General features: G+C 34.7%; 1 protein-coding gene across 5 annotated transcripts; it reads right to left on the reverse strand.

Moving 5' to 3' along the window:
• Positions 1-30121: 30121 nt before the first annotated feature.
• Positions 30122-56998, reverse strand: LOC126884969 (uncharacterized). 5 transcript variants are annotated; one of them, XM_050651350.1, is made up of 10 exons: positions 56837-56997; positions 51141-51170; positions 38147-38176; positions 37850-37915; positions 36565-36597; positions 35555-35587; positions 32809-32841; positions 31818-31850; positions 30362-30406; positions 30122-30244 (listed from the first exon to the last, which is right to left on the reverse strand). In XM_050651350.1, exons 1-10 carry the CDS (start codon positions 56951-56953, stop codon positions 30233-30235), a joined length of 432 nt encoding a protein of 143 aa, XP_050507307.1. In that variant the 5' UTR covers positions 56954-56997; the 3' UTR covers positions 30122-30232. The 5 variants fall into 5 exon arrangements, with proteins under 5 accessions (XP_050507307.1, XP_050507309.1, XP_050507308.1 ...); XM_050651352.1 differs by lacking the exon at positions 51141-51170 and having other exon boundaries at positions 56837-56998; XM_050651351.1 differs by lacking the exon at positions 38147-38176 and having other exon boundaries at positions 56837-56998.
• Between the last annotated feature and the right edge of the window lie 11992 nt (positions 56999-68990).

Below are 68990 nucleotides of genomic sequence, written 5' to 3' on the forward strand. Positions count from 1 at the left end.
GGTTAAATTATCTTAAAATTATCTGAGGAATCTCCTGTCTTCGTTTGTCGGTAGAGTTTCCGGACACCCTGTATATTATAAATTTTAAAGTAGACGACTAAAGTGATATTATCAATATTTATGAGTTATGTTGTTGGGACAACTTTAGTGAAAGATAATTCATCCGATTACATAAACATAAAAATATCCGTCATAAGATTATCCCTCAGAAAAATTATAACTAGCATATTAAGATTTATTTTTAAAAAGACAACCATATGCAATGATGAGAGTAAAATTTTCGTGTTAGTGATTCCATAGTAAATACCAGGAAAAAACCTCATGTTAGTATCCCAACATGGTAAGCATTTAAAACATTGTATAGTATTATAATTGTACAGTACCTATGTGTATCAATCTATAGTACATTGTATATATGTATATTAATTATTTGATAGGTTATTTGAATCAATTAAAAAAATTAAGATTACAAGAGCGAATATTTTGTGACAAGTGTTAAATCACAATTTGTTTTATTCTTTTTTGTCATTAAGTATATATTTCTCCTATATACAAGTTGAACATTCAGCTTAATACTAGAAGCTTACTGGTCAGCGTACTGCAACCAGTTTAAACAAATACGCTACAATTCTCCTCAGATAATAAATTATTTAGTAGCGTGATAAGTGTTGAAGTCCCCATCCTTTAAATTGCAACCGGATCTAAGCTTCACCTCTTACATCCATAATCAATTTCCACCGCATCCGTATCTCTCGTTATAACTAAAATCGTCTTCCTTCTCAACGCCCTCGGTGGCAAAATAATGCAACTAGAAACTTTGAGGTCATTAAAGTGGCAGCTTACATGCTCGCCATTTGTTAGGTAAAATGCGGTTATACCGAATTTGTATAATTTTAGACTGGAAATTACTTACAAACAACCTTAAATTATTCTTTAGGTGACTTTTATTTTAGACATTTAAAAAAAATCGATTTTTGTCCTCTTATGTAAAAACCATCAATTGTATTATAGAAATACTGCCCTAATATTTTATCAGAAAATTTGAAATAAAAAATAAGTTACAGAAAAGAAGTAATAGGATATGGCGCGCGCGACGCCTCACCTGAGCGCCTGCAACAACTGTTGCTTTTTAAATCTTACAAGGCGAGCACAAGTTTTATATTCAAAGGCGGTCAAAGTATTAAATATGAGACAAAAAGGCATTCAGAGTACTTTTTGTGGCTACAAATGTAGCCACTAAGCGTTAAAGGGTTAATTTGGCAAATTGCTTCAAAATGTAAATGTTGTGACAAAGATGTGGTAAATCGACGAAGATTAAATTGTTCAAGCCAATAGAAGGATCATCTAGATATCAAAAAAAGCCGAATAATCAAAAAAGTTTTTTTGGAAAACGCATTTTTTTTAATCAAATTTTTCAAAACTGGGAGACTGTAACTCATACCTTAGGATTGACTAGTCAAACATAGGAATGCCAGAACTTCAAGGTTTGATTATAATATTATACAGTTATAAGCGCCACGCGCACGAACCGGTGCTGGAGTGTATGGTGGTGGAGTTGGATTTGAGTCTAGCCAGGCTCTCGGCTCTCATGCCGAGATCTTTGCGATCCTGGTATATGCTCAAGAGATTACAGACAGGGCTTGCTCAGGCGGAGAGCACTAGATGATGTTGCTCTGACTAACAGGGTTCGGTTGGTATGGATACCGGGACACGCAGGTGTGGAAGGCAACGAACGGGCTGACGCCCTGGTAAGACGGGGCTCATTCACTCTGCCTGTGGGAGCCGGACCTGTGATTGGAGTGCCCTTCAGTACTGGTCAAGGCAGTCTCAGGGAACTTCTTCTGCGGAGATTCCAGGACTCCTGGGCCAGTTGTGGAGGTTTAAGACTGGCTAGGCTCCACATTGTGGGGCCATGCAAAAGCCTCACAGCCCAACTGCTTCTTCTCGATCGTAGAAAATGCTCCTTCGTGGTAAGTATGCGCACCGGCTACTATAGACTCTGACGGTACTTCCATCTGCTTGGACTGGCGGATGGCTCACGGTGCAACGGTGGTGCTCACGGCTCACGTATATATAATGAGGAGGAGGAAGCCTCCTCACATCTCCTATGAAAATGCGTGCCATTGGCCTATCAGAAGTGTCAGATCCTGGGATCGGCATCTATATAGCCGATCCAGGTGAGGTAGGTGCCTTTTAAGAGACTTGTGGCTTTCTGTGAGGCCATAAACTCTCTGGGGATTAAACGTTCGGGCTGGCATTGGCAGGAGGGGCTCAGATTTGCAGACCCTGCTTATTCTGACAGACATGGGAGCCCAGTGCAGCCTGGGCCCCAGAAACGCAGAAGATCAGGTTCTTATAGGTTCTTATTGACCTGGTCTCTAAGATAGGGGTGATAAAATGGACCCGCCGTAGGAAGTCTAAGTGTCTGAAGGTCTCACAAGTGGGCCATGCCCCGATGTATCACACCATACCATACCAAGCGCCACGCTAGTAGCCACATGTAACTCATTTTTAGTCTCGGGCTAATCCTGCCCGTTCTCACCTGTGACTTTCATATCTGCCATGGAATATGACTGTCATGAAACATTGAAACTTTTCAAAGTAATGGTGTTTCCATACAAAATGTGCATTAATTAAGAGTATTGTTACTCTGCTTTAAAAATCTATATTCAAACACCAACAATATTACGATAATTTCAAACTTTTAAAACTTTAACACAATTACAACTATAAACTTCAAATAGTATAAATTTCGAAAACAACTGTTTTATAATCTGTCAACGTTCTATGTTTATATTGGTTTCTATATATTTTCTGACGTTCTATACGTCACTCGACATAAAAGTAAACAGTGAAATAAATAAAGGGCCCCAGCACTGTATTATCTCAATGCACCCGTGTGTCTAGTAGCGTGGCGGTTACTGTATACTAAACTAACACTTTATGAGAGATGTCGAGTTTATTACCAACTTCAATAAAATATTAATAATAATTGTTATCAAAAATATCTAAGCTAAAGTATATTTTACGCCTTTCATATCTTGTTAGTTAATAATTCTTTTTGAAAATAAAAGATGTCTTTCAGAATGTGACTAATCACCTGAAAATTTTTTAATCCGACAATACAAAGCATAAACACTTTATCGTGACAATACGCCTCCGACGCAGATATATTCATCATTTCCAACATCAATAAATAATAATTTGAGAGAATGAACCTGTACGATACTTTCTAAACATAAATATACATGCGAATGTTCACGCTACAAGTAAATGCCAAGAAGTGCGAGTTCTTTTAAGAGAAAGTTAGTTTTCTTGGACACGTAATTTCATCCTCAGCAATTGCAGCAGATCGGGCAAAAATAAAAGCAATAAAATAATGGCTCACATCAAGAAACAAACACCATGTTCGAAGCTTGCTTGGCATTTGCAGTTACTATCGTCGCTTTGTGAAAGCTTTTGGAAAGATTGCCACACCTCTCCATAATCGGACTAAGAGAAAGTTGTCATTTGACTGGACTCCAGAGTGCTAGCTTGTCTTCACCATAGGTATTCAAGAATTAATTGACTACGACTCCAATCCTGACAGATTAGAAATAACAGGGTCTTTTCGTGCTTGATACAGATGCTTCTGAAAATGGCACTGAAAATATGCTTTCTCAAGTGCAGGAGAGTGAGGTAAACGTCATAGAATACTTCAGTAAAACTCTGGAAAAAGCAGAAAGAAAATACTGTGTCACCAGAAAGAAGTTATTGGCAGTCGTCAAAGCAGTAGAACGCTACCGTTAGTTCCTCTATCGCAGAGAATTCTTGATAATAACCCACCATTCCGCCTTGCAATGGCCCCTCAATTTTAAAACACCTGAAGGCCAGATAGCTCGGTGGCTGGAGAAAATATAGACCTATCATTTTGAAATTCGCCACCTAGTGAGAAGATATCATAGGAATGCCGACAGACTCTTAAAAAGACCATGCAAAGGGAGAAACTGTCGATTCTGCGATCGCCAAAAAGAACGAGAGGACAAGATTCTACAGTTGAGAACTATAGAGGATGGAAGTGACCAAGAAGTTCTAGAAAACCTTCAGGTTGCACAGAAGGAAAATACAGATATTAAAATAGTCCGGGAGTAGCTGGACAACACAACTAGACCACAGTGGCAGGAGATTGCAAAATATGGGCAAGCACTGAAGGGTAATTGGCTTCAGTGGGATTCCTTGGGTTTGTGAGACGACATCGTCACTCGTAAAGGGAGAACCAGATGTAACAAAACTTGAAGAACATCGCTTGAGATTTAGTTTTTTGCTGCGTCCTCACTGGTAAACATTTGCGCCGAACCAGCTGTTCGTTGCAATAATTTGCGTGCTCCAGGTAAATTGTGATAATGTGAACGCGTTCGTCAAATAAAATGGACGCAAGAATTTTCGACGCACACAACGCCCACGCTCCATCGGTTGTCAGTTTTTAGCCGCGTCCTCACTGATAAAAACGCCAACTCTTGCGATGAACCATTAGTTCAATACACACGAAAAGTTTATCAGTGAGGACGCGGCTTTATGCATTACTTATTATTATTAACAACTAATCCTAATTATTTAATCCTAATAACTAAGTTAATTTAATAAAGTTTTTAAACCACGTAATAATTTAGTTAATTCCTGAGCCCACTTATAAATACAACATTATCAACAAAAAAAAATCAAGAAAGAACTCTGTATATAAAAAAATATCTAAACTAATATATGTGATGCGTTTCATATCGTGTTGGTTAATAATTCTCCGTGACAATAAAAGGGGTCTTTCAGAATTTGATTGAACAGTTGCAATTTTTTAATCCGTCAATACAAGGCATAAACATTTTATCGTGACAAGACGCCTCCGACGCAGATATATCCATCATTTCCAACATCAATAAATAATTTGAGAGAATGAACATGTGCGATACTTTGCGAACAACTCGACGCGTAGCGTCGCGACGGAAGCGATGCTCCCAGAGTGTCGACATTCTGTTTACTTTTATATGATAAATATTTCTTTTTCATAACACCGGCTTGTGTTTGTATCGTGATCGAATTATTTGAGACAATCGAGAGAATGGAATAGAGCTGGATCCCGCGTACCAAAAAAAAGTTTATTAGTAGCAAGCTGAAAATTTGTTAAACGGTGTCTAGTCAAACAAAGTATGATGTATGGGCAACACTGAAACAGGGGAAGTTTTAATTGTGGAACAGGCTACAGGTTTCGAACTTGAGACTACAAGAATATCCAATGTATTTTTTCGGACAGAACTTCCAATTGATTTGTTACCCTATCATTAAACTCTCATGCAAAAATCAGACTGGTGTTTATCACCAACTGGGCATTTTAATGAGTGGAACACGAAGAACATGTCATATCACCAACATAATTCCTGTCATTTGTCATGTTCTACGTATCGGAATTATTAAAATGTCCAACATATTTCTCGAACAAACATTATTTCACATATTATATAAAGTTTGCTTTTGAATAAACGTAAAAACAACTTGGTAGTTTTCAAAATCATAAACTTGTCAAAATCAGGTTCCACAGTTAAAACTTCATTTGTCCCAGTGTTCCCATAAATAAAAGTTTGTCCGACTAAACACTGTAAAGCTATTAACAAATTGTCGGCTAGCTATTAATCAATTTTTTTTGTTACGCGAGATCCAGGCCTAGAAGTTTTTGTTTAAAAATAGATTAATAGACCGATCAAAGAACAATCTGACCCCAAAAAAATAAAGGAAGGAAGAAAATTTGGGAATGGGTAGTTGAAATTGTCTATTATTATATAAGAAAAAATTTACAATTCTACATCCCCTCCATTTTACAAAAATGGATGGGAATACCCCTTCTCGAAGGTGAAAAATGAACATTCAAAATAAGTCCGGATTTAGATAAAATGACTATTCTAAGCAACTTTTGTTCTATAGAGTTATTTCCCTAAGTCAATACTTTTCGAGTTATTTTCGTGTGAATATGTTCATTTTTAACAAAAAAAAGCATGATTTTGGACGATTTTTGGCAAGTAACTCAAAAAGTAAGTATTTTATCAAAAAAAAGTAAAAAATCTTAGCAAAAATATATGCATGTATGCATGAAGTAAATAGGCCAATTAGAAGCAAAGTTGTAGCTAATGAAAACTAGGTTGTTCTTCGTCAAATTCCAAAGCGAATATTTCAACGTGAAATAACCAAAAAAAGGAGCACTTTTTTGGGAAAACTCGTTACAGCTTTTTAAAGTGTTTAAAAAGGGTTAATTTTTGCTTTGAAAAAAATTTCTAACCTTAAATGTAAGTGAGTTATGCTCAAAATATTGTTGGCCCCTTTTATTTTTGGTAAAAAGAATCGCGAAATCACCCCCTAATTAGCATTCAAAATAAATTTAATCGTAACCGCTTCACAAGTTACTTCTCTTATGTATTCTTTTTATATGATCTGTAAGTTTTATTGGTTCAAAGTGCTTATTCTCAAAAAGGCTGTAGTTAAAATGGCTTGAACGAGTAACTAATCTCGAGTTTATACCAATTTTGAACAGCCAGAGCATAACCAATTTTTGTCTAACAAGCAAACAAAAACTCCAAAATATTCAGAAAAGCAAAACGTACATTTTATTACTCTTTGAGATTTTTGGTGTTACTAGTAATTTTTAAATTATTTAAAAAAAAAAATTTTTCAAAATAAAAAAAGTGTTTATTTTAATGCCAATTTTTTTCAAAAACGTGCACATTGAAACAATGAAACTGATATATCATATAAAAAATACATTAGTTAAGTAACTTGTGAAGCGGTAACGATTAATTTTATTTGGGATGCTAATTAGGGGGTGATTTTCGCGATTTTTTTATCATAAAAAAAGGGCCAACAATATTTTAAGCGTAACTCACTTACTTTTAACGGTGGAAGTTTTTTGAAAAACAAAATTAAACCTTTTCCTAAACAATTTAAAAAAGTTATAATGAATTTTCCCCGAAAATTGCTCCGTTTTTTGGTTATTTCATGTTGAAATACTCGATTTGGAATTTGACAAAGAAGAACCTACTTTTCATTAGCTACAACTTTGCTTCTATTTGGTCTATAGAATTTATGCATACACCAATCTTTTTTTAACTTTTTTAAAAGCTATATTTTTTCTCATAACATTTTTTTGATAAAATATTTACTTTTTAAGTTATTTGCGAAAAACCGTCCAAAAACATGTTGCTTAGAATTAGTCATTTTATCCAAATTCGGACTTATTTGGAATGTACATTTTTTACCCAAAATAAGGGAGATTGCGGAATGCAAACTATTAAAAAGGAGAGCGAGATAAAGCCTTATAATAATGATAGCAATGGAGAAAACAAGTAGGAGATCGTTTGAAAAACTGAAGGTACGAAAGGTGGATAAAGAAGGTAACAAATATAAAAAAAATTGAGGAAAATAGTAGCAGTAGTGACTTCTACGACAACGTACAAATTATGTATGTATGCTACCATAAAATTCACTATAGTATTACTATAAGGCCTATTTTTGATACAACTGATATTTTTTCGTATCAGATCATAGTAAAAGTATTGACAGCATCTTTTTAAAGAATAACTAGACTTCCATTTTCAATAAAAAGCTACGAAGAATATTCATGAAAATCAAACATTGAGAGCACGTTGCCTCACTTACTCCCATTCCTTTGTTGTCTAAAAACAAGTCTCATATTCGTAACCAAAATATACTTCAAATTAGCCTAATTTCCCAAATGACTTTCCGTCCTTGCAATTTTCCCTTCCATTCCCTTCCCTTCCCACTTAATCGAGTTGTTTATAAACCTCCTGACCTACTACATAAATTTCCCTAAGATTATGTAAACAAGACAGCTGAAGTGTACAACACGACCGAATAGAGTGTTTGCATCACGAAAACTTAGCGACAATTTTCGTGACCTGCACCATCTAGTGGAGTCAATGTAGTTTTTACTTCGGGAAAAATGTAACAAAATAGAACTTTTCATAATTTCATTACGACATGCATAATAAACAACATATTAAAAAGGTCTACTCCAAAAGTGGGTGCTTAATTTTTTGTTAAATAAATGAACTGCAAAGTTAGTTGTGTTTTAAATATCTACGAGACAATAAATTTTAGAAAAAAATGACCCGAACTTAGACCCGCACCCGACTTCAATAGTGCCGTAATTCTAAAAACGACAAATCGTCACATTTGAATAACTTAGCCATTTTTGAAATGCAGAGCTTGCTGTCTTTATCCTACATTTGATTTCTATGGAAAGGTCCCAATTTTCATTGACGTTCGTCTATAACAATAAATCGAACTTGATTGACTTGGCAACATTTAGCGCGCCTATGAGGATAATTGTACAACAACCAAATGTAAGAAAGAACAATGGATGCCAGAGGAAATTCTAGAGTTATTGAATAAAAGAAGAAAAACAAAACCATCAATAAGACCCGCTATAAACAGCTTCAAAACCAAATAAGAAGAAAAATTAGGGAGGCTAAAGATACCTACTTTTCTGAAAAATGTAAAGAAATAGAAGAACTGCAAAACAGATATGACCACTTCAACTTACATAAAAAAAGTCAAAGGAGTAGCCGGAATGGGAAATAGAAAATCCTCAAAAATATATTGCTCGACAAAAATGGAAATATTGTAATGGAGACCAAAGAACATGACGATGGAAAAAGTACATCGAGGAACTGTTTCATGACCAGAGAGAAGCCAGTACCTCCGTAGATAGCCAAACGGGAGATGTAGTCCCAGAAATAACCAAATCTTCCTCCAAAGAGAGGAGTCAGGCAAGGCTGCATACTATCACCTCTATTATTTAGCGCTTATTCTGAAGAGGTAATTCGAGAAACCCTCGAAGATGAAAATCCGGCATAGGAGTAAATAAAGTCTTAGTTAATAACATCAGATATGCAGATGATACAGTAATAATAGCCGATTGTTTACATGACCTGGAAAGACTCATGAGTAAAATAGTAATGTGTAGTTGGGAGTTAGGGTGGTTCGAAAAAAACTTTTTTTCTTATTTCAGATCGCTATAGTGCGCAAAAGTTGCCATTGGTATAGACTTGAAAAAAGCGCTAATTATTATTTTTTTATTAATTTGTCTTCCGGTCGCGCAATGTCATCGAAGTTAGCAAAAATAGTGAAAAACCTTAATTTTCAAATTTTTTTTAAACTTTGTCTAAATTTTAAACTACTAAAAGTATGTAAAATCAATATAAATGCACTTATTATACATTTGTTTCATATCTTCCGGTCGCGCAACGTAATACAAAATGAGTAAAATTAGTAGTTTTTGCAAAATTTCAAAGTTTGACTGATTAGTACAATTTAATCATACGACTTTTAGATATGCTATAGTTTAATTTAATTACAATATTATATTTAAAATCCAAGCATCTAAGATACATTTTGATATTCAAGTGGAATTAGGTCGCGCAGCTTCGTCAAAAACAGCAGACTACCGAGAGGCGAGGCGAAAGTGACGAATGTCAGCGAAGCTCGCGCAGCCACAAATAGAGATACATGTGGGAAGACCTCTACAATGGAGTATTTGTCTTCTCCATTAAAACAAACTACCATTCCGTCACCTTTTCCAACACTTAGATGGAAATTCAACAGGCACTATAGGATATCCGGACCGATTGGAAAGGCCCTACCTGATTGTAAAAGACTACCAGTTTTTGTTGATTTTAATCGTTGGCATCGCTGAGCGGTGCAGTAGTGTGGTTCTAATATAGCCGTCTCTGGAACTGTGTCCACACACTTTATTTGAAGCTACGGTCACTAGCTTAACGCATCTTTCAACTGCCTGTGTATGGCATGGCAAAATGTCTACACTCATAACAGGCTTGAAGTCATTGCTCACATATACTGTTTTATCTCTTCATTAGTCAATGTTCTTAGCAGTAGAGGGAAGTCAGTGTACTGGTGTTCCATTTGATAGTTTCGTAACACTATTTAGCTTTAAAGTTTAAGTTTGGTGGTTTAAAGATTCTGATAGAGTCACTTTCAAATATTGCTTGCCTTTCCTTCATGATATGCTTAAAGCCCAGCTCTCGGATATGGTTTCTGTCATCAGTTACCATAGCCAAAATTAAATTTTCGGGATGGGCAAAGTTAGCATTCCGTTGTAAAACGGGATCAACAACTTGAAGAAGCTCTTCTGGTAAGTACCTTGAATATTCAATGATTTTGTAATCATGTCTAGGCCCATCTGTGAATTTGTGGTTTATTTTTGAAAAAACATTTGAGAATGAATGTGACAATCTCTCTCCGATTTTCAGAAGGGTTGGACACACTGATGTGGAAACGCAAAACTCGGTTTGCAGTAGTAAGCCATCTTGAATGTGACGTTGGGATAGGATCACGTACCCACTACAAAGTCTTCTGAACAATGTCCTGACTTGATGACTTCTGATATCTCAAGCAAGTACAATTATTGGTGCTTGCTAAGAATACGCTTGTCAACTTTTGGAATCTCACAATCAATAGGATTAAAATCAATAAGTGGTAATCTTTCACAATGCAGGCGCAGGCCCTGGCCTGCGCCTGGGCCTGCGGTTTTGACGAAGCTGCGCCACCGAATTTCACTTGACACTGATACGCTTAAAGCCCAGCTCTCGGATATGGTTTCTGTCATCAGTTATCATAGCCAAAAGTAAATTTTCGGGATGGGCAAAGTTAGCATTCCGTTGTAAAACGGGATCAACAACTTGAAGAAGCTATTCTGGTAAGTACCTTGAATATTCAATGATTTTGTAATCATGTATAGGCCCATCTGTGAATTTGTGGTTTATTTTTGAAAAAACATTTGAGAATGAATGTGACAATCTCTCTCCGATTTTCAGAAGGGTTGGACACACTGATGTGGAAACGCAAAACTCGGTTTGCAGTAGTAAGCCATCTTGAATGTGACGTTGGGACAGGATCACGTACCCACTACAAAGTCTTCTGAACAATGTCCTGACTTGATGACTTCTGATATCTCAAGCAAGTACAATTATTGGTGCTTGCTAAGAATACGCTTGTCAACTTTTGGAATCTCACAATCAATAGGATTAAAATCAATAAGTGGTAATCTTTCACAATGCAGGCGCAGGCCCTGGCCTGCGCCTGGGCCTGCGGTTTTGACGAAGCTGCGCCACCGAATTCCACTTAAATATCAAAATTTATCTTATATGCTTGGATTTTAAATATATTATTGTAAATAAATTAAACTATACCATCTCTAAAGGTCGTATGATTAAATTGTAGCAAACAGTCAAACTTTGAAATTTTGCAAAAACTACTAATTTTACTCATTTTGTATTATGTTGCGCGACCGGTAGATATGAAACAAGTGTATAATAAGTGCATTTATATTGATTTTACATACTTTTAGTAGTTAATTCATGGTATATATAGCAACGCAATTAAAAATAATCTGACCTGTTATAAAAATATATGAAAAATTCAGGTTTTTCACAATTTTTGCTAACTTCGATGGCATTGCGCGACCGGAAGACAAATTAATAAAAAAATAATAATTCGTGCTTTTTTCAAGTCTATACCAATGGCAACTTTTGAGCACTATAGCGATCTGAATTAAAAAAAAAATTTTTTCGAACCACCCTATTGGGAGTACGGACTCTCAACATTGAAAAGACGAATCTGATGAAAATTAGTAAAAACATCGATAATACTAACGAAATCTTGATAGTAGAGGGCCAGTAGATCGAAAGAGATAAAAAGTACACTTACCTAGAAACACTTATAACAGAGAATAATGACTACACTTCAGAAATCAAAGTCCGAATCGAAAAAGCACGTTTTAATTTTATGAAAATGAAAAAGGCCCTATGTAGCAAATATTTAACGTTAGCTCTTAAAGTACGACTAACAAAATGTTACGTATACAGTGTACTATACTATGAACTGGAATCATGGACGTTAAATCTAGAGACAATGAGACGACTTAACGCATTTGAAATGTGGACCTATATAAGAATTATGGGGGTTTCCTGGGTAGATAGTTACACATAATGAAGTACAGAGAAGACTAGGTAAAGAGAAGGAAGTTGAACTTAAAATTAAAGAAAGAAAGCTACAATATTTAGGACATCTGATGCGGGGCGAGAAGTATGGCATCCTGCGACTCATAATGGAAGGAAAGATAGATGGCAGAAGAAGCATCGGAAGAAGAAGAATTTCATGGCTGAAGAAGCTGAGAGGATGGTTTGGATACAGCTCAAAACAACTATTTAGAGCTACTGCCTCAAAAACTAAAATAGCTATGATAATTGCCAACCTCTGTATCGGAGATGGCACTTAAAGAAGGCACTTGGTGTGCCTTCGTTTTTGATAATATAGTGTCATGTACTGCCTATGCACTGTTGGCGAACTGTTAATAGTTCGCAGATCTTTTGAAAAAAAATTGATGACGCGCTGATTTACGTAACCTCTTAACGTATTTATAAACTAAAAACAGAGGTTTTAGAAAAATATAAGCTTGTTTGATTTTCTCCGAAACAATCCAAAATTTCAATCTACATTTACTCTACTACTATTGGATGTTTCAAATTGGCCACGATGGATTAATTTTATTCTATAGATAGACCAAATGATTAAATTTTTATGCAAGTTCATGTTAGCGTTGCGTGTAATTTAGATATATTAATTATGCACATAATGTACTTAATGGGCAAATAGACGGCGTTGGTGTTATGCATTTCCTTGCATAATTTGCCTTGTTTATAGCTCAAGGTCAAGATTAAAGCCGTGCGCCCTGGAAATCAATAGATCTGATTTTCTAGAGTTTAATCGTAATTTGATTGTGTTGTACTTTTTATGATGGTTAAGTATAGTTTTTATACAGATTCGGAAAAATTTTATAGTTGGTATTACAAAATTAGCGATATATAGTCTGTTTGCTAAACTCAGACGCAACTTTCTAGATATTTTAGTCGGTAATTTTGCCAATTTTAGTAAAATTGGCAAAAAATAATAACTAAATAGTTAACAATCACTAAATAGTTAGTAATTTTGCCAATTTTTGCAAAATTGCCAAAAAACAAAAAAATTATCGACTAAAATATCTAGCCAGTTGCGTCTGAGTTTAGCGAACCGACTATATCTAAAGGCTACGGTTACATTGGACGCGTATTCTGACGACTAACGAGTCGGACGTAGTATTGCCTAGTCGGACTACAGAAAAAAACATGGGCAAATAAATAGGAACGGTTATATTGAATAAGTAATAGCCGTCAGTTTACGCACGTGTATGAACGACTAATTTCACAAAACAAACTTGTTTGCGTTTTCCTGCGGCAACGCGCGTCTGAAGACGGATCTTGAAAAATTAATTTTGGGGGTATTTGAAAAAAAGACATTATGGGACCAAACTAATAAAGATTATCACAATTGAGATAGGGTTCGTAAGATGTGGATATCCCTGGCGACAGAAATCAATAAACAAGTAATTGGACTTCGTAAGTCCTAGGTTTTCACCCAAAGTAATCGAAAGTAGAACTGGAAGACGATATTTGAATTTTACGTGTAACTTTGCGTGGATTGATATACGAATTTACTAATTTTGAGTCATTTTTACTAAACTTTGTCATTTGTCACCTCATTTGTAATTCTACCCGGTATAATGGCGGAGGAGTTATATTGGCGGTCGTACGGACCGACAGAAAGATTGCCTAGGTCAAATACATCACCTTTACTACCATCCTTGGATTATAAGCTTTCATTTGACACCTCATTTATCATTCTAGCTGGTATAATGATGGAGGAGTTATATTCGCAGTCGGACGGACCGACGGAAAGACAGCCTAGGTCAAATATCTCACCTTTAGTACCATCCTTGGATCATAAGCTTTCATTTGACACCTCATTTATCATTCAAGCTGGTATAATGATGGAGGAGTTATATTCGCGGTCGTACGGACCGACGGAAAGACAGCCTAGGTCAAATATCTCACCTTTAGTATCATCCTTGGATTATAAGCTTTCATTTGACACCTCATTTGTCATTCTACCTGGTATAATGATGGAGGAGTTATATTCGCGGTCGGACAGACCGACGGACAGACCGCCAAGGTCAAATATATCACCTTTAGTGCCATCCTTGGATTATAAGCTTTCATTTGACACCTCATTTGACATTCTACCTGGTATAATCACGGAGGAGTTATATTTCCGGTCGTACGGACCGACGGAAAGACAGCCTGGGTCAAATATCTCACCTTTAGTACCATCCTTGGATTATCAGCTTTCATTTGACACCTCATTTGTCATTCTACCTGGTATAATGACGGAGAAGTTATATTCGCGGTCGTACGGACCGACGGAAAGACAGCCTAGGTCAAATATCTCACCTTTAGTATCATCCTTGGATTATAAGCTTTTATTTGACACCTCATTTATCATTCAAGCTGGTATAATAATGGAGGAGTTATATTCGCGGTCGGAGGGACCGACGCACAGACCGCCTAAGTCAAATATGTCACCTTTAGTACCATCCTTGGATTATAAGCTTTCATTTGACACCTCAATTGTCATTCTACCTGGTATAATGATGGAGGAGTTATAGTCGCGGTCGGACAGACCGACGGACAGACGGCCAAGGTCAAATATCTCACCTTTAGTACCATACTTGGATTATCAGCTTTCAGTTGACACCTCATTTGTCATTCTAGCTAGTATATTGACGGAGGAGTTGTGATTAGAGACAGACGGACCGACAGACGGACGTGGATAATACAAAGTTTTCACATTTTTTCAAAATTGGGTGAAAACAAAACAGTAAATATAGGTATATGTAGATATTTGCAATATTTTTAATCTAATATTCTTATCTATCCAATTTAATCTATTTAGGACGTAAACAATATTTTCTAATAAAAATATTCTTCATCCTTGGTTTTCTTCATCCTCGATTTCCTGAACACATAGTCGCAGTTAAACGCATGCAATCCGACATCCTAGTCGCACTACCAATGTCGTCCGTTTATGTCCAACTGATTGGTCGTCAGACTACGCATCCAATATAACCGTATCTATATCCAAAACAAACATCACAATCATATTTCACGTTAGTACCACTTAATTGAACATGGACCCCAATCAGAGCGTTACACGAACGATAAAGCCAATTGTATCCCATCCACTTATACTCGTCAAAGTAATTATATTTCTGACTTGTTAGTTTTCATCAGTACCGTGTAGCCAAGTTAGATGTACCTAATGGTTTTTTCCGAAGGTAACATATTCCTATTCTAATTGGGCTGCATCGTACTGATGATGACCAAATAGTGATAAATACGTATTTACGAATGCTTTCCACTTCATTATTTCATCACCATCAATCAGACAATCGCGTCCACTGCTGGACATAGGCCTTCTTCAGTTCTTTCCAGTATTCTCTACACTGAGCTGCTTGTAGCTAGTTTCCCACTACACTTTTTATAATCATCGGTCTATCTGATCTGTGGTCATCTTCGGCTTCTTATGTATTTTCTGGGCCTCGATTTCATGATTCGTCTTGTCGACTGTCCATCTTGTGTTCTAGCTAAGTGTTCTGCCTAGTTCCACTTAGCGTCGTAGCTCTTTCGATGACCTCTTGAACTCCTGATCATTTCCTGATTTGTTAGTATGTTATTTGTGATCTCGAAGGCTCACGTTCAGCATTACACGTTCCGTGTCTCGTTGTGCAACTCTGAGTTTATTCGCGGATTTCTACGTCAGTGTAAAAGACTCGTTCTTTCTTTCTTTCTTTCTTTTTCTTTTTCGTTCTTTTCTTCAAAGAACGAAATAAATTTTATCATTGCTAATAAGTAGGAAATTGTACAAGATGTATCCGTTTTAAACACATTTACAATTGGAAGCGATCACAGATTGATTCGAGCAAAAATTCTGTTAAAGAATGAACGAACAAAAATGATAAAATCAGACAAGCGTAAATGGACCCCGCCTGAAAATACAGACCACTTTCGTGACATCACTGACCTTAATCTGCAACAAGTTCTAAACAAAAGTATAGTAAATGAGATTAAAGAAGCGGAGAAGTTGTGTTGTCCTAAAATGAAGAAAAAATATGAACATGACTTAACACTACAAATCTTATAGAAGAAAGAAATATGCTGAGGGACAGGCATAACACAAACTACGCAGAACTTACTCAACTTAGTAAAACAATAAACAAAGAAATCCGAAAAGACATAAGGCAACATAACATGATAGAGGTGACAAGGGTGGTAAAGGAAAAGAGAAGTCTGAAAGTTCTAAAACACAACACGTCCACAGGAAAAGAGAACATACATAATAAGTTAAGAAATAAACAAGACGACATTAGAAGACTTCTACAGACAACTTTATGAAACAAGTTAATCCGATGAAAGACACCCTTTACCAAAAATAGAGAATCAAAGCTCAGAGTTAATGTCAAACATAAATATTGGCGAAATTAAAATTCCGCTTCAAAAGATGAAGAATAATAAATCCAGGTGAAAGACAAAATAATGACTGAAAGCATAAAACTACGAGGAAATACACTTTTACTGGCACTTGTTAAATTATTCAATAAATGTCTGTGCGAAGCGATAACACCGACGCAGAGGAACAACGCAGAAATAGTCTTACTCCACAACAAGGGAGATATCAGCGACCTTAGAAACCACCGATCCATTAGCTTGCTGTCACAAGTAGGTATATAAGCTATTCACAAGAGTTATTATTAACAGAGTAGGAAGTAAGTTGGATTTCTATCAGCTAAAAGAGCAAGCAGGTTTTAGAGCAGGATATGGCATGAATGATCATTTACAAGTAATTAAGAACTTAATAGAAAAGAGTGTTGAATATAACAAGCCATTAGTCCTGATATTTGTTGACTACAAAAATATTTTGACACCATAAAGTCATCAAAATATGCTAAAAGCCTTAACAGAGTGTCGTATAGATCATCGCTATATAAACATGATTAAATACATCTATCAAAATGCGACAGCAAGCGTGAAACTGAGGTCCATGTCACCAGCCCCCCCTTTTTCGATTTGAGGGTCAAAAAAAAGCTAATTCGTTTGTATTGCGTTAGTAGTGGATTGTATCACCCTTCATTCGTTTGTACTGCCACCACCCTTTTAAATCTGCCTGGAGGGGCTGGTGACATGCCATCCCCCCTTTTTCGATTTGAAGGTCAAGAAAAAGCTCATTCGTTTGTATTGCGTTAGTACTGGATTGTATCACCTTTCATTCGTTTGTACTGCCCCCACCCTTTTAAATCTGCCTGGAGGGGCTGGTGACATGCCACCCCCCCCTTTTTCGATCTGGGGGTCCGGGATGGGTATGTTCGTTTGTACTGCGTTAGTATCGGATTATATCGCCCTTATTTTGTTTGTACTGCCCCCACCCGTCTAGATTTGCCTGGGGGGGCCAGTGACATGCTACCCTCTACTCTGCACTTTTTGCCTTCTGAATGTCGTAAATAGGATATTTCGTTTGTACTGCGTTAGTACTGGATTGTATCACCCTTCATTCGTTTGTACTGCCTCCATCATTTTAAATCTGCCTGGAGGGGCTGGTGACATGCCATCCCCCCTTTTTCGATATGGGGGTCCGGGATGGGTATGTTCGTTTGTACTACGTTAGTATCGGATTGTATCGCCCTTATTTTGTTTGTACCGCCCCCACCCGTCTAGATTGGCCTGGGGGGCTAGTGACATGCTACCGCTCTACTATGCATTATTTGCCATCTGAATGTCAAAAATAGCCTATTTCGTTTGTACTGCGTTAGTACTGGATTGTATTGCCCTTATTTTGTTTGTACTACCCCTACCCTTCTACATTTAAAACAGAGAAGGATTAGTGCTAGGAGTAAGGACACAAAATCAGCCAAACCTTACACATAGTAACACCGCGGGTGTCAAATTCGTCAAAAATGAAACGAATTAAATTTTGAAACAGAAAAACAGGCTTGCATGCCACCCTCCACTCTCCATGGGGAATGGAAATTTACCCCCTCAGATGGATCTCGGAGTAGTAGCGATTTGAAAAATGGTACATGTATTTGTTGGAGATATTTTGAACACCATTTTCAATCAGAAATCAGAGCAGCGACCTTGTCTTCCACCTCAATAAATTTTAGAGTTTCAGACGCTATCGACATGAAAATCAAAGATCTTATTCCGAAATGCACTCTTCGTTGTACAATTTCAACCTCTCTGGATAACTGATTAAATGAAATATACATACGGCAGAATTCATTGGAATCGAAAATTATTACTAAAAGAATTTGGAACATTAAATGAAAAATTCCCACAATCAATATCTTTCTTACCGTCAGAGACATAACAATAATTGCCGCTGCTATGTTATGGTAATTTGTTTTCTAGAAAGGTTTGTATTGTTCGTTTATGACTGCAATAAGATTCAGAATTTCCGTATTTCATTTTGTAAAATAAATATAGTGTCAAAAACTTGCTTATACATTTGACGCAATGTCCGTCAACGTGTTAATGACTCTACAGGTTCAGTGCCAAAACCAGACATTTTTATAGAAAAATATTTGCAAGTATATTAAATGCCAAACTGACCTATTAAATAAACAATGACATTGCAATTTTTGATTTCTACTATGGAATTGTCCTTCACATAACATTTCGAACATTTGTACTTATGGTAGTGGTCTTTTCGGGTCGCTGATCACAGTTTAAAGAAGCAGAAGAAGAAAAAGAAGATTATTAAGCTTCTTGACAAGTGACGTCCGCGCATCACTGTTTTTTTTCTGTGCGTGTACTGATCACAAGTGCTTTCCAAATAGTTTTATAAAAATTATTAGACAGTGTTTAAAATACCACAAAAGTCATCAGAGAATAATTGTGTATCCCGAAAGAGGCGGAAATATGAAAATTTGCAACAGAGACTGGTAGAGTTAAGGTATTTATATGATATTTTTGGGTTTTATCCCAAAAGACCAAGTTATTTATAAGATATTTTTGAATCATTTTATGTTAGATAAATTAAATTATGTGTGAATAGATCGAACTATAAATATTTAATATTTACGAAATGACAATTTTAACCAAATTCAAACTTGGGGTCCTTTTTTGTTGTGATCAATATATTTTCTCTGTTGTCATAGTTACTATATCTCGCCTTCTTCCCTATTCGAAATACTCAAAACGTCAATAGTATTTGTCAAAACACACAGAGATGTAACAGGCGCTATGTTGCCACACTGCACTGATTTTCCTATTAATGTTTATTTTGTAGCAAAATGTCCGACAGACATGATATTATGCAAAAATTTATATTGTTTGTGTCAATAAAGATACCTTAAGGTAGCCCAAAGTAATACAGACTACATTATTAGGGGTTTAAAAATAAAATTATAGCCCAAAGGTTTAAAATAGAACAAAATAAAGGGTTTACCAATAAAATTAGAGCAGGGGTGCTTTTAAGCAGCCCAAAAAATCTTTATGATTATTTGACCTGCCTCTATTTTTCAGAGGTACTCTACAGTAGTCCAGAAGTTTAGAATAGAACAAAATATATTAGTTTAACTGCTTTTGTAAATTTTACTTCGATTTCACGTTAAAAGCAAGTTTACTTGCACTAAATTATTTGTTTGGTTTTGTGTTCAAACAATAAAACTAGAGCAGAGGTATTTTTTAGTAGCCTAGACAATCTTTATGATCATTTTATCTGCTTCTATTTCTCAGAGGTATTTTTACAGTAGCCCAGCAGTTTGGAATACAACAGAATTATATTTAATTCACTACTTTTGTAAATTCTACTTCGATTTAAGATTACAAGCAAGTTTAATTACACCAAGCTTTTTGTTTGGTTTGTCTTCAAACAATAAAATTACAGCAGAGGGTACTTTTTAGCAGCCCAGACAATCTTTATGATTATTTTATCTGCTTCTATTTCTCCGAGGTACTTTAATGTAGCCCAGAAGTTTAGAATACAATAAAATGTATTTATTCAACTACTTTGTGCACATTTTGCCTAGATTTCATATTACGAGGGTAGTAAGTTTACTGCTTACATTAAATGTTTGTTTGGTTTATCCTCAAACAATAAAACTAGAAGAGGGTACTTTTTTTAGTAGCCCAGAAAATCTTTATTTTGAGCTACTCCTATTTCGCAGAGTTACTTATAGTAGCCCAGAAGTTTAGAATAGAATAAAATATATTTAACTACTTTTTGCACATTCTGCATTGATTTTTATCGTCTACCTTAATATTACAAAGTTAGTAAGTGTACTTACAATAATTTTTTGTTTGGTTTTGTCAAAAATATTAAACAAAGATACAAAATCAGCTTTATTAAGTCATCTCGAAGTCATTACGAAGCCACAAAAGACCACTGTTTATCCAAAGACTATACCACAAAGCCAAGCTGCTGTTTCCACTCAGCATCCATCAAGAGTTCTTTCAGAATCTAGCAACTTTAATCAGCAGCGTTTAAACTTCAATCCAACCTTGAGCAGACCAAGAATTGGACAAAGTCAGTACTCAAATCACCCTCTACTAGCATCGAGATGCAAACAATCGAACAGACAGCAGTACCAAAAGCAAATGAGAACAACCAGGATGTCATACTAAATGTCAATAAAAATTAATAGGGTAATATGGCTAACTGTATTAAAATATGGAAAGGGATTGCTTCAGATAAGAAATTTTTAAATTTGGTCTAAGGTTTTAATATTTTATTTAAAACAACGCCCTCTGAAAAGAGAGCACCAAAAGTTCTCATAGACCCAAACTGGTCGTAAGACAAAAAAAAAATTACTTGAAAAGTAATTAAAAATTACTATTTTTCCTTCTTCACATACAAAAGGACAATTTATTTTTCGTAGTTTTTTGTGCCTAAAAAGACGGAAATCAGAGATTTTGTTTTGAATTTAAAACAATTGAATTGCTTTATAGAAGCCACATATTTTAAGCTGGAAGACTATAATAGGTCAGTCCTCAAGCTCATTTTCAAGGGTTATGGCAAAAATAGATTTAAAAGTTGTCTATTTTGCTATTCCTGTTCATTAAAATTTTAAAAAATATTTAAAATTTAAGTACAGAACTTTTTTATATTAATTAAACTGTTTACCGTTTGGTTTGAATAATATCTCGGCTTTTATATTTACAAAAACTTTAAAACCAGCCCTAAATAATCTAATAACAGGAGGCTTTACTTTTGTCAATTTTTTAGAGGACCATTTACCAATTTCAAAATCATATTTGAAATGTAAAGAAAATATTGTTTAAACATTTTCTATGTTTTTTCTGCTTGGGATTTACTATAAATAAAAAAAAAGGAAAAGTATACTTTCACCCCCACAAAATATAACTTTTCTTGGTTTTACGTTTGATTCGAACCTGATATATTTTGCACATGCTGACAAAAAAAAAATCTAATAGTATTCAGAACATCAAAAATAAAAGTACATGTAAAATAAGATCATTTGCAGCCTTAATCGGTCAGTTTGTAACAGTTCGTCCATTTATGGAAGTTAAATATGGAAAATTATAAAAAAAAAAAAACAATATATAAATAAATACAAAAGAAAAGTAGCCTCTTTCTTAAACTAATAGTTATAACACTAAAATGACCATACCTAAATACTTAAAAATGATTACAATTGGTGGTTAAATAACATACCAATTAGTGAGCAAAATATAAAATAATCCAATTATGTACTTGAAATATTTTGCGATGCATATATCTTTTAGCATGGCGGGTATGCTGCATTGATAACAAAACTCATGGTTTTTGGAGTCATGAACAACAACTACATATAAATGTACTTCAGTTACTAGCAGCATATAGTGGCTTGAAATCCTTTTTCAACGAATATAGGAATTGTAACATTTTGCTAGGAATAAATAACGCAACAGCTGTGTCTTGCATTAACAAGATGGGTAGTGTACAGTACTCAACATTTGCAGATAAGTTTAATAATTCTGTGAAAATAGGAATTTAAAAATTATTTTTGCATCTGTAACAGCAAAAAAAATGCTTTTGCCTGACTCGGAATCAAGATCTTTAAAAATAGAAACAGAGTAGGTATTCTTTAAGTGATAATTGTGTTACTATAATTTTTGAGCAGCTTCTTATTCCAGAAATCGATATGTTTGCCACATATCCTAAAAAAAAAATGTGCAAGGTATGTAATTTTGAACCCTGACCCCGGATCAGAGAAAGCCAATGCCTTAACTCTAGATTGCCATGGATTTAAATTTTATGTTTTTCAGCCTTGGTACACAACCTTTGACCACCATACCTTACACAACCAAAAAGATAATTATGGACCTGATAAAAATTTAATCTAGAATTTTGTTTGGGGTTTTATATCCAGGACATCCTTTGGGTTTCCATATTCTTGTCAGGCAAGCTTTTTAAGAAAAGGCATTCCTGAGGATTCCATCCCATCTATTACAACAAATCACTAAATCTGTATGATACAGTTTTCAAGACATGGTGACGGTTTAGTATAAAATAATAACCATTTTGCTTATGAATTATCAAATTTTAATTTTATTAAATCTATCGTAGAACCGGATTATAATTATAGCTCGTATTAACATTCACAGTGCTGCATTGGCGTTGATAGAATATATCCTAGAATATTATAAAAACATTTTTAAATTTTTTTACAAATGTATATATAACCTCAAACCTTAATTGCCCAAATATTAATTAACTTGGGACCCTCTACCAGTATTACTTTATTTAGAAACATTATTTCGTCTCACAAGCCTTTCCCTGAAAGATCTTACTTACAAACTTGTAATGTTGATTGCACTCACTTCAGTTCAGAGGTTGCAAACCCTGTACCTAATAAAAATTCAGAATATTTTCATGGATCAAGATAAAATTGACATTCTGATATAACATAGGATAAAGACTTTCCCAAAAAATAATAATAATAATAATAAATAAACAAATATCAACCTATTTAAAACAAAAAACACAGTTGAGAGTGTTTAGAGATTTCTAAAACATTCGTCCTCAATCGGAAGACAATTTGTTTATAACTAAAAACAAAAAAAAAAGAGACGTATAAAGCAACATCTACCCAGGCGTTGAGTAGATAGATATAACATTTTTTTAAATTAAAAATATAGACACTAATATTTTTAAAGTGTATAGTGTCAGACATGCATCTACCTCAGCGGGAGTTAGAACTGGATTATAGAAGATATTAGAGAGACGGCGAGATGGACAGAAAATTCTCAAGTATTCAATATTTTTTATAATAAACCTCTAGCAAAAGATTACGGACTCTTTGCAAAACCGTGTTGTCTGGTGAGTCCATGTAATTGTATGTAATTGTAATTATATTACATGTGTAGGTTACTAATATTAGTAAGAACATTAATTTTCTTATTATGTTTATTTGTACCTGGTTGAAAGTACACATCTCATATAATTAAAATATAAACATGAATCTTAATTAATAATTGCTCTAATATATTAGTTAGGTATACATATGTATATATTTTGTGTAAAGTTTCTAAAAAAAAAAAAAATTGCTAAGTACTATTCATTTTTGGAGTGCAATGTACTTTTGTTTATTTATCGCACAATATTGTTTAATCTTTCAACAGCCTACCATAAGTACAAATGTTCGAAATGTTATGTGAAGGACAATTAATTGATTGGTTGACTTACCTGTTAAGGAGGGACAATCATAATTGTCCTATCTTACATTTCAAACATTTGTACGCTCCCCCCCATTGATTCTTTTGAACCCACCCATGTCTTGTGCGATAAAAATAAAATAAAAAAAAACAGTGATGCGCGGACGTCACTTGTCAAGAAGCTTAATAATCTTCTTTTTCTTCTTCTGCTTCTTTAAACTGTGATCAGCGGCCCGAAAAGACCACTACCATAAGTACAAATGTTCGAAATGTAAGATAGGACAATTATGATTGTCCCTCCTTAACAGGTAAGTCAACCAATCAATTAATTATCGCTGTATAGACCAGGACGGATCTGTTTTGAGGTGGATGTGAGAGGTGGCATTCCGATTTTTGCAGATAAAATTAGGTGACAACTTCAGTAATTATAATTGACTTATGCTCCTTCTGAAATATGTTTGGAACATTATTAAAAAAATTTCGAAAAACATCGATTTTTTTCAATTTTCATTGCTTGTAACTTAAAAACGATTCATTTTGGAACAAAGTCATAGGGAAATAAAATAAAGATAATTGAATTTTGTATGATATACGACACGACTGGTATAAAATATCTTAAATGATTATCCTTTCTGCAAAATAGCAATAAATAGAAAATAAGAGGGCAAAATAAGCCTCTTTATATTCAATGTTTTTCAACCACTTTGGTTGCACTTAGAACCTTCGTATTTTACTTAGAAAATTCTTACAACATACTCAATCTGTCCACCAAATTTCATTAAAATCGACATAATAGATTTTGCATAATAATTTGGCAATCTAAATTTTTTTAGAAAAAGTTCAAATTTTCTAAAAACTTTCTGAACAAAAAGTAGACGTGTTAGAAGTTTGCTAATTTTTTTACATATCGAGAGGTACTTTACCAATCCAATACACTTTACAAAATTAAAATCGGATTATTTAAGCGGCCTCAGCACTGTTTTAAGGACATAAACAATTTTTTTGCTTATAAACAAATATAGTGAGGACGTTTCAGTTGGAATAAATTCATTTTCTCGAGAATGGGCAACTCTGGAGGTAAATCCCTAAACAGGTCGATTTTTATATTTAAATTATAATTTTTGGGATATCTATCATACTACTAACGTCATTCATCTGGGTGTGATGACGTAATCGATGATTTTTTTAAATGAAAATGTGGGTCGTGTGCTAGCTTATTTGAAAGATTATTCAATTCTCTATTTATTACATAATTATTTATACAGGGTGCCCAAATTTTTTTTTAATTAATTGAGACAAACAGAAGAAAGTATTTAATTTAGTTAATTCGAGATACATTTTACTGTTGTCCTAAAACAGAAAAAAATGTTTATTTGATAAATAACAGAAAAATGAATTTATTCGTATTTATTAACTCAAACGTCTTCACTGTATTTGTTTATAAGCCAAAAAATTGTGTATAACTTTAAAACATTGCTGAGGCCGATTAAATAAACCAACTTAAGTTCTGTAAACTGTATTAGATAGGTAGGGCATATCTTTATATGTAAAAAAATTAGCAAATTTCTAAATAATGGTCTACTTTTTGTTCAGAAAGTTTATAAAAAATTTTAACTTTTTTAAAAAAATTTATATTGCAAAATTATTATGCAAAATCTATTAAGTGTATTTTATAGTCGTATATCATAAAAAATTAAATTATCTTTATTTTATTTCCCTACGACTTTGTTCCAAAATGAATCGTTTTAAAAACGATTGAATAGTTAAAAAAAATCGATGTTTTTCGAAATTTTTAAATATTTGAATGTTTTTATTAATGTTCCGGACATATTTGAGAAGGAGCATAAGCCAATTATAATTACTGAAGTTGTCACCTAATTTTATCTGCAAAAATTGGAATGCCACCTCTCACATCCACTTCAAAACAGATCCGCCCTGGTCTATACAGCGATAATTCTATAGTAAAAAAATCTAAAATTGCACTGTCATTGTTTATTTAATAGGTCAGTTTGGCATTTCATATCTTTGCAAATATTTTTCTATAAAAATGTCTCGTTTTGGCACTGAATCTGTAGAGTCAATTAACACGTTGACGGACAGTGCGTCAAATGTATAAGCAAGTTTTTGACACTATATTTATTTTGCAAATGGAATACGGAAATTCTGAATCTCATTGCAGTCATAACTGAACAATACAAACCTTTCTAGAAAACAAAATACCATAACATAGCAACGGCAATTATTGTTATCTGGTCTCTCGCATTAGATGGTAGGAAAGACATTGATTGTGGGAATTTTTTATTTAATGTTCCAAATACTTTTAATAATTTTCGATTTCAATAAATTCTGCCGTATGTATGTTTCAGTTAATCAGTTATCCAGAGAGGTTGAAATTTTACAACGAAGAGTGCATTTCGGAATGCGCCGCATGAGATCTTTGATTTTCATATCGATAGCGTGTAAAACTGTAAAATTTATTGAGGGGATGGATAAATTTCTTCCTAGTAGGAAAAGGCAAGGTCGCTCCTCTGATTTCTGATCGAAAATGGTGTTCAAAATATCTCCAACAAATACATGTACCATTTTTCAAATCGGTAGCGTAGAACTACTCCGAGATCCATCTGAGGGTGTAACTTTCCATTCCCCACGGAGAGTGGCTTGCAAGCCTGTTTTTCAGTTTCAAAATGTAGTTCGTTAGATTTTTGACGAATTTACCAAATTTTACACCCGCGGTGTTACTATAATAGTCTTGGTTAATTTTGTGTCCTTACTCCTAGCATTAATCCTCCCCTGTTTTAAATGTAGAAGGGTAGAATGTCACTGGCCCCCCAGGTCAATCTAGACGGGTTGGTGTGGTACAAACAAAATAAGGGCGATACAATCCGATACTAACGTAGTACAAACGAACGTACCCATCCCGGACCCCGTGATCGAAAAAAGGGATCCCCCTCCAGTCAGATTTAAAAGGGTGGGGCAGTACAAACGGATGAAGGGTGATACAATACAGTACTAACGCAGTACAAACGAAATAGCCTACTCTCGACGTCAGATGGCAAAAAGTGCAGATTAGAGGGATAGCATGTCACTGGCCCCCCCAGGCCCATCTAGATGAGTGGGGGCGGTACAAACAAAATAAGGGCGATACAATCCGATACTAACGTAGTACAAACGAACATACCCATCCCGGACCCCCATATCGAAAAAGGGGGGGATGGCATGTCACCAGCCCCTCCAGGCAGATTTAAAAGGGTGGAGGCAGTACAAAAGAATGAAGGGTGATACAATCCAGTACTAATGCAGTACAAACGAAATAGCCTATTTTCGACATTCAGAAGGCAAAAAGTGCAGAGTAGAGGGTAGCATGTCACTGGCCCCCCCAGGCCAATCTAGACGGGTTGGGGCAGTACAAACAAAATAAGGACGATACAATCCGATACTAACGCAGTACAAACGAACATACACATCCCGGACCTTCAGATCGAAAAAGGGGGGATGGCATGTCACCAGCCCCTCCAGGCAGATTTAAAAGGGAGGGGGCCGTACAAACGAATGAAGGATGATACAATCCAGTACTAACGCAATACAAACGAATGAGCTTTTTTTTGACCCTCAAATCGAAAAAGGGGGGGATGGCATGTCACCAGCCCCTCCAGGCAGATTTAAAAGGGTGGGGGCAGTACAAACGAATGAAGGAAGATACAATCCAGTACTAACGCAATACAAACGAATGAGCTTTTTTTTGATCCTCAAATTGAAAAAGGTGGGGCTGGTGACATGGACCTGTGAAACTGGCAGATAAAAAGACCAACGCATTTAAAATATAACGGGGAGTGCGACAGGGAGACACAATTTCGCCAAAATTGTTTACAATATTATTAAAGCATATGTTTAAGAAAGCTAATCTGAGTGAAAAAGGAATTAATGTCAACGGAGAAATATTTAGTCATTTGAGATTCGCTGACGATATTGTTTTTTTTTGCTGACAGAATCGATGATGCAGTATCACAACTGGAGAAATTATACCTAGCCTCCTTACAAGTTAGATTGAAAATCAACCACACAAAATCACAAATCATGACAAATCTTGTGTTAAGGGAAAAGATTTTAGTAAATGGTATGCCTATTGAAGAAACCACCTCTTATAAATTCTTACGATATTAGATACGCATATAAAGAGATAATCAAACGTGCAAACTAAGCCGCCGTATAGGACTTACTTGGGTGGCATTCGGCAAGCTGAGCTATGTCCTTTAGTCAGAACTGCCTATGTGTCTCAAAATAAAAGTCTTTGATCAGTGTGTGTTGCCCGTACTTACCTATGGTGCAGAAACTTCAACAATAACCAAGAAAGTAAGAAATAAAATTTGTGTTACCCAAAGAGCCATAGAATGCTCAATTTTAGGCATTTATCGTCGGGATCGAATTACGAACAGGGAGAGAAGACGGAGAACAGGAGTGAAGAATGCCATAGAAAGAATTATGACCCTAAAGTGGAACTGGGCTGGGCACATAGCTAGAATGTCGGATAACAGATGAACACAGCGAATAATACACTGGAGACCAAGACAAGAAGTATATCGAAGTAGAGGTCGTCCGCCAACCAGATGGTTTGATGACATAAAACGGATCGACAAAAACTGGATGCAAACAGCACAAAACAGAAATGCATAGAAAAGACTGAGGAAGGCCTATATCTAGCAATGGATAGATCCGGGTTGAATGATGATGATGATGCTAAAGTCTCTGCTCCATAAATTTTTACAGGCAAAACATATTGGTTATAATCCTTTCGTTTGAAACACATGGGAATTGAATAGAATATGGCTTAGTTTTCCAAATGCTGCCCATGTCAGACCTATTCGCCTCTCTGTATTTCATGTGTTTGATTATCTCTGCTTATTTTGACCTCGTGTTTAAGATATTTGTAAGTGTCTGTTTGTTGTGTGGCATTATTGTCAATAGTTATGTTTTCGATCATTCCTTCAACATTTCCACTTTCTATTTATGTATTTAAATATTATGTTTTTATTTATTTATTAAAAGTAGGAGTTAGTGCATAAATTAAAAGACGTTTTGAAAAACGGCATAAACAATCTTGATCACAGGCAACGTTTTATTTTGATCTTAAAAGATTCTCAGTAACTTGATCTCTCATGTCTCTACCTCAATATATTCATCAACGAGAAATTGTAAAGAAAGGGCTGTCGGTCAAATAGTTCAATACCCTGTACATAAAATCACAGTATAATGTTAGTTTATAAAGTAACTTTTTCTTGCGCAAATGTGTTACGTAAAGCATATAATATTAAGTAAACAGCAAACACGTAGTTTCATTGAATAAGCTCTACCAGATATATTTTTCGGTAATTTTAGGGCAATCAAACGAAACAAACCCTTAGCGTAAATTCAATAAATGCCAGGATGGCCTTCGTAATTGCTAATCGACCCTTTCGCGCTCAGTGGACCCAAAGGATAAAAAGGTTCTTCCGAATTCAATTATCATGTAGATATTTTTAGTTATGCTTAGCTGTTCAAACGTTTTATCGATAAATGAGGATTGTAAGTTGATTTAAAAAAAAAACAGAATATTCCATTAGTGCCACTGGTTTCTTTCAGTTTTAAGAAGTTTTTGTCTCACTAAGAAGACTATTCATTGTTTTCCTGATCCTATTTATTGGTTACGTAACATTTGAGAATTTGGAAGTAGGAGTAAAGGAGTAAATTCTTTTGGCATTTCTTGAATATATTATTATTATCATCATTAGTTGCTTAGAATCTACAGTTGAACATTGACCTTCCGTGAATAATTCCACTCCATCTGACCTTGGGCACCCTTAATCCAGTTGTAAGCAAGCAAGCAAGCAATTTGATTTAACCCGACCTATGAGAGGTGTCCACCCTATCGAAAAAGTACATTCGGGTGTAACAATTTATTGGGGCCAGGTGTTTTAACCCGAGTAAAAACAGGGATCACCCCACCTCGCTCCAATGCTCCAGGCCATCCCTTTCCCCCCTATAGCACGCTGATGCGCGATAGGGGCAAAACTATCGTAGCCAAATGCTTTTCACAATGGAATCCTGGGTAATAAGATTCCAATATGGTGCCCTAATCGAATTCAAAACTAGGCCAGCGTGAAGCGCTCTATGCCTTTATCTTCTAATTACTTATCCGCGAACTAAAAATTGCTTGCTTTGGCCCCAAGTCATTGTACCAAGCCCCACTGGGCTCGGTCCAATGGCTTAATGCTCAAGTATTTTTTTTTGTTTTTTATATTTTTTTGGTGGCTTGCCACTTTTCACTTTTCACTTGCCACTTTCCACTGTTCACTTTTAACAGCAGTGCCTTAAAATTTTTAAGCACTAGTGCCTTAAATAGCATTTTTAACGCTCCTATAATAGAGTGCTAAAAATTGAATTCTTAACACGGTTGTAGAAAAAGTATTTTAAACCTATATACACAGTTAGTAAAAACACAAAAATAATATTAAACCAGTTTATTTCTATTAGTATAACAATCTTGTATTCGACACATTTTGTTTTACAAACATCATCCACGTTTCTGATCCAACGTAAAAATATTTTGAGCAGTTTTAGTACCGGCGCTAAAAACAAAATTAAATGTTAAACCTATATATTCCAAAAGTACCGTAAGATAAAAAAAATTAGGGTTGGAATTAAAATCTTGGTCTAGCCTAAAATTAGCAAGCATAAATACTTACTCCAGATCGACCGATACTCCAAGATCCACCAAATCTTTTCTTGCGCTAGAACAAATTTTTTGTCATATTAGACTTTCTTTATAGTCTGGGCTGATTATCGGAGAATAGGCCATTTTTGGGAAAAGTTTTTTACCAGCAATTTTATTGCTGGAATCGAATATTATGATTGTATATATTAATAATATAGGTATGCAAAGTCCACAGATAGTGTGCTATTTTTTTTATAAACAAAATGGCGCCCGAAAATCGTGTTTTTTTCAATTTTTGCTCTATAACTCCAAAGATTTTAACTTTACACCAAAAACACTCAAATAAAAATTCACCACAATTAAATTCTGCATAGAGACGTTGTTTTTTCCGATTTACTTCGATGAAAACTTTCCCCGGAAAAAGCGGGTTCTTCCAACAAAATCTTTAATTTTCAACTAAACTTTTAGATAAGTAATTGTTAATCAATAATTAAATAGCTTGGTAATGTAAAAGCATTTTCGTATAGATTATAATTCCAGAAGCCGATGGAAATTGAACGAGTAGTTTAGCAACAATTGAATTGTTAATTAAAAATTTACGGTCACTATAATAACGACAATAATTACGATGCATAAGAATAACTATAATTTTTTCATAAAAAGACACTATACCTATCTAATGTACTTTACGGAATTAAAATTGGACTATTTAGGCGGCCTCAGGAATATTTTAAAATTATTAAGAATTTTTTTGGCTTAAAAACAAATAGAATATCTCGGGAAATAATAAACTAAATTAAATTATAAAAACGGTATTCGAAAAACAGCGGCAGGATGCTTCTTTTAAAAGAAAAAACGTTTAATTATGATGAGTAGTTCCTGAGATACAACCGGTCAAATTTGACCGGAATTTACGGCAAAGATATAAACAATAGGATCATAATTTTCAAACCATCCCCTTTTTATTTTTGTCGTCTTTCTGCACACCAATTTTCATATCTTTAAAATACTCATAACATATATTATTATAATAAAAACTATCGATAATACGTGTGAAAATTGCCAAAAATAGCAAAATCCCAATCAAAAATTAGGTTGGAGAAAATGAAAATCACAGAATAGCAATCTACGGAAAGTCTCACACAGAAGAAACAGAATGGAAGACTGCACCAATCACCCTAACTCAAATAACAGGAAAAATTACCCAAAAAACATAAGAGATATTAAATTCTTAGAAAGAAGTAAACTAAGACGAAGGTGTCAACAAAGAAGATACCCATCCCATAAAACATAAGTAAACAATGAACTACAAAAACTCAGAAAATAAAAACAAATGTATCAATTGAGCTTTACTTTAGCGAAAAATAGCTAAAATAAATCGCCTCGCGTCTTAAGAAACGTCATTACATTATTCAATATTTTTTTATTCCTAAACATTAATAATTTTGAAGCTGTTTTTGATTCATTAATTAAAGAAAGTTAATTACCTTTTCCGCGGCTTCCTCATGTATTCCTTTGCGCTAAAAAATATACGATATAATAGTTATTTATGTATTAAGAGCTAAAAGTGATATTATTGCTTGAGGTAATTACTCGAAACCAATAATGTCACTTTGCGCTTGTGATACATACAACATTTTTTCTACAATCACTTAATAAAATGAAACTAGTTTTGAAGCAGTACCTTTATTGTAACTATTTTATATCATTATGTCGTTGTTTAAATGTTCAATGTGTTTGTATGGTATGGTTGTACGGTTGCTACGGACAACGCGCGTAAAATAAAACTTTACGCGCTAGAGCGATAAAGTGTCGGTACTCTGTAAACGTCAACTTTTCGTTGCAATTGACAAGCGAAAAAGTCTTCTTTATCAAGTGATTGTAGAAAAATGATATTTAATTGTAAAATTAATTTGATAAGGTAGATTTGAGAAAAGCAAATTGTAAACCAAATATTCTTCCGACTGTGTCGAAAAATAATGTTGGTATTTTAGACCGGCGGATTTCAGTATGAAGATTAACCACGCTTTTATCCCTTATTCTTTTTTGTTGAAAATGTCATATATGAGATAACCAAATAGAAAAAAAATTACAGTTGAATCAAGTTGCGTTTTTTAGAAAATCTATTTTGCTATATTTTTCCCAACTTTTCCAAGGTAAAACTTTTAGCGAGAAATGCGAAAATTTTTAAAAATAGAAGCAATACTCTCTATGGGTTCGTAAAATGGCATAATGTAGAAAATCATTGCAGCACATGAAATTTTCTTTAGAAGGGAAAATTTAATTCTCCTAGAAAAATGCCCTAGGAAACGTCACGGTTTCGTCACATTTTACTCTCTTTGATTTCATCTTTCAGTACTTTTAAAGGCCTAATAGACAAAATTATTGTGGTTAAACTTTATCAGAAAACCGACAGCCTATTTTATTCAAGCTGATTTAAAGGTAAAATATAGCCTATTTACCTATATAAGTACTCACCAAGTTTATTTCTGAATTATACCTGGCTGAATGCTAAAACGATAAATATTGATTTATTTGTGCTCTGGTTTGTATAAAACTTATATGTAGTGACATTGCCTAACACTAAATATATTTTTTTATTGGTAAGTACCTAATTTTGCTTGTACTCCTCAGCGTGTTTAAATTCAACTTTCAAAAACGCGCCTGTTTAAAAGTTACTATGTCAACATCAATAGATTTAAATATTGATCTGATTTGACAGGAGGAAGTAACTTGTAAAGTCAAATAAATAAAATATGAATAAAATATTTAAGCTTTAATAACAAAAGCTTTATTCAAATATTTGAAAATCATCTTTTAAATGAATGTGAAAAGTAGAGTTGGAATTGTTTGACATATTTATATTTAACCGCCATTTTTGTCTACTATTTATAGGGGAGTGCAATTAGAAAGAAAATATGCATTTTTTCGGAAAAATTAAAACAAGCTTATATTTTTCTAAAACTTTTTTTGTTAGTTTATATACAAGTTAAAGTAAAAAGATCTACTCGCAGATTTGACCGCTAATTGTTTATTAATTGTTTAAACAATAACAATTATTTTGTATAAATAATTTTAAAAATATCGTTGAATTCATCATTTTCCTTTGATCAAATATATATCTATTTTGGTTTTGATTATGCTGAATCCGAATATGGCATTACAATTTAAAAATTCTTATACATAAGCTCTTATACAGTATGTCTGCGTAGCTAGGAACCACATGCAAAACTTTTTTATTATCAATTTTACGAAAAAAAGTTATTCTTCATAAAATGCTCTGGATAGTCAAAAACTTTAAACTTAACAATCATATATCAAATCTTATCAATTTTATACGAGTATGTCAAAAATATAAATTTCGTAAAGAGTAAAGTACCTCCATATTCCAGAATATGAAAAAATGCTATTATGAAAAGTTGTTTTTAATTAAAACTATGTTTTAATATACAATTACATCATTCTAACGGAAAAATTTTTTTTTCAATTTTTTCTCAAATTACGGATACCCATCGCCATTTTATTACAATTGTGATAACTAGTTTATTATCAATTTTACGAAAAAAAGTTATTCTTCATAAAATGCTGTACCTGGTCTAAAATCTAAAATACAGCTAACAGATAACAAACTTTTGCAATTTTATACGAGGTATGTAAAAAATATGAATTTTACTTTAGAGTGACTTTGGAGTTATAAATAAAAAATTATAGAACCTACAGATTTAATTTTAGAAAAATCTTTATAGAGGGTTTTTTGGTAAAGTTTTCTGAATTTTTCAACGGCCAAGTCAGTTTTTTTCTACAATTTAGATTTTCGGAGTTATTTAAAAAATATCTAATTTCGCAGCTCATTTGTTTAATAAAAAATAAAACACCGACTTCTCGAGTAGAACTTTTTGATATGTTGTTTATTAAACATTTCTTAATGAAATTGCAAAAAGTTCTATCTTGTTTTTTTTTTCGAAGTGAAAATCTAATGCACTCCCCTATTACGTAATATTAGAACTCATTTTTAAGCAATATAAAACCAGTAATAACATAATTATTAATCTTATGTGACAGATTGCAAACTAATCTTGTATATTTCTTATTTTCATATTTTCAATTTTTTATAGTAATCATAAATGATTTCAAAGTGTACCAATTAAAAAAATAACCTAAAGTATTCGTGGATAACTACTGGTCTTCAAAACACTTGCTATATTTCGATCTGTATTAAAATATGTGGAGTGTGCTAATTTTGTGAGTGAATTTTAGTGAAAGAAATTTTCACAGTGATTGATGTTTTATATCTGCAATTTATTGTTTCTTTTTTTTATTTTTATGTTTACTCGTATTCAAAATAAATCTAAATGAATTTATTATTTATTATTATACGTATTTTCCTAACTAGTGCAAAAAGTCATATTTTTCCGCAAGCAATTGCAGTTTGCCGAACGACGCGAAGCGGAGTTCGGCAAGCAGTCGAGTGCGGCAATGAGACTTTCCGCAAGAGTTAGGAACAATATTTTTTCTACGAGCGTTTATAAAATGACCAAATCTTTAATCAATTAATTGAATTAAAAAATAACGCTAATAAGTTATAATAATCCCAAACTAAAGTCAATGCGGTGCCTAAATACCTGTTATGCAGTAATGAGTAGTGTATATCAATACAGGTTTTAATATTTTAAATTTTTAACAATTAAATTTTTAATACTGCCTTGGGCATGGAATAGCGTGACCACAAAGTATTTGGTTTGCAGATTTTGGATAGACTAATAAAATAAGCTAAACACACTTCTTCTTTTAAGCTATTTACTGATATTATTTATTTATAATAATAAAGTTTTTAAAAAGTTGACTTTATATTAAACTTAAATAATATTTAGTAATTTTAAGTTATACGTTATCTTTGAACTAAGACATGCAAAGCATTTGGGCATTAAAAGCACAATATGTATGTAAATTCAGTGCGAAAAAATAATGCGGAAAAGTATAACTTTCTAAACAAAAACGAGTGCGGAAAAGTAGACTTTTTTGCACGCTCGTAGAAACAAAATATATGTCGTAATACTAGACTAAATAACTAATTTACCAAATCTTTAACTTATTGCTTTCATAAATTAAAAAAATTTGTTAGTATTAAACAAGTATCATCAATTTTTTCAATAAATTTTGTTATATTAGAAGACATTAATTTGAGAAAATTGTTTTTTACTTATAAATAAAGAATATTAATTACCTTGAGTCCGTCTTCTTCATGTCTGCGTTTACGCTGAAATAAATATATTTATGATACAGAAATGATGATACTGATTTGCAATGTATTTAAGAGCAAACAGTAGCGATCAACACGTAGCAACAAGCACGTTCCAAGATTGCGGCTTTAATTTTGAATATTTTGTCGAGATATTTGGCACACTTATTCGTAATATAATAAAGAATGGCGGTACACAGCCCAATTTCAGAAATATGTTAGTATGTGGAAATTACTCTTTAACTAAATAAAATATTGAAAAAAGGAGTCTGTACCGCCATTAAGAAAGACAAAAAAATACACTTTCTTCAAATAAACTTTATTATCCCGCGCCTAGATTTTGTGTCACATTGGAACTAGTAAAAATCGATTTTTTTATAACAAGAAATCGAACGTCACTGACTTGGCAACATTTCGTGCATATGTGTATAAAAATTATTGTTTTTGATAGTATATACGTCACTGCCAGTAGTGTCAGTGTCGAATTACCGACGCACTATTGCCTCACTTCTGAAAGTTCGCAGAAATTTCGCAATCTTGGACCGCGTTTGTTGGTATCTGTTGATCGCTACTGTGTGCTCTTAATAAAATAAATTTGAGAGAAGCAAATAGCCAAACAAATATTCATTTGACTTTCCGAATATTCAGAGAAGAATGCATGTAAAACAGCGGCCGAAAATAATGGTAAAAAGTGAAACAAAAAAATAGTAACAAGATAGGACCTATTGTAAAATGAAGAATTGTAAAATATATAACAACAAAATAAGGAAAAAATAATTTACGTGCGATACCTATGTGGTCAGGAAATAGAAATGGGTAAGTTTTTAAAATTAAAAAACGGTTTATCATGATTTTCAGGAAAATTACAAATCCTATGAAAATGGAAAATCAGTAATTAGTAGCTTAGTCAGTGGCTTAAATCAGTAGTTGAAAAATTATTGTTGTTGTACTGGGAGCTAACTTAAAGTTAAAGGGATTCCTACTTATATACTCACCAATTTTATTCCTGAAACATACTTAACTGGATGCTGAAACGACACAGAAATGATTTTATTTATTAGTTCTTTGTTTTGTACACTTCTGTATACAAATCATAATTACACTGTACAACTGCCGACCAAACGGCAGAAAAATTAACATCTATGCCATTTAAAGAATCTCTAGAAATGGAAGCTCAAGAAAAAGAAACGAAAAATGAATCTCAAGAGGAAGAGAAGTGAAAAGAATTTATATGGTATTAAAAAGAAAGGCTCCTCAAATTTAAAAAAGAAACAAAACACTCGTAAGAAAAAAACAAAACTCCAGTGAATCAGAAGATGATGCTAATTTATTGCGTTAGGGAATTTTTAAATTCCTATCCGTCTGATGGGTGGATATAGTGTCAAGAGTTGTCGAAAATGGGCTCACGAAAAGTATGCTGGAGCAACCAAAGACGATGACCAGTTTATTTGTGAGAGTTGTGACAACTTATATTTTACACCAAAATAATCTAGGTGCATCTACAGTTTTCAATTGAATGACCTATCTTGAAATGAATTCAATTTAAAATAAACATATTAGTCCTGTCGCCAGGGTGGGTGAGAGGTACAACCGCCTTCTTTATTCAGGTGGACTTACCCAAGTTTTTTATGTATTTTGACCCGTAGAACACAAATTTTTGGGTAACAGTTGATACGGATGTCGATAAGATTGTTATAAACAAAGAACTTGAGGAATTACATAACAGCGATTTTTCGCAAAATAAAACATTTCACCATCAGCACTTTTCCATTTTCCTCTAAGCTATTTGAGGCGTTTTAGAAGTTGTAGCTGTCAATGTCAAAGTTTCGGCACCGTAGGTAATCACAGATCACAGGCAACACACATTGGTCAAATGCTTTATATTTTAAAGAAATTGTTATATCGTTTTAAAAGATGTCTTTGAGTTTTCCATATGCTACCCAAGATAGGTTTATTTTTCTTCGTATTTCGCATGTTTGGTTGTCTATTGTGATGTTTATTTCGTGTCCAAGGTATATGTATTTTTTCACTAGCTCTACTTCGTTGTCTCCAATATTGATATTTTCACTAGGTACTAGGTTTGTTATGAATTTTGTTTTAAAGATGTTTATTTTAAGACCTACACTAGTGAAGATACACCTAGGTCAGTGGTGTAGGTTTATATTCACCTACCGTTTCGGTAAATAACTGTGTTTTAATTTCCTATAATAACAGATATGCCGGATTTTGTCACAAAACTTGATCAAATCTTTACTATCTGGAAAAGGTTTATTTACTTACCGCTTTAATGCCTTGTAGTTCATGGTGTGATACCCCTTTGGTGCCTTGAGGTTCATGGCGCGAATACTTAAATAAAAAACAGATTAGGTATAATATTTTTGTCCCAAGATTTTCTAATTACATTTTGTATTATTTCTTCAGTATTAAAGCTTAGATTACTGGAATTTTTCAAATATTGTCTCAAATTTTCAATATATTAATTTAGTGTTATTTATTTCTCTAGCATAAGATATGAAAAAAATATAATATAATAGTAAAATTTGTGGAAAACTTTAAAAATATTTTAAGTAGAATTACCTCTTTGGCAGGCACATATTTGACTGGCAACTGAAAAAATAATTTTTTTTTATTATTTGTTGTACAATAAAATGTCTAGCTGGGACTCATAAATTATTTCATGAGTTAACAGCGAGTAACACCTATCATTATGACAATGGTATTCCCCATTCCACGAATATAAAACTCTCTTGGATTATCGCGACAAAGAATATTTTACTGTGCAAAATATGAAGAATGAAAGTAAATTGCAAAATATATTGTTGTTTATTGGAGTAATTATTGTAGCAAAATACTTTCGGACTTCTTATGTTGCACACTAAAATATTCGTTTTCGCGATAATCCAAAACAGTCGTATATTCGTGGAATACACCATACCTATTAGAGTGTTATTTATTGTAACACAAACATATCTATAACACATACGTGTCTTTTTAAGATATACCTTTAAAATAAATAAAAATAAATTTATAAAAAGAACCTCCCTTAGAGTTAGACAAACATTTCACATAAAATAATTTTTCTTAAATTTAAAAATAGTAGTTTGCTTCCCAACCATCTCCTCCAGATACATCCCACTTTTCGATGTGTAATGATGCTGAAAGCATTAGACAGTACCATAGCGTAAATGGTCGTTTAATATGTATCTTTTTTTTTCTTTTTTTTTTTTTATTCTGGCCTTGGTTTAGTACTAGAACCTTTAGCCACGTAATTGTATAATTTATCACTAACTCAGGTGTAATGTGTAGTAAGTAAGTAAGTAAGTAAGTAAGTAAGTAAGGTATGCTTTATTTTCATAAAATTTTACCAATTTGTGGACAAAGCTTATACATAATAAAAAAATACAATAAAAAACAAAAAATAATAAAAAACTACAGACAAAACCAAAACAGAAACAGACACCAAGTAAATGGCGTGAGTTATACTACTTAATATAATTTTACAGTTATTAAGTACACATTAAAAAATTAAAAATTTTGCAAACAATATGTATACAACGTCAGAGCAAAAAGAAGGCGAACAAGGAAAAGGGAAAGGGAAAGTAAATCAAAAGTTCTATGTCGCTGCAAATATGTACAAAATTACTCGAAAGTAATAATCCTGAAAGTCAATTTGCTGAATTCAAATCGTTTACAAAAAAGTCATTCACTGTATAAAAAGCTCTCTCTAGCAAATAAGCTTTCAAGGCCTTGCGAAAAGCGGGAAATGCTGTAATAGATTTGATGTTAGATGGCAGGTGATTGTGCATTTTTCTCGAATTGTATAGTATAGAGCACTTAACCAGCTCAGACCGTGGGGTTGGCAGATAAAGATTATGCTCCACGTTTCTAAGGGGAGAGTTGTGAGTGGGTCTCTCTGGACCTTCTGATGCATGTTTGCGGTTAAACAAACGGATTCAAAAACAAACAAAGAAGGAAGAGTTAATATTTTAAATTTTTTAAAGAATTCTTGGCAATAAACTCTGCTATTGAGTCTTAGGGAGTAACGAAAAGCTCTCTTTTGTAGTTTAAAAATACGCTCAAATTGAGTCGCAAAACACGTACCCCAGAATGGAAGATGAGACTCAAAAAGCACATAATAAATGGTCCTAGATGTTGACAAATTCATTTCCGTAGCAACTGATCTTAGCGCAAAACAAGCAGAACTTAATTTTACTTCTAGACTGTTGTTATTATGTACTAAAGGTTGCATCATACTGTTGTAAGGTAGGACTTTGGTTTTAGAAACGTTAAATAACAGGAGATTCGAATCGCATCACGATTTAATGGTGATTAGGTCTGTAGCTATGGTATTGCGAAGATCCATAATATCCTTGTTACTCCAAGTAATACTAGTATCATCTGCAAAGAGACATATTTTACCTTTAATGTTCAGACTAGAGATATCATTTATGTATATCAGAAACAATATAGGGCCTAGAACTCAACCCTGAGGTACCCCACATTCTAATGGCATGCAGGAAGACGTCTTCGTGTCAACCCTTACAAACTGACTTCTTTTATTAAGATATGATTTAAGCCATTTAAGAGCCTTTCCCCTAAATCCATAGTGCTGTAATTTGTCAGTCAAGATGTTATGGTTTACACAATCGAATGCTTTAGAGAAATCACAGAAAATTGTTGCTGTAGAGTGATGGTTGTTTAGACTGGAGTAAACATGATCGAAAAGGAAGAACATAGCATCATTCGTGCATTTGTCACTCAGGAATCCAAATTAATGTGGAGTAAGCAATTTGTATTTCAACAGAAAAGATAAGATTCTTTTTTTTTACCAGACTTTCAATTATCTTCGACAACCTGGGCAGGAGTGCAATAGGGCGATAATTCGAAGCAAGATGTTTATCGCCTCCTTTGTGTATAGGAATAATTATCGCTGTGTTAAGGCAGCTTGGAAAAACTCCAGTTTCGAATGACCTGTTTATTAAGGTAGTAAGATGGTTTAAAGTGCAATCAGGTAGAGCAGAAAACATTTTATGGGTGAGGCTATCAGTCTCAGATGACGATTTATTCCGATTATTTATTATGACGATTTATTTAGTGTGTGTGTTGAGTGAGTAAGTGTCTTGTTACTTTGCAAAGAGACGCTAATTGAATCCGAACGTCTGCGATCCTTCCGGTGAGTAGGAACCGATCCCACAAGGACAGAAACTATTTTCATTTATTAATTTATAATAAATGAAAATATTCCTGACCCTGCTGGGATCCGAACTCACTACCATTCGGAACTTTCGATCCAAAGGTTAGGCGCTCTTACCACTGAGCAATATGTATCTAAACATATATAATAAATTTACATTCAAGATGCAGTAGAAATAAACAAACAAAGACACGTTAAATGATACTAGGAGCACTCCCAAATCATAATTTACAATATATACAGGGTGTCCAGAATCTCTACCGACAAACGAAGACAGGAGATTCCTCAGATAATTTTATGACAATTTAACCCAATTCACCTAGTCCGAAAATGGGACCACCTAAGGGAGCTAGAGCTCTTTGAAGATGGCGCCATGTAATTAGTTTTTCTTAAATACCTCCAGAACGCTTCTATTTAGAAAAACGAAAATTGGTACACATATTTACTTTCCTGAAATGAATCGATTACATCCATTGCGAATTTCTAGTACCGGTCATAGGCGTACGTTTTGGGTAGGGCAACGGTTATTTTATCGCATAACTTTGTTGTCTTCAACTTTTAAGCATTTTTGATACTGGATTATAAAATCGTGAGGTATTCTAGTACTAAAAGCTACTCTTACTTTAAGTCGATAGGATACACCGTTTTCTAGAAAAATCGATTTGAAAGTTTTTAGTTTTGGGAATTTGAAAAAAAAAAGTTAAAAAAAATTAAAAAAAACGATGTATTTTACCAAGTTAAAGCAAGAGTAACTTTTAGTACTCGAATATCTCATAATTGAATAATCTAGTGTCAAAAATACTTAAAAATTAAAGACAATAAATGTATGCTATAAAATAACTGTTGACCTACCCAAAACGGACGCCTATGACCGGTACTAGAAATTTGCCATTAATGAAATCGATTAATATCTGGAATATAAATAAATGTACTAGTTTTCATCTTTCTCAATAGTTTTTTTTGTATCTTTTTTTTTTAATTCAAGGAACGAAAAATTTTCAAATCGATTTTTCTAGCAAACGGTGTATCCTATCGACTTAAACTAAGAGTACCTTTTAGTACTAGAATAACTCACAATTAAATAATTCAGAGTCAAAAATTCTTAAAAATTAAAGACAAAAAAGTTAGGCGATAAAATAACCGTTGCCCTACCCAAAACGGGCGCCTATGAGTTGTACTAGAAATTCGCAATGGATGGAATCGATTCATTTCTGGAAAGTAAATATGTATACCAATTTTCGTTTTTCTAAATAGAAGCGTTCTGGAGGTATTTAAGAAAAACTAATTACATGACGCCATCTTCAAAGAGCTCTAGCTCCCTTAGGAAGCATTTTCGGACTAGGTGAATTGGGTTAAATTATCTTAAAATTATCTGAGGAATCTTCTGTCTTCGTTTGTCGGTAGAGTTTCTGGACACCCTGTATACATAGTATATTGTAAATCCTAATTCATAATTTCCACAGTTTATACATTGTAAATTATGATTCGGGAGTGCTCCTAGTATCATTTAACGTGTCTTGGTTTGTTATTTCTACTGCATCTTGATTGTAAATTTAGTATAGTTTCAAATTTTATGCACCACCTCAAATTGTGCTCATTTTCATAGTTGATTTTTTCATCAACAAGTTAACGGATTCCGTTAATTTTTTTTATTATTTTAAATGTTTCTTTACTATTTATGCAATTTTGCAAAGGTTTACTCAATCTTCTTTTTTGTACTTATACCGGGTGGAAAAACTTATGTTAAGTTTGAGACGAGGTAGGGAGGTCGAAGCGCGAGTTTTATAGAAATGTAATTTTAGTATTCATAGAAATCCTATTGTAGTGTAGTGTTTTGTTTTTTGGAAGTTCCTGATATCTTTAGAAACAAAGAAAATAGACGGTTTTATTCTTTAAGATATGTTTTAACCGAAACAAAAGTTTGAGACACTCTGTAGGGAGGAAATGCTAAAAAAGTGGATATAAATCGAAATTATATTTTAGTGTTATATTTTGTGAACCTTTTCTTTTTTTAGTTTCTCTGATGTCCTTAATAACAACGAAACTAGATGGTTTTACTCTTAAAAATCCATACGTACTCTCAAGGAAATTCCACCCCAAACCACCATAGAGCCCGGCGGGTGTAATTTCCTCACCAAAATAATCTTTTGTGATGTTTAGAAGGGTATGTCATAATCCGACAGGTATTTTCCTCACCAAGACCGAAATGGTTATTTCAGTTATTTCAGGTAGATTTTACTAAAAGGCATTCAATTGAATTATTTATCTACTTTTAAATTACAGTAGGTAGTAACACCTATAACAATTAATTAATTATATTATATTATTTTTAGTCACAGTGGGAATTTTGACAAAAATGGCATGTTTAATAGAAAGTGATTGCGGTAAACTTTACGCGGTATTGGTATTTGAAAATTTTATTTTGTATAAAGTGAAAGTTTTAAAAAGTGCAGAAGTGTTCTGGAGGATAAAAAAACTTGTAGTGCGAAATTTTTTACTGTTGTTCTGAAGCTATTTCCTTGTGGCATTTTTATAATTAGTCGGGTGTCGTTGTCAAAATACAAATTAATACTAAATAAACAAAAATGTTTATTTAGTAATAAATAAATGGGCTTTTATTTATTACTTGGGCGTCGAAACGTTAATAGATTTATTTTTTGGTAAAATTGTGGCTTATTTCTCATCGAAAATACTTAAATTTTTTACTATTGGTGCAAGTTTTACAATATCTAGAAGTAGCCTACAACATAATCATGAACCAGATTGCCAGAAGTTAGATCGAAAAATTATTTCTAACTATTGTAAACGTAAAGCCAAAGAGAATATTATTGAAAAACCAGCAAAAATTATAGGCCAAGCGCTTGCAGCTAATTTGTCTGAAACAATTACTACGATTGTTGTCAGTTACATAAGAAAAAATATATAATTATCGACGAAAAATGATGCCTGATCGACTTACTTCCAATATTGATGAGGTTCAAGAATTTGTGAAGAGGTGTGCTCAAAAAATAACCAAGACCAAGAGGGAAAATTTTCTCTTTATAAACTGTGTCAAAAGTAGGATAATTGTATTTAGTTGTGAAACAAATATAAGACTTTTAGCCACATTGAATTTTATTACAGTCGAACCCGCTTATTAGAGTACCGCTTATAGGAATATCCCGGTTTAAGGAATAGAATTTTGAGATCCCGGAACATTTCCATTTACTCCTTAATAAATTTAACCGTTTATAGTGATACGTTTTAGTAAAAGAATCCCGCTTTATCTAATAATCCTAAGTTACCAAAAACTTTTTAGGTACAATTTCCCACAAATTTTTATGTTTTCTGGTTTTATAGGACCTGTCGATCATATTTTATTACTTACTTTATTATGGGTACCAATTCTACCTTCCGCCAAACATTTACCGATCGTAAAGTAGGTACCTAATTTTTCAATTGTGTAAACATTCTTATTGCTCACTCACCGCCACGTCGTTGTCTGTTTAGATTTTTAACAGTTGGAAGTCATAAATAACCCCTTGTAATATAATAACCGCTGAAATTTCTGGAGGGTAAAACCAATGTCAATTTTTTATTTATTATAATTTTAGAGCAACAAGTGACTAATATCGTTGATTGAGGTATTGGACCCATATTAATATTTCAATCAACGCTAATATCTTATGTAACAAAACAAATAGTCTCAGATTACCGATTATTTTTCCAGAAAAAAAGTAAGTCTGTTGGATATATGTTAATAAGAAAATATATATGTATACGTATATCTACATATTGCATACATTTCATACTTATTTGTGTAGGTATGCATGGACAGATAATGTAGTTTGGTGTTGTAATAAAATAAGTAATAGTTACACTAGGTACTGTATTATTGACATAAAAAGAAATAGAACCATATACATAATATATGTACATAACGTATGTATGTACATGTAAATACATACTATGTACATGTACATACATACTATATACATGTACATACAGTATGTACCTCTACAAAGTGTGTTGTACTATTACGACGTATATTCCGTACATATATTTCTGCTAGCCACCACTGATCGGTTATTAGAATATCCCGGTTATAGGAATATTTTTGCTTGGCACGAAGGCTATTCTAATAAGCGGGTTCGACTGTATATGGATAGTACATTTTCTTACTGTACCACATAATATTTTCAATTATTCACTATTCATGGGCTAATTAATGGGCATTATATTTCTTTATTATACTGTTTATTGCCAAACAAAAAAAAAAAACAGAAATTTACAATATTTTTTATTTGTTAAAATCAGAAATTTTTAAAGCTCTCAAAATTGAGTTTAATGCTAGTAAAATTTTTGAAGATTGTGAAAAGGCTATACATAATGCAATCATTGAAATGTGTCCGAACACTGAAATACATGGTTGTAAATTTCCCTACACCAAGATTGGTATAGAAATGTTTTGGTCTCCTGAATCAGAATATAAAAATTATTCTGTAGGAGGCAAGTGGCTCAGACATACTTTTGGCCTTACATATAAAATCAGAAGACGTATCAGCTTGTTTTGTGTTTGATTTAATGTCATGCAAACCAGAAAATGAAATTTAAGATAGATATGTTGATTACTTAGTTGAAACTTATATAGACGAAACTGCCATATTCTCCTCATATTTGTGGACAGATACAAATTCTTGTGTTATTCGTATTACGAATGCTTGCGAATCTTTTCATTCGCATTTTAATTTATCGTTTTGTAATACGCATCCATCCATATATTATATTTTCTTTGAAAAAATTAAAGAATTTCAGGTAGATACGTATCTTAAAATTTAAAGTTTGCATATTGCAAAACATATCAAAGATAAACAAGCTAAACTGAAATTGAAAAATGTAGAAAATTTATTAATAAGATATCGGTCTAATCAAATGACTAGAATGAATTTTTTAAATTGTCTGTCTTATAGTAAATATTAAATAATAATTTAATACGTCTTGCATAATATTATCTATATTATAAATTATTATTATAATGTAAGGAAATTAATGTCTTGTATTCGGATTTCGGATGCTTTCATAATATACATTCCTAAATTAAATATATATTTTTATTTTATTACCTGAGTGAGTTGGTGAGGAAAATACCTACCGAACTAATAGGAACCCTTAAATTTGGTGAGGAAAGTACCTGTCGGATTATATGTTTTTACACGTTGGTGATGAATTTACCTCCGCCCATAGAGCCTCCAGTAAACAATTTTTTCTGTTTTATGTTGCACTGTGTATACCGCTCATTTGGTCGATAAATAACTCTTAAGGTGTAGACCAGAATTGTTAACGTTATGTGCCTTTCTGTTTTTAAAGTTTTGCTAACGGTTTTATTTTGTTTTTAATTTGTTTTGTTTCAATTAACACACGTCATGTTAGATAATAGAACCGTATATTTTATTTGTTTCTAAAGATATCAGAGACATTCGAAAAACAAAATGTTTACAAAACATAAGACTACAATACGAGTTTGATGTACAATCACGCTTGTATCTTGTCCTCCCTACAGGGTGTCTCAAACTTAACATGAGAAAAACATTTATTTCATCCATTCGGTTTAAGTTCAAATAAAAAGTTTGACCAAAAATTTGCCCAACTGTGTAAATAAAAAGGAAAAGCCTAAAATAACCAAAAATTTAGCGAAATCCGTTACGAAGTCTGTTCACAAGAAAATGAACTATGAAAATAAGCATACATTTAGGTAATGCACAACTTTTGAAGCTATGTGTATTTTACTGTATTCTTTGAAGCTATGTATTCAGTAAATTGCAGTGTCCGAAACCGGCCCTTCTTTTGGCTCAATACCAGATGGTGAGTATGTCTAAATTGTATTTCTACAATTTATTTAAAATGGCAATCCATTCATTATACCCCAGGCTGTGGGTGAAAAATAGGTCGATTTCAGGATATAATTCAGGAATTTTTGAAACCTATCAGGTGTTGTGAAGGACGATGCCAGGAATAACTTCTACTAAAATGTAACCAAAAATAATGTGCGCTTTTTTTATATTGCGATTTTCATTTGTTAAATTTGAAATTTTTAAAGATTTTTAATTTTCCAGCTTAGGATATTGACTTTAGAGAAAAACTTTTTAATAGAAAGTTGTAGTAAATTAAAAAACCTACAATTTGAGCTACAGTAAGCTTAATTTCGTTTATTGGTTATTGCAAAACAGCCTGCGAAAAGTCCAAAATGGCCGTTTTTTACAATTGCATTATTTATTGTACAGATCATTTTTTATATTTGTTGAAGCTTTAGAATGAAGATCTTTCAATTCCAAACATAAAAAAATGTTGTAAAGCCAGATTAACGAATTTGTTGCTTAGATATTATAAATTGTTTATCCCAAGAGGTCAAATGTCGAAGGCTATAACTTTTTGAAAAAAAAGCGTAGAGAGTTGGTGAAACATCCAATCTCCTTCTCAAGAGTTATATTTTCATATTCTGATGTAAATAAATGCGTAAAACATTTTTAGACCTCTAATTTTTGGGTTTGAAAATAAGGGGGCAAATTTCGTTATAAACATTTAGAGCTGAAGCGGCCTTGTACATCCCATGAGTTTTTAACTTACAGATTACTGTTGCTGAAGACGAAACGAAGATTTATAAAAAAATAAAAAATTTCTACGAACAACTGAAGCCGAGATAATTTTTGGGTTTGAAAATAAGGGGGCAAATTCGTTATAAACATTTAGAGTTGAAGTGGCCCTGTACATCCTATAAGTTTCTAACTTACAGACTAAAGTTGCTGAAGACGAAACGAAGATTTATAAAAAATAAAAAATTTCTACAATACAAATTTGTATTAAATTTTGACAGAAAACAATTTAACGATATTACAATAACAATATTAAAGCACCGATTTTAAAAATAATTTTAAATAATTAAATGTAATTATATTTTATAATAATTTTTATTTTAAGACAATATAAGTATTTCGTTAGTCAATGACTGTAAAATAATTTCTTAATTGTTATAAATAAAGGCACTACGATTTAAGAAAAAAAAATTTCTCGGCTTCAGTTGGTTGTAGAAAATTTTTGTTTTTTCATAAATCTTCGTTTAGTTTTCAGCAACTTTAGTCTGTAAGTGAAAAACTCATAGGATGTGCAGGGCCGCTTCAGCTCTAAATGTTTATAACGATATTTGCCCCCTTATTTTTAAACCCAAAAATTATCTCGGCTTCAGTTGGTCGTAGAAATTTTTATTTTTTTTTATAAATCTTCGTTTCGTGTTCAGCAACAATAATCTGTAAGTTAAAAACTCATAGGATGTACAGGGCCGCTTCAGCTCTAAATGATTATAACGAAAAATGCCCCCTTATTTTCAAACCTAAAAATTAGAGGTTTAAAAATGTTTTACGCATTTATTTACAGCAGAATATGAAAATATAACTCTTTAGAAGGAGATTGGATGTTTCACCAACTCTCTACGATTTTTTTTCAAAAAGTTATAGCCTTCGACATTTGACCTCTTGGGAAAAACAATTTATAATATCTAAGCAAAAAATTCGTTAATCTGGCTTTACAACTTTTTTTATGTTTGGAATTGAAAGATCTTCATTTTAAAGCTTTATAAAATATAAAAAAATTATTTGTACAATAAATTATGCAATTTTAATAAACGGCCAATTTGGAATTTTCGCAGGCTGTTTTGCAATAATCAATAAACGAAATTAAACTTGCCATAGCTCAAATTGTAGGTTTTTTAATTTACTGTAACTTTCTATTAAAAAGGTTTTCTGTAAAATCAATATCCTAAGCTGCAAAATTAAAAATCTTTAAAAATTGAAAAATTTAACCAATGACAATCGCAATATAAAAAAAGCGCACAATATTTTTGGTTACATTTTAGTAGAAGTTATTCCTGGCATCGTCCTTTACAACACCTGATAGGTTTCAAAAATTCCTGAGTTATATCACGTTTTTTCACCCACAGCCTGGGGTATTATGTATAATAGTATAACTAGACCCAAACCCAGACATCCAAAGGGAAAGTTATCCTCCAACACTAAATTGTTCTCTATGGTCCACATAGTGTTCACAAAAAAGTCACACCATTTTGAGCTTCGGGTTTGGGTGGGAGAGGTGGGAGAAATAGGTAAATTCGTAGTTTTTTACGTTTTTTGTCAATATTTCTAAAATTATGCAGTTTAGCATAAACAACCTTTTATACGAAAATATTCTACATAAAATTTGAAATAAAAAAGGCCCAATGCATAATCCTTCTAAAATGAACGGTTCCGAAGTTACGGAGATACTATATTATAATTGGTCCAAAAAAGGCCTAACCCAGACACCCAAAGTAAATGTTTTCCTCCAACACAAAATTATTCTATATGGTCCACATATTGTTCAGTAAAAAGTTACACCAATTTGAGCGTCCGGTTTGGGGGGAGATGGGGGAGAAGTCGGTAAACTAGTAGTTGTTTTACGTTTTTCGACAATATTTCTAAAACTATGCTTCAGCTTAACTTAAGTTCTATACTCAAATTTTCTACATAATATTCAAAACAAAAAAGGTCCAATACATAATTGTTGTAAAATCAACGGTTCCAGAGTTACGGAGGGTGAAAAGTGGAGGTTTTCGATACTTTTTATATGTTTTGGGCAACTTATAATATTATAACTGATAAAAGAAATTTTTTTGTAAATAAAATTTGCTATTTTAGTGGCATGTGGTATGTTAGTGATAAGCCCTTGAAGAAACGTCAACCTCACCACCCAAATCATCATCAATTGTCCAAATAATATAAAAAGTATCAAAAACTTCCAATTTTCACCCTCCGTAACTCTGGAATCGTTGATTTTATAACAGTTATGTATAGGACCTTTTTTGTTTTAAATTTTATGTAGAACATCTTTGCATAGAACATTGTTTAGGCTAAAGCATAGTTTTAGAACTATTGATGAAAAACCTAAAAAACTACTAATTTACCGACTTCTCTCCCATCTCCCCCTCCCCCCAAACCGGACGCTAAAAATGATGTAACTTTTTACTGAACAATATGTGGACCATATAGAACAATTTGGTGTTGGAGGAAAACTTTTATTTTGGATGTCTGGGTTAGGCGTTTTTTGGACCAATTACATTATACTACCTCCGTAACTTTGGAACCGTTCATTTTAGAAGGATTATGTATAGGAAATTTTTTATTTCAAATTTAATGTAGAACAATTTTGTATAGAAGGTGGTTCATGTTAAACCGCATAGTTTTAGAAATATTGACGAAAAACCTAAAAAACTACGAATTTACCTATTTCTCCCCCTCTCCCCCCCAAACCCGACGCTCAAAATGGTGTGACTTTTTTCTGAATATTATGTGGACCATATAGAACAATTTGGTGTTGGAGGATAACTTTCACTTTGGATGTCTGAGTTATGCCATTATTTGGATCAATTTTATCATACTATAAATAAATATCTGAATATAGTCATACCAGGCTAAATCTGTTCATTCCGCCAGTAGTAGCATATTGGTCAGAAGCGTTTGTTATACGAATATGAAAAAGAAAGTATGAACTGCAATGGTGTATTGAAGCAGATTTAGCAGTTTTTTACTGGACCATCAAGAAATTAAAGTCAATGAAAGATGTAGGTTGACAATATAATACTGGACAACATAGCTGAAAAGCAATTGAAATGGTACGGACATCTGTAACGTATGGAAAAATGGAAAATTTACGCTGAACTGGGGAGTTCAAAAGTAGATCGCAAAATATTGGATACTGAGTAAGTATTACGCTGGTATAAAAATAGTACAAGAGGTGACGAAAAATATAAGAGAATATTGAGAATAGAGAATAATGCTAGATAATTTATTGGTGTTAATAAAATAAATATCACTTAATCCACAAGGAAAAGAAAAGGTTTTCCTGTAGTTGGCTGTATACCATCAATCACAAAATTGGAAAGAAATCCTTTGTAAAAGGTATAAAATTTTTTTTTTTTTATTAAAATCCCTTAAAAGGGCTACATCACAACAAAACGTTTTCGATTTTTATAAAAAGTTGCCATTAAGTCATTGAAATGTGATCAACTCAATTTGGATCCCACGTGTTGGGAAACCTGTATACCTTACCTTAGGGCATTATCCTGTTTGCCATGTGACCATCACAGGCCTTTTTATCGAAGTATGCACTTTTAAGGCATCTATATTATATGTAAAGGGTTTTTACCCAGATATTTTTCTTTTGTGGCTCAGCTAGCATCCAGTTTATCGAACACTGATGATGATTTTTTATAAAAATCGAAAACGTTTTGTTGTGATGTAGCCCTTTTAAGGGATTTTTAATAAAAAAAATTTTATACCTTTTACAAAGGATTTCTTTCCAAATATCACTTACTTTTACTCCTTGAGATGCATGCTGAGAGTGCTGAAACAATAATTAAGAACACACTATTAACTTTTCAAGTTGTTTTCATATTATACAATTTGTAAGATGGGATGAAAAATATTTCTATTGCCTATTGATTATAACAAAAATACTATTTCTCATAAAATATTTATGTATGAACATAAACCTATAGTTTATTCATAGGTTAGCAAATTATTTAAGTACAATATGAACTTTTCAACAACAAAACTTAAAATGTATTTATTTTGCATTTATTCTTGGATGCAATGACAAGAAATGTTTAAAAGTACATTGTACATATTATTGTATATATTACATATATTGTACATTGTATATATTATGTCAAAATGACTTGATGTTACATATAGTAACCGACACGCTATTAGTAGTCGAGGTAATGAAGCATTTTGGCTCGCAATTTTTTCGTCCAGCATGGATTTATTTGAAATTTTCACAGAAGGTAAGGAATAGTCCAAGGATCATTTTCTATATCATACCGCTGTACGCTATAACCTTGGGGTGGTTGCCACCCCATCTCGGGGCGGGAATTTTTTATTACATTTTAACCATGTACATCGATGTAAAAAGTAATTCTAAGAAAAAAATGTTTTTTACATTTTCTTTGTAAAACTAATATTTTTCGAGTTATTCGCGCTTGAAAGTAACAGTTTTTCGATGAAAACATCGACTTTTTTAGAGGGTTTTTGAGAATACCTCGAAAAATATGCATTTAATCAAAAAAACTGCATATATCAAAATTGTAGATTTGCGTAACACAAAGCAAATTATTTTTCTGTAATATTTTTACGACCAATACAAACGGAGAAACTGCATGTTAAAGTTAGCATTTTTAATCAGATCCATAATTTGAAATATTCAAAGTAACATAACGGAAAAGCTTTGCATTTTTCGAGGAAAACTTAAATAAACTTTTTTCAAGTATGCAATCAGGCCTTTCAAAAAATAATAATAAAAAGTTTCTAGCCTAAAAATTAAGCAACTTATGATCAAAAAAATGTTGGTACCTGCTTTTCTCTATGAAAAAATCAGTGAAAACAACCCCCTAACTACCCGCCTAATTAAAAATTGGTTTTCAACTTTCTGTAGTTCCTTTTATATTTGTATTATCAATACAACCAAAAAGTTTTACCTATTTAAAAGGCCTAATTTTAGAAAAATTGGAGTTTAAAGAAAAATTAATTTTTTGGACTTTCCCATTTTTCACCTTTTACTTCAAAATTTCTCCAAAAACACTGGAGATACGAAAAAAATGAAGAACCACTAAATTATAGCTTTTTCAATAACTAAAATTCTTTTGTAGATAGATTTTCATTACATTGAACAGTTAGCGAGATATAGCTGTTTAAAACCTTTATTTACGAGCAAGCACTCCCTTATTCGAGCCCTTTAAACCCACCCTAAATAAAAACTAAGGGATCTTACGGAATTTAGTTTACACAGTCTTATAACTCTTCAAAAATCCTAAAAGGTCATTTTTGAAAAAACTTTTTATCGCAAAAAATGAAAGAGCTGTTTATAAAACGAATTTTTTTTTCGAAAAATTCGGAGAGCCCCCTTATGGATAATTTTCAGTGTATGTATAATACCACAGAACCGGTTCGTATACTGGAACATGACTAAAAAACTATTTGTATTTGTATTTTTACACATTTGTAAATTCGTATTTTTGTGTAAATAAATGTTTTTGTAATTCTTTAATTCTACTTTTTTTCTGTATAGATCTATTAAAATATTTATTTATAAAAACTGTAATGTTATTACTTGAGTAATGTTATTTAAACTTGAGTACTTGGGACATGTGATGAGAGGGCAAAAATACTCATTATTACAACTTGTTATGAAAGGCAAAATCCGAGGAAAGCGAAATGTGGGAAGACGAAGAACATCCTGGCTTAAAAACTTACGGGAATGGTTCGAATGCAGTAGTGCAGAGCTATTTAGAGCGACAGTCAACAGGGTCCGCATTGCCATGATGATTTCCAACCTTCGATAGAAGATGGAACTTAAAGAAGAAGAAGTAATGTTATTAAGGGTGGTTTTAAGGGTTAAAATATTATGATATTATATCCTACAGTATAAAACAATCATTATTTAACCAATCAAAACCAAATTTTACCCATATTAACATTTACAAGGTTTTTATATAATTTTTGAAAAAAGGGGTAGTTGACACCCCTAAAAATAATCAACGCCCTTAAGCATGATATAGAATATGAAGTACAGGGTTTGATGATCCTAATCCCAAATTTTTAAGTAAATCGATGCAAGCCGAAATTATTCTTTTAGGATAAGTAAATTTTTTATATATTAGCTCCAACAAGGGTGGTTTTAAAGGTTGAAATATTATGATAGTATATCTTAAAGCATAAAACAATCATTATGTAACTAATAGAAACCAAATGTTGACAATATTTAAGTTTAAAATGTTATTTTATAATTTTTTACAATTAGGGGTAGTTTTCACCCTTAAAAAACCAAAAGCGTACAACGGCTTACTATAGAAAATGAACTTGTGGGTGAAATGAGCCTAATCCCAAATTTTTGTACAAATCGATGCTGGACGAAAAAATTGCGAGGTTTTGCAATTTTTTCAGCTTCACTTCTTCGACTATAGACACACGGGTATATTGAGATAATACAGTCCTAAGCCCTTCACTTGTGGGAAAAATCCCGCAGGGCCTCGATTTTTGACCCTTCGCTTCGTTATCGAACGTAATCGCTACGTACACTAAACAGATACGAAGCGAATACGTTCGATAACGAAGCGAAGGGTCAAAAATCGAGGCCCTGGGCTAATAGGGAAAGAAAGATTCGAGTTCTTTTTTAGGGAAAGAGATTAGCGCAAAACACCTCTACTCAAAATCGTACCAAGAGGACAACAGAGAGCTGAAGTTATTAAACAAAACATTAAAATATATACAAATATCATAAAAACATCATAACAACTGTTAAAAACATCTACCAAAATATTATAATGGAAGTCAGAATAGAGGAACAACTTACATAACCTATAGACATTAGGGTAGGCCGATTTGTATACGAAATTCAAAAATATTTTAATTACAGATTTTGCAATCCCAATAAACATGTGGAGTAGGAAAACAATTTTTTTTTAAAAATAAATTTTTTCATATTTTGCTGTTTTGAACTGCCACAAGGTCACTAAAATTTTGAATTTAAAATTTTACTAGTTTTACAACTTGCATATCCGACATAGAATGAAACAAGTGTTGTTAATTATTAAAACTTAAAAGGGGTAAACCCTGTTAATTATTCATGTTTTTATTTTTAATATTTTAACTGCCACAACGTAATTTACATTAATATTTAAAAAAAATCATTAAATCATTAAAAATAAATTTTATGATTTAATTAAACAAACAAACAACTGTTCTTACAACTTATAATCTGTTTTTGACCTAAAAGAAGGCATAATTCGGTGTGATTCCAGTTTGGTTCTGATCAAACCATCTCTGCTATCAGCAACACAAACTTTTGCTGAAGCTTCTGTCACAAGTAGTAAACTTCTAGTAGCTTCTAGTAGCTTCTGTCACAAGTAGAACCCAAAGAAGACATCAAATAAGTTTGCTTAAGGACAAAGACGGAAATATTATTATAGACTTAACAGAAAAAATTAATAGATGGAGTGAATACATAAAATAATTGTTTGGGGACAACAGAAATAACATTGACAAGGTAAATGGTGAAACGGGACCTGAAATCCTAAAATGTAAAGTAGAAATGGCACTTAGAAATTCCAAAACTGGAAAGGCAAATGGAACCGATGAGGTTCCTACTGAATTACTAAAGCTCTTGAATGATGAATCAATAGGTATAATATTGCACTTATTTAACACAGTATACAATACTTGTATTATACCTCAAGAGTGGCTGCTGTCTACATTCGTTACACTGCCAAAGAAATCCAATGCAAAAGAATGTTCAGAACATCGAACAATATCTTTAATGAATCATCTACTAAAGATATTTCTAAAAATCATCCACAAACGAGTTTGTCAAAAGTCAGATATTAGTAATACACAGATGGGGTTCAGAAAAGGACTAGGTACTCGAGAAGCTCTCTTCAGTTTGAATGTTCTTACACAAAGATGCCTAGACGTTAATCAAGAAGTACATGCATGTTTTATCGATTTTGAAAAAGTGTTTGACAGAGTACGCCACGATTGGCTAAGAGACATTCTTGAAAGAAAATACATAGATAATAAAGATCTGCGAATAATTCTCAACTTATATTGGAATCAGAAAGCTAACATCAAAATAGAAAACGAGATATCAAAAGCAATAGAAATACGTAGAGTAGTAAGGCAGGGATGCATTTTGTCACCACTGCTATTTAATGTATATAGTGAAAGCATCTGTCAGGAAGCCCTTTTGCAAGCAAATGAAGGAATCGTAATCAATGGAGAGGTTGTAAATAATATTCGATACGCAGACGACACTGTACTAGTTGCAAGAACAGTAGAAGAATTACAACGATTACTTACAAACATAAATATTGCTTGCAACAATTATGGCATAAGCATTAATATCAAAATAACCAAGTATATGGTCTTCAGTAAAATCATGACACAACCAGCACATATTAGTATAAACGGCATTCAAATTGAAAAAGTATCATGCTATAAATACTCTGGAACTTTAATAAACGAAACTGGAGACCAAAACAATGAAATAAAAAGACGTATCGAAATTGCCAGGGCCACCTTCATAAAGATGAGAAAATTCTTCTGCAACAGAGATATAAGCATCCCTCTACGATTAAGAATGCTAAGAGGCTACGTATTTAACACGCTACTATACGGTGTAGAGGCCTGGACTCTCAAACAGAACAACATAAAAAATATTGAGAGTTTCGAGATGTGGTGCTACCGTCGAATGCTGAAGATAAGTTGGGTTGAACGAATCACAAATCTTGAAGTAATACGAAGGGTAGGAAGAGACCCAGAAATTTTGTTAACGATAAAACGAAGAAGACTCGAGTATTTGGGTCACCTGATGAGATGTCATAAATACGCATTACCTCAAAATATAATGCAAGGAAAAATAGAAAGAAAACGGAATCCAGGCCGTAGAAGAATGTCGTGGATGCGGAATTTGAGAGAGTGGTTTGGCTGCACCACTAATGAACTTTTTAGGTCAGCTGTAAACAAAGTCAGGGTAGCCTTGATGATTTCCAATCTCCGATAGGAGTGGCACAAGAAGAAGAAGATACACACTTACGTAATAGGGATACTGATATCTAGAAATAATCAAAACAATCTAAAACTTCTACCAGAACAACACAATAAAACTAAAAGTAAAAGAACTAACTGAAACAATTGAAACTGGTAATGGTATAAAACACTGGCAGGGGACTTGAGAGAGAACAACACAATAAAAGTAAAAGTAAAAGAACTCACTGAGCCAATTGAATCTAGCAATGGAATAAGACAGTGGCAGGGGATTTGAGAGAAAACGATTTAGGTGAAGAAGACATGATGGACAGAAATTTGACAAAAGACTAAAGAACAGCGATCTAAAAAGAGAAAAGATAAGGATGATGAAAAATGAGAAGAATACAGTAAATTATTAAATGTTGATCTGCTTGTTCCACAATTTTGCTATTAAGTGTTATTTAATTATTTGATTATAATATTTCTTACCTCATCTAGGTACTCTGTTTCGTAGTCAGGATTACATCCTAATGATCTTACACTAGCAGCCTCAGAAATACTTAGAATTGTGCAGATAAAAACCGCGTTTATTATAAATAACTTCATGTTGAAGGCAGAAGTGTTTCTCTTAAACTGACCCTCGTTTTAAGTAGTTTTATATCTCAATATTTGTTATCAATTGCATACATAACAGGTTTCCGGGTGCCGTTCCTAATATTAATTAATGCTATCTTAATAAGTGTTAGTAGGTAATTAAAAAGTTATCAAAAGCTAAAAGATATTTACTACAATATCTAAAAAAATATTGCAATTAGGTCTTAAAAAAATACAGATAGTGCGGCAGATTAGTGCAATATATTATAAGAATTGCACATTTAATGATACAAGCGTATAATTTGGTCCACATATACTGCACAAATAAAGGTTCAAATTTAGATATGAGGCCATCTCAGATTTTGCCTTTTACAAAAATGGCGGTCATTCAAATTGGGCGACTATACATATATGACTAATAGCACGATATCTTTTGAATAAAAAGTCCGATTTCAATAAAATTTGGTACGTACGTTCGTTTTGTGATTTACAAGATCGATGCCATAAACTGGAAGAATCGTTTTACCAGAAGTTTTGTTTTTCCTGGTTTTTTATGTAAAACTATTTTATATTATGTAAATAATTTATTTTCAATTTTTTCACCCTGTATATATTAATTTTTCAAAATGGTAATACCACTATTGAAAAGAGCGTAAGAATATGTTTTAGGAAATATTTTGAACTTTGTAGTTATGTTAATTATAATTACCATTTAATAAATGCCTAACGTATCTCAACATGTACCTATATGTGGCAGATTCGTGCAAATATTATAAGAATTATTGTACACTTAATGGTAGAGTCATATAATTTGGACAACATATACTACACATACAAAGGTTCAAATTAAGATATGAAACCATCTCAGATTTGGCCTTTTACAAAAATGGCGAGCATTCAAAAATGGCGGCTATACATATGTGACTAATAGCACGATAACTTTTGAACGAAAAGTCCGATTTTAGCCAAATTTGGTATCAAGTTCCTTTTTGTGATGAATAAGATCGAGGTCTTGAACCGGAAGAATGGGTTCACCAGAAGTTGTGTTTTTACTGTTTTATATGTAAAAATATGTTGTTGTTTTTCATTTCTTTCACTCTGTATATATTAATTTTTCAAAAAGGTAATACCGCTATTGAAAATAGTGTAAAAATATTTTTTAGGAAATATTTTGAACTTTTTAGTTATGTTAATTTCCATTTAATAAATGCATAACGTATCTTCACATGTACCTATGTGCGGTAGATTCATTTTGAATGCCTGCCATTTTTGTAAAAGACGAAATCTGAGATGGCCTCATATCTAAATTTGAATCTTTGTATGTGTAGTGTGTGTGGTCCAAATTATATGCTTTTACCATTAAATGTACAATAATTCTTTGCACGAATGCGCCGCACATAGGTTCATAGGTACATGTTAAGATACCTTATGCATTTATTAATTGGTAATTAATATAATTAAAGAGTTCAAAATATTTCCTAGATAACATTTTTACGCTCTTTTCAACGTCGGTATTAACTTTTTGAAAAATTAATATATACAGGGTGAAAGAATTGGTAAAAAAACAACATCTTTTTACATAAAAATCAAGAAACACACAACTTCTGGTAAATCGATTCTTCCGGTTCAAGACCTTGGTCTAACATATCAAAATAATAATCTATATAACAAGTTTGGTTGAAATCGGACTTTTCGTTCAAAAGTTATCGTGCTATAAGTCACATATGTATAGTCGCCATTTTGAACGCCCGCCATTTTTGTAAAAGACAAAATCTGAGATGGCCTCATATCTAGGTTTGAACCTTTATATGTGTAGTATATGTGGTGAAAATAATATGCTTGTATCGTTAAATGTGCAATTGTTTCACATATCGGCCGCACTAAGATTTAATAATAAAAGAAAAAATATTTATATTATAGAAACAAAACACTAGTCGGCAAAATTGTTCACTTTTTATTTAATACCCGTGGAATAAATAAATAAAATAAAATAAAATAAAATAAAAATAAAAATAAAAATAAAAACGTTTATTGCCCTAATAATATTTACATGTCACAATCTTAAGATATTTTATTTCTTCTAGATGTTCCGCAGTTGCACCATCTCCTTTGGTCTTCATCCTCTCGGTGTTGGTTCTTCTCTTGTTGTGTCCTGGACGTCTTCTTCTGTAGGTACTTTATTTGGCTCTGTACCTACTTTCCTGACCGGTTTGCAACCACCTGGCTATTGTCTGATCATATGGTCGATCAGACGATGTGTTTCACGAAACATCCTCTGGGCCCTGTTATTCACGAGGATGTTCCTGGTCTTTAGGAGTCTTCTTGTAGCCTGGTGGAAGAAGTACTGGGTCCTTTTCTCGGCCACCTCCCTCAGTGGTGTGTACTGGAGCCTTTCTTGGATGGTTGCATTTGTCACCCGGTCCTGCCATGCTGTACCGTCGATTATCCTGTAGCATGACGTTTCTGTTGCTTCTAGTTTCTTCCAGTTGCTGTTGGCGGTTGAACTCCATATTGGGACTGCATAAAGCATAGTCGACCTGACATATGCTTGGTAGAGCTGGATCTTCTTCTTCTTAGATAGGGGTGATGACCTGAAAATGTAAGGCAGAATTAGTTTCTTACTGACTGTGGCTCTCTTCTTAATTTGCTTTGTATGCAGATTGAAGTTCATTTTTCTATCTAGGTGGACTCCTAGGTACTTCACTGATGGCGTGGCTGGTATAACGTCTCCTCTCATCGTTAGTTCTGCCGCTGGTGGGTTGGGTTGTTGTGTGAAGATGGTGAACTGTGTCTTCTGCGTGTTTATCTTGATTTTCCATTTATCCGTGAATTCTGCTATCCTCTCTAGGTGGCCTTCTAATGTTTGGATGATTCTTCTGTCCTGTTTGCCTGAAGTGTAGATTGCCGTGTCATCTGCATACAAAGCTGTACTGGTTCTTGCATCTGTTGGTAAGTCTGAAACAAAAATGTTATATAGAATGGGAGACAAGATACTGCCTTGTGGCATCCCTTCTTGAATTTGTTGTATCCTGGACATATTTTTGTCAGCTGAAACATGAAAAGTTCTATTAGTTAAATATGTGTCACAAATATTAACTATATAATGTGGTAATCTAGCCTTGTCCATCTTGAAGATGAGTGCTTTCTTCCAGACCGTGTCATATGCCTTTTCTATGTCCAGTATTGCCATCCCTGTTTTCTGTTTTCTGTTGAACCGGATTTTGGTGTCGCTGACAACTCTTGCGAGTTGTAGTTCACAGTTCCTTCCTTTTCTGAATCCGAATTGGTCTTCCTGGATGATGTTTCTTCTTTCAGCGTGTTTGTTGAGCCTCTTGAATATGATTTTCTCTAGGATTTTTCCCATGGGTTCCAGCAGCGAGATTGGTCTGTAGCTTTCTGGTCTTCTTCCATCTTTTCTTGGCTTCAGGAGAGGTATCGTCTTTGCATGTTTCCAGTTGTTTGGGAAATGAGCTTTCTCAAGACAATACCTGAAAATGTAGTACAGTTGTACTATCATCTTCTTCGGTAGTTCCTTGAGGACGATGTTGTGGATGTCTTCCTGTCCTGGAGCTCTGGATCCTTTGAGTTTCTTGATGATCCTGTGGACTTCTGATGGGTGTAGCTGGTCTTCTTCTTCTATCACGAATTGATTTCTTTCTGAAATCCTGTTGTAGGCCCTGTTTACTTCGTCTATGGTCTGTTGGTCCGACATGTGTTGATTTTGCCTGTGTGTGGCTTCCAGTTTTCTTGCAATTGCATCTGCTTTTCTTTGGGCCTCGTAGTGTGTTCCTTCCTCATCCGTGATAGGTGGTATTTTCTGTTTTCCTCTTTTTCTGGCCTTCATCATTTTCCAGACGTTTCCTTGATTTTCTTCGGCTTTTCTGATGATGTTGTGCCATTTGTTCTCGTTGATGCTGGTCAGTCTTGTCCTTATTTCTGCTGACAGTTCGTCGCTGTAGTCCTTGTAGTCTTGTCTTCTTGTCCTTTGGTAAGCCCTTCTTGCGTTGTTTCTGTCTCTGATAAGGTCCTTGACTTCGTTTGGAATGATGAGTCCTTTGTTGTTTGTCTTCTCTCTTGGTATGTTGTCCTTCATAGCTTGTTGTATTTTCCTGGTGATTTCTTCTATTTTTCCTTCTATTTCTTCTGTTGTTTCAAATTCTCTACTCATCTGGAATTGATTGATTTGTCTTCTGAAGTTTGGCCAGTTTGCTTCTTTCCATTTCCATCGTTCTTCTGGTTCAACAGTAGGGAGGTCTGTTCTTGACGTCGTGGTGCCTGTTACTGGTTTGTGGTCAGAACTGCATTCAAAATGAGTTCTGACGTCTTCTACGATGATGTTCTTCGTGATGAATAAGTCCAGTGTGTTGTTGCGTTGTCCTCTTATTGGATTTATCCTAGTGGGTTCGTCTGGTGCGAACAACATTTTTCCTCTGTCTTCACAGTATCTGAAAAGTTGTTCACCTTCTCTGTCCGTGTCATGGCATCCCCAGTTGATGTGGTGGCAGTTGAAATCTCCAGCTATGACTACTGTCTCTTCTGTGTTGAACATTTCTTCAATTTCACCTAGGTCTAGGTCTACTCTGAAGGGCCTGTAAACTGAAAAAATATTAATATTACCTATTTTGATTCCAATATTTTCGAAATTTTCAGTTTCGACGTCTACTTGGTTCCATACGATGTTATTTTTCACGTAGATGGCCACGCCTCTGTGGGTGTTTCTTCCGATTCCCTCGTAGTTAGTTATCCTCGGTAGTTGTGTTGTTGTTTGATATCTCGTTTCGGACAGGCATATGACATCAGGTTGAAGACGGATCACCATTTCCCTTAATTCGTTTGTTCTTAACCTTAGGGAGGCTATGTTGAATTGTAGGATTTTTAACTTCCTATTTGGCATTGTAGAGAGCTTCGTATCTTGCAAAGATTTCTCCTCTTGTCCTGAGATCGGTGTGAATCCTGAGTTCGTCCCTCATTTGTTTGAGTAGATGGATCATCCTGTCGTAGTCACAGATGTCGTATATTTCTTGCCATAGGTTATTTATTTCGTCCTGTTTTTGGTTGTTGTTCCTCGGTTGGGGTTGTTGAGGTACATTCCTTGTGGTTTGTGCATAGGTTCTTCCACTTGTCGTAGTCCTGTATGCCGAAGGGTGACTTCTTGGTGCTGCTGATGGCGCCGTAGGTTGAGGTCTTCCGTTCTTCTGTGCTTGGAAGTCCAGGAATTGAAGGTGTTTTGGGCACATCAGGTAATTTGATGTGTGGCTATCACCACAGTTGCAGCACTTGACTTTGTTGATTTGTCCTTTTGGTAAAGGACACAGTCTTGTGCTGTGGTCTTCAGCGCATTTCATGCACTTGGGAGCCCTGTAGCAGTTCCTGGCACTGTGTCCGAAGGACTGACAGTTAAAACACTGAGTAGCTCGTTGAGGTCTACTGTATGTATCCCACCGTACTCTAATGTTTTGGATCCCTGTCAGCCTCCTCACTTCTTTGACGTCTTGGGTTTTGGGTACTTGTACCAAGTAGGTGCTGCCATCTACTCCACTCTTTGGTTTTAGTACCGAGATTTTCGCCTCGATACCTGCTTCTTTCAGTTCGTCGGTCATCTCCTTGATATCCATTCTGGGTGCACCTCTCATGATGATCTTCTTCGTGATGTCTTCTTTCCTGGCGTAGGTGTGGAATCCTTGATTTTGTGCAATCAAGTTTTCTTTTACTTTATCATAGTCCGCTGTGGTATAGGTGAACACTCTCGTGCCACTTCTACCTGCAGGTGCAATGGTGAAATTTTTATGACCAAGTAACTTGATCAAATGTTTCACCAGATCAGTATAGTGTCCAATCTCGTGCTGGAGTACGATTGGAGCTATCCTGATTTTCTTCTGTGCACTTGTCGTTGGATTTTCGTTGCCCTTGTTCTGCATTTCGGGTCTCTTGAATATCTCGAATCGGTTTTCCGTAGCAATGCTTGATGAGGTTGAAGCTTGTTCCCTTGCGTCTGCTACGTTATTGTTGTGTGTTCTTTTCGATACCTTTGCTGGTTCGAATCCGTCCTGTTCCATTGTTTCATTGTGGAAGTTTTCCATCTTGTCCTGAAATTTGTTATTTGTTCCTAACGAATCTTGATTTTCGTTCCTTTCCGTTATTTCTGATATTTTTGTCCCACCTCTATTCGAGGTTGACCTGATATTCTTGGCTGTTTCCTTTACTAAATCTTTCCTCAGATTAGTAAGGTTATTGTTTCTAGGGGTGCTAGAAACCTTAATGATTCTGCAACGTCTTTTTGCCGTTCCAAACGCTGGTCCTTTATTAGTCTTAAGAAAGACTATTTCATTTGTATTAATCACGGATTTCTCCGAGACCTGAATTTTTTCTAAGTCCCCAAATTCCAAACTGCTCAGTCTACCGTCCGACCAGTTTGATATACTCAAGAACTTGTCCTCAAACGACGCTTCAGTCGAGGACCAATCAGCGCGCGGAGAGCATCTCTGACCAAAATCGCGTAATGCGATTGGTTCAACCGCTTGGGAAAATCCATCTCCTACGTCATAATCCCTAAGACAAAGGAAATATCGGACATAAAAGGAGGTGGATTTTCAATATTTCTTCAGTCAGAGATTGCTCTCGTAGTATCAAAGACTCTTGGGTTCTGTGTAGTATTATACCTAGAATCTGCCTTTTATTTCTTTACCATTTGAATGTGAGAAGACAAAACTGTTGATATATTTTGCTTTGTATATTTTTGTTGTGTTATTCTAGCGGTATCTCTGCTTGCAGACCAAGCGCTGAGAAGACACATATTTTATGCCATTTTATTGTTGCATTTATTTTTGATTTACTGTTTGAAAATATCTTCTAGTGGAATTCCTCTTGTAGGTCACGCATCTGAGATATTTTCCCATTTATATGTCTATTTTTTTGATCTAAGTCGATTCCTTCCGTAAGTCAAGGAAAACTTAGAATTTTTATGCCATTTTATTGTTGCATTTTTCTGATTTACTGTTTGAAAATATCGTCTAGTGGAATTCCTTTCGTGGGTCACGCACCTGAGATATTTTCCCATTATTTTATCATTATATTTGATATATGTATATTTTTCTCTAAGTCGATTCCTTCCGTAAGTCAAGGAAAACTTAGAATTTTTGCCATTTTATTGTCGCATTTTCTCTAAGTCGTTTACTTCTGTAAACACTTAGACATTTTTTGACTTTTTGTTTTCTCTCTTACTAAGGTTCCTTCCGTAAGTTAAGGAAATACTTAGCCATTTTTTCTGTACCATATATTTTCTTTTTGAGAAGACACTAACGTTGTGGAACTCCTCCTCGAAGGTTACGCACTTCTAGTGTCCCTCTTATGCCATTTTATAGTGCAAAAAAATATATTATATTGTTTGTGTTTTTCTGAGGTCAGAGTGATACTTCTACGCTAGTAGATTACACACTATAGACCCACATTTCTAGGAATCAGTGGTATTTTTACTTAGCAAGCTAAGAAAATCACGCACTGTCCTCTAACTTCTCGTGTAAGACGTAATTCTTGACGAATATATCTTTACACACGAGATATCTCCCCTTTTGCAATGGTAGACACACGTAATACATCTCGTTCGTCTTCACAGGAGCGAAAAGAGTCCCAGGAGCCCAGTACAGCCTCTTCAGGACCAATGGAACCTCCTCGGGAACATGGCACCCAACTCGTCAACAACCCCACGACCCAAACACCGACTGAGCAGCCGAAGCCGACATTCAAAACACCCGTCACGCCACCCACGTCCGAGGAACAATTCATGAACCGGTTCCTCCAGGCAATGACAGCTCTTTCAGTCTTGAAGACAACAAACGATCCACCACCCAAGCCCAGAATCTGGAACTCCAAACCACCAAAATTTGAAGGGAGAGATACAGAAATTCCGACAAAATTCCTACACAAGGCAGAAGAGTTCCTCATAAAAAGTCAACGAGGAAGACTGGATAGACTTCCTATTGACGAATTCACTCTACGGAGACGCCCTAAGATGGGCAGAGAGTCAACCTTCAGTCGAGATAGACTACCAGACATTCAGGACTCGCTTTTTGAAAAAGTACGACGATCCAGCCCTCCTATCTGCCCTCACAGTGAAACTCTATGGCCAACGACAGGATGACGAACCAGCCGAACACTTCATCTCAAGGAAAGCGGCCTTATTTAAACGTCTGCTACCCGACATCCCAGAGGACCAACGCTGCCGAATTATAGCCGAACAGTTGAATCCTCAAATCAGAGTCTGCCTACGTCTAGGAATGCCCAAAACAGAGGATGACCTGACCACTATTGCAAGAGAGATGGAAGGCGACATCAAACACTTACACACTAGCAATACCGGACAAGACAGACGGGATAACCGACCACCTCGACGCTCCGAGACTATCCATGAATGGCGAAACAGGAACCCCCACAGACAGGAACGTCAACAACAGGAGCCTCAACAACAACAGCAGCCGGAAAACTCCAACAGGGGCACCAACTAAACCCTGTGGAAGACCTGGTGCCCCAACTGAATCCAATCCACCCAAGGTCGAAGACAGCAGGACTCCCCTACCTAGACGGACGGATCAACCAACACCGAGTGAAGATTCTAGTCGACACCGGAGCATCTGGAAATTTCATACACCAGAACCTGATCCAGAAGAGGGACCTGCAGATTCGACCAGGGACGATTCAGTTGGCGTGCACGGACAGTACGTCCCGAAGCCTAGGGACTACAACCGTCGAACTACAGATTGACAACTTCTCCACAACATTCCGATGTATAGTTCTGGAGAATCTCAACCACGACGTTGTACTAGGGATGCCATGGCTAGAGCAGGAAGACGCCAACGTTGACATTCGGAGAAAATGTCTGCACGTTGGTACCACCAGCAGAACAACCATCTACTGGAAGAAGCAAGCCAAACCGCATCCCACCACCCAATCACTGGAAACTCATCAAGCGCCTGATTTCGCCTTCGACACCATCCAGGGATTGATAAAAGAGTACAGCGACGTATTCGACGACCGTCTACGCCAACCAACAATCAAAGCAACCGAGATGAAGATAGAGGTGACAGACAAGAGGCCAATCAACGTAAAGCCATACAAGTATTCCACAGAGAAAAAGAAGACGATGTTCCGAGAGGTACAAGAGATGTTGGCAGCAGGAGTCATCCGACCCAGCAAGTCTCCTTACAATAGCCCGGTGGTCATTGTAAACAAGAAGGATGGTACCCCTCGCTTCTGCGTGGACTACAGGAAACTCAATGCTATCACAGTGAACGAAGCCTCTAGCATGCCACCTATACATGACAGTATAAAAGAAATTGGAACAGCACAAATCTTCACCACACTCGATCTGAAAAGTGGATTTTGGCAAGTTCCACTACACAAAGACTCCAGCCCCAAAACCGCCTTCAGCCTCCCGGACGGATCAGCATACGAATTCTCAGTGATGCCCTTCGGACTCAAAAATGGACCAGCTGTCTTCCAGAAACTAGTAACAGCAGTATTCGCCGGATATATAGACAACTTCATCAAAGTATATATGGACGACATTATTATATACTCCGAAAACTGGGAAGAACATCAAAGACACTTACATCTGGTACTAGAGAGACTCCGAACACACGGACTGTGGGCATCACTGAAGAAATGCAGATTCGCCACCAATGAACTGGAATACCTAGGCCACAAAATCACCTCCAGCAACACGCAACCCTTGGGAAAGCACGTCGAGAAGATCAGAGGCTTCGACACACCCACGACGATGAGGCAATTAAGGAGCTTCATCGGGACAGCGAACTGGCTGAGAGACTTCATCCCTCGATTTGCAGAGATTGTGACCCCCCTTACCAACCTGACAGCCGGAAATAACAGACGATTAAAATGGAACCAAGCTGCAGAAGAGGCATTCAGTCACATCAAACAAGCAATCGAGGGACAACTACAACTACACAGACCAGATCCATCCAAGCCTTTTAGCCTACAGACAGACGCCTCCGACATCGGTATGGGAGCCGTGCTTTTCCAGGGGACACAACAGGACAAACGAGTCATCGCCTACGCCTCCACCAAGTTGAAGTCAACCCAGAGACGCTATCATATAAACGAAAAAGAGTGTCTCGCCCTAGTTTGGGCCCTTGCGAGATATAAGCACTTCCTGCAGGACCAACAGTTCACCTTATACACAGACAGCCAAGCCCTCTTATGGTTACATCGCTTCAAAGAAGACAAAGCCAAGCTGTCCAGATGGGCCTTACTGCTCCAAGAGTTTAACTTTACCATTCAACATATTCCTGGCAAAGAAAATGAACTTCCGGACCACCTCTCAAGGAACCCATCAGACACTAGGGAAGAAGACACCAACCAAGACGACGAAGTGAACCGTCTAAGCTGGCCAACCACGGAAACCAAAGAGGACGATGACTTTCCACTCTTGTGCATGCTGGAGGACGTGGAAGAAGGACAAAATAACCCCATTCTCGACGACCTGACTGACCTACCACTCCAGGACAAAATCCGTCGCAGCCACCTGGTACACCATGGAATGGTACGTTTCCGCCGACGATACCAGGAGATCACAGACAGAGGTCCAAGGAGCCAGGTCGAGGAGGACCTTCTCCGAGAATTCTCAGTAACAGACAACACTGCCTATTACCACGCCAGCCCGGAAAAGAAAACGATAGTTGTTCCACAATCCTTCCGGACGGACGTCCTGCGTGTATACCACGACTCCGAAGAAGCAAACCATCCAGGACAGGACGAAACCATCCGAGCTATAAAGAACTTCTATTACTGGCCCACGTTGTCCAAAGATGTCCGAAAATACGCCCAATCCTGCCTCACATGCGCCAGAACCAAAGCAGCAGCCAGACAGCCAGCAGCACCAATCATCCCAAGAGAGCCAAAGAACCCTTGGGAAAGGGTGTCATTCGACGTACTAGGACCATACCCAGCTGCCCGAGGGACCCGCAATCGTTACATCCTGATAGCCACAGACTGCCTAAGTAGCTGGGTAGAATTCCGATGCACCCAAACCGCCAAAAGCCGGCAGATCACCTCATTCCTCCAAGAAGACGTATGCAACCGCTGGGGAAAGCCAAGCATTCTCATCACGGACAACGCACCTCAATACCGGACAGACGCCTGGGAAAGGTTCCTGAGACGAAATAACATTACTGGAGAATACAGCCCTATATACCACCAAAGAGCAAATCCAGTGGAACGTCGAGCTCAGGAACTGAAGAAAGGACTGAGGGCCAGGTGCAAGTCCAACGACGATCCGCGATGGGACACCTACGTGGCTGACATAATCCTCAGCATGAGAACCAGGAGGAATGAGGCTACCCAAGATTCACCCGCTGAGCTGCTGCTGGGATACATGCCAAGACGAGCCGAGGAACTCGAACAGGAACAGAGAGAAGCCAACACCGCAGCAAGACGGCAAGAGAGAGTCGACAGAGCCGTCAGAAATGCTACGGTGTACGCCCGGAACCTGTTTCCAGACAACCCGAACGCCCCACCAGCCCGGAGGTTCATCGAGGGGGAACAAGTCATGGTGAAGAACCACAACAAAGGGAACTTCGGACACACATGGACTGGACCACACACGATCCTGAGATCCCTAGGAGACCATACATACGAAGTACACCGGGACCAGGATATCAACAGGACCATCCATGTGGACGATATTCGACCAGTTCCCCCACCTAGAGATGGACCTCCACAACTAAACATAATCCTTACGACGGAGCATCGTGGGTGCCAGAGTGGACTGAGTAGCTCTGCGTCACCCACAACGCCACAGGATTTGAATCAACGAGACTTCAGGGGGTCGCACCAGAGTGAACTGAGTAGCTCTGGGCACCCCCACAACAACACACGGACCAGAGACCACCAGATGGACCGAGAGACGCCACCATGGACCACGGTTCAACCCAAGAGAAGAAAGAAGGCTAAAATGAATAGAATTTTTGAAATGTAAATTTTTTTTTCCATTGAATAAAAACAAAACATCAGGAACCAAGAGTCTTCGAAGGGGGGG

This window comes from Diabrotica virgifera, chromosome 5 (assembly GCF_917563875.1).
Source record: "Diabrotica virgifera virgifera chromosome 5, PGI_DIABVI_V3a".
Classification (NCBI taxonomy): domain Eukaryota; kingdom Metazoa; phylum Arthropoda; class Insecta; order Coleoptera; family Chrysomelidae; genus Diabrotica; species Diabrotica virgifera.

What these genes read in the sequence shown, in the direction of transcription:
- LOC126884969 (XM_050651350.1), bottom strand. Translation starts at nt 56,953, where the DNA reads ATGAAGTTATTTATAATAAACGCGGTTTTTATCTGCACAATTCTAAGT. An exon ending in ATGTTTCAGGAATAAAATTG is followed by an intron (nt 35,588 to 36,564) that starts GTGAGTATATAA and finishes TATTTATTTCAG; the next exon opens with CGTAAACGCAGACATGAAGA. An exon ending in ATGAAGAAGACGGACTCAAG is followed by an intron (nt 32,842 to 35,554) that starts GTAATTAATATT and finishes TTATCGTTTTAG; the next exon opens with CATTCAGCCAGGTATAATTC.